Genomic DNA, 53,665 nt, shown 5'->3' with positions numbered 1-53,665 from the left:
CCTTAATTCCAACAACATAAAACAAAATAACCTGTAAAATAGAAATCATATTCAAGTTCAAAACACTTAGTTAATTTTCATATGCATATTGTCTAATTTGTCTTTCTTTATACATTTTTTTAAACTGAAAGATATCTGTACAACCCTTTAAATCCTTCTGTTGAGAATTCCAAAGTTTGACGCCGCTAACAGAAACACACATTTGTTTTAAAGTGGTCCTAGCAACTTGATGCTTAAAATCCAATCTCCTTCTATGATTTTCATCTTCTGAGGAAAACACAAACAGTTTTTGCACATTCTTTGGCAATACTCTCTTTTTAGCTTTGAACACAATTAATAATGTCTGCTGTTCAATTATCTCTTTGAGTTTCAATAACCGTGCCTTAACAAATAATCCATTAGTATGTTCTCTAAATTTGACTTTGTGAATAATTCTAACTGCTCTTTTCTGTAGTAAAAGCAATGGCATTGTATTGCTTATATATGTGTTACCCCACACTTCTGCACAATAACACAAAGAAGGCAGTATAAGTGAACAGTACAACATTCTCATTGTGTTACAATCTAAAACATATTTCGTTTTGTTCAAAATAAAAATATTCTTGGACACCTTTTTTTTTACATGTGATATATGAGATTTCCATGTCAAATTTTCATCCATTATTACACCCAAAAACCTAAACTCGGATACTTTCTCAATGTTAATTCCATCAATAGATAATGAGATGTCATCCTTTTCTTTATTAGCAAACACCATAAACTTAGTTTTTTTCAAATTTAACGATAACTTATTTTCATCAAACCAAGATTTAAGTTTAACCATTTCATTTTCAATATTTTCAGATAAAGTTTTTAAATTATTTCCTGAACAAAAGAAATTTGTATCATCTGCGAACAACACAAACCTCAATAATTTTGAAACTTCACAGATGTCATTTATATATAAAACAAAAAGTTTAGGCCCCAAAACTGAACCTTGTGGGACCCCACATTCACATACATCAAGCGAAATAAAATGCAACACAGTGTCTTCTTGTAGCCTTTTTTTATTCATTTGTGAAATGTATTGGCAAGTCAGGGCAATGAATGTCTGATCAGAGAGATGGCTGCAGCAATTCAATCTTGTCTTATAATAATTTTGGTTGCTGAAACAATCTGCAGTCTCTAGCCTGCTTTATATCTCACTACACCACTGACAGGGTTGTGCCACAGAAGTACTGTCACACCTGGGCTCTGGCACCTTCTGAATACCAAAACTGTTTTCCCTCCCAAAATACCATCAGTAAGATGCTAGATACTATTCTAAGCAATCCTGTCCTGCAAACATTTAAGATTAATTGTTTTGAGATAGCCTCACAGCAAGGAGGTCCTGGGTTCGAATCCCAGTCCGCCAGGGCCTCTCTGTGTGAAGTTTGCATGTTCTCCCCGTGTTTGCGTGGGTTTCCTCCCACAGTCCAAAGACATGCAGGTTAGGCTAATTGGAGAGTCTAAATTGCCCATAGGTATGATTGTGTGAGTGAATGGAGTGTGTGCCCTGTGATGGACTGGCGACCTGTCCAGGGTGTATTCCGGCCTTTCACCCAATGTATGCTGGGATAGGCCCCAGCCCCCCTGCGACCCAATTCAGGATGAGCGGGTTTGGATAATGAATGAATGAATGAATGAATGAATGAATGAATTTTACTTTGTCCTTAAATTCATTGTTCACTATTGAAAATTAATGGAATATATTGGACAGTATTTATTTTGTAGCAACATTTTCTGTAACACCCTTTCTTTCCATTTTTGACAGAATACACCCTCCCCCCCAAAACTAAAACTGCACGCACTACATCCCCCAGATCCCAAACAGACATTGGGGGTATTAGAGGCAGTCTCTGATCTAAGTGTGCTCAGTCTGCAGGCAGTCCTCTGTGAATAACATTCGACTTGTTCAATTTGTTTTGAAGTTGCAATCAGTGCTTTGAAGCAGCCCATTTCTTCTTTTTTTTCTTTTTTTGCATAAATCACAACCTGTACTCTCACAAAACACCACTGCTTTGAAACTCACCATCTACCTTCTGGGCCCAGCACAGTGCAATTAGCAAGGCAACATCAATGGACCGGCTTTCTTTGATTTTCTTTTTTGGTGGATTATTTTAAAGCTGTTATATTTCTCTTTGGGTGATGGTGTAGAATGTGATGTCTTTATTTTAAAGCACTAAGTTGTTACAGTATTTTAGTTCATTGTTACATAGTTAGTTGGTGTGACATGTGTTTTTAATTAATTTGATTATGACATTTTAATTAATGAGGAACATGGATGTGTACACTGGGATAAGACAGCAAAGGTAACCTACTTTCTACTTTCTTGGCTGCGGGGTATGTGTCCAAGCTGTTGTTTACTCTCAGTTCTGGCTCTTGGCTGTTAGTTTGTGTTCCAGAAAACAGGGTCCTGTTCCGTTGTGGGAATACAGAGACAGAGTGCTAAAGGGACATGTGTCCCTGTATGGGTCCTGTATGACTGTACCCATTGGTCAGAGTGACACAGAGTTCAATGCTGCCATTCTGAGGGGTGGCTGATGATGCAAAAAACATAACATGGATGGAGGTTACACCAGTGTAAGATGAAGCTGGGAGGAATCATATTTGATGTAATCTAATATCTGTTTGGCAGGCTTATTTCCAGATTTTTCTAAAATACCAAAATATGAAATTGATTTTGGTTTGTAGTAGTGTAACAAAGTACAATTTAAAAATGTTATTGAATTCTAAATTAAAAACATTATTGAATGGTAGTAGCAGAAAAATGAATGGTTTGTACATTTTGGTGTTCTTTTAGTGAGTTCTTTTCTATTCATGTGTATTTGGGAAGAATGATGGCGGTATTTCAAATGTTTAATCCACAATTAAAAATAGAAAAAGTAATCATAAACTGACGAGGAAAGATGAGATGTTTCTATGTGTTTCTACACATATGCCTCTGAACATTGGACTCTGACTGCCTGCATACACACTGCCTTCCTCAGGCATTAAAATGGAGAGCATTTGATCGGCCTAGATACATTTAACTATGGAATTATATCTTCCTCAAAGGCCATGCACAGAGTGCAGACACACACACACACACACACATATATATCAACAGAGTACAGAATATATCAACAGAGTAACACAGTGCCCCTCCATGGTCTGGCTGGGGATGGCTGTGATATGATCATCAGAAAATCGGCACTCCTTTCACCACATACAAAATAAATTTAGCATTTCTGCTCATCCATAGACCCGTGTGAGAGTCCCTGTGTGTTTGTGCATGTGTACACGTGTGAGAGTCCCTGTGTGTCTGTGCATGTGTACACGTGTGAGAGTCCCTGTGTGTCTGTGCATGTGTACACGTGTGAGAGTCCCTGTGTGTCTGTGCATGTGTACACGTGTGAGAGTCCCTGTGTGTCTGTGCATGTGTACACGTGTGAGAGTCCCTGTGTGTCTGTGCATGTGTACACGTGTGAGAGTCCCTGTGTGTCTGTGCATGTGTACACGTGTCAGAGTCCCTGTGTGTCTGTGCATGTGTACACGTGTGAGAGTCCCTGTGTGTCTGTGCATGTGTACACGTGTGAGAGTCCCTGTGTGTCTGTGCATGTGTACACGTGTGAGAGTCCCTGTGTGTCTGTGCATGTGTACACGTGTGAGAGTCCCTGTGTGTCTGTGCATGTGTACACGTGTGAGAGTCCCTGTGTGTCTGTGCATGTGTACACGTGTGAGAGTCCCTGTGTGTCTGTGCATGTGTACACGTGTGAGAGTCCCTGTGTGTTTGTGCATGTGTACACGTGTGAGAGTCCCTGTGTGTTTGTGCATGTGTACACGTGTGAGAGTCCCTGTGTGTCTGTGCATGTGTACACGTGTGAGAGTCCCTGTGTGTTTGTGCATGTGTACACGTGTGAGAGTCCCTGTGTGTCTGTGCATGTGTACACGTGTGAGAGTCCCTGTGTGTTTGTGCATGTGTACACGTGTGAGAGTCCCTGTGTGTCTTGCATGCCAAGCTGTGCTGAGCATGGTTAGAACAAGCTTGGCCCATGAAGTTGAACATGTGTACAGTAGATTGGTTCCTACAGTAGCCCTGCTGAGTGTGACTGTAACATCAGACCCCAGAGGATGGCAAAGTCCAATCCTCCCATTACACATAAACAAGCTCTACGTTTGTAAAATCCCATTGAGAATCATAAGGTTATTATTTTCCTTTGAATGTGAGCTTGTCTGTACACCCTGTGGAGCTTCATGGTAGATAATTGCATTATTTATTTCCCCTTTTCTTATCCTTATTTAATTATTCATATTATGTGGCTTTAATGTACATAACACTACTTGTCAAAATCTGCTAAGATATATTTTTCTTATACAGAAAAATGCCTTTATAACCATGGTATTACTGCTTTACATCACATGTATCAATAACAGCAGTGATTTATGATGGACGGTGATACATTCAATGTGTTACAACAAAATACCATCCATTTCAAAGAGCAGTACCACTAACCTCTCATGCTCACAAAGCTGATATGAAAATCTTATTCTGGCACCTTCTGCCACTGTGTGACCAAGGCAGAAAGGACCTCTGTACAAAGGACTGTATCCTTCAGTGCTAATTTATTAACATTGAGCAATGCAGTGGTAGCTGGTGAGAATGAGAATGGCCAATTGTGGGGCTGTTCACGCATTATATGGCAGTGATGGGTGCAATAACAGAGGGTGAAAAGGGATAGCCCTCTTGCTAAAGATAATTTTTTAAACATATTTTAAATTATAAATTGCCGATGGGAGATATGTGTGGATGGGAAGGATGACATAAACATTGCAGTCCATAAGAATGTGGACATTCACACATTTCATTGACCATACATTCTTTACATTCAGCTCAGCACATTGAATTTTAAGTGTCAATGCCAGTAAAGTAGGTCATCATTATGCTGAAGAATGCCTTCGTAACTGTTCAACAGATCAAGAACACTTGTCGTGTCTAGGAAACGACAGAGTCCAAATCTCCAATTTGTCGAAAAACATCTCAGCAGAAAACATGGACCTCGAAATGTCATTTTTACACCCATTTTATACACAGTTACTCCTCCTACAACTCCTCCTCAAACCTCATTGTGGCAAATCGCCCACACTGTTCTTATCTTAACTCCTCCCACAACTCCTCCCCCCAACAGGTGCAAACATCATTGTAGCAAATCGCCCAAAGTCCTCATACTCTGCCAACTGTGTACAAAATTCAGTCATGCTCTGCCAAACCTCTATAAAGTTCAGGGCGCCCCCGCCCTCGCGAACTGCCTCTAACACACACGTCATCCATGGTTTTTTCTGAGCATACATATCACTCTGTATTTTTCCTCACATCTTCACTGGAAAAATACAGAGTGTACTTTTCTAAAACAATCTTATGAGCAGTAAATCATTGAAAATATACAGACATACTAAACATTTGATTAATATTCTCTTCTAAGTGAGTAAATGTACGTTGCATTCTTTGCATTCTTTGCTCTCATTTCAACAGTTTTCACTGTGGTTTCTTGCGTTTTCATAAGCTCAGCTATAATTAATGTTCGAGGTTCATTTGATTTGATAACAAGCAGCAGTAAATCAGTTTGAAACTGTACGGGTTTCATATCATACTTTCACATGGATATATTGATAAACTTTTAGCATACATCATCGAGAGTTTTGGGGGAACCAGCCCGCTCACTAAGGTGGAGTCAGATTTTGACTTGTGATTGTTTATCATGCTTTTAGGAGGGAGATCTTTTGTTCTGTGAATTTTCCCCTAAACACTCTCTAGGATGTAGGCAACCAAGATGCTCAAGAGAAGACTACGCTAGCATAACATCAGAGAGTCACCAGAAGCTGCAAACCCCTGGCAAGCCTCAAGGATAGAATGGCCAGGTTACAGTTTGCAAAAATGTACATGAAAAAACCTGTAGAGTTCTGTAACAAAGATGAGATGAAGATCAACCGGTACAAGAGTCATGGAAAGAGGAAAATATACAGAAAAAAGGAACAGCTCATGATCCAGTGCATACAACCTCATATGTCAAACATGGTGGAGGTAGTGTTATGTCTTGGGCATACACTCACTGAGCACTTTATTATATATATTATATATTAATACTGGGTAGGGCCTCCCTTTGCTCTCAAAACAGTCTCAATTCTTGGTGGCATGGATTCCATAAGATGTTGAAAACATTCCTTTGGAAGTCATGACATGCAAAGGATATCTAACAAAATACTAAACATAGCTACTTTTATTTACATAACATTGTTGTGTCAAACATTATGGTGCTCTGGAATGGGGGAACTATAAACACTGATGTAATTTCTACAAGGTGAATCCAAAATGGATTTTAAAAAAGCCCTTTATTAAAATCTGACACTTTAAATCTGCACTATTTATTGCTATAATAATAAATTATGGGTCTTTGTCCCAAACATTATGGAGGGCACCCTTAAATTAAAGCCTTCAGTTTAACCACATAGAGGTTGTTTTATTTTAACTGTTTGTTTGCTGGAGTAGAGTGTGAAAACAACCATAAATGTGTTACTGTCCAAATACTTATGAACTGCACTGTATGTACTGATCCCCGTGAACCCCCCCACCCCACCTCAGTACCCTCTCATCAGCTCAGAGAGAGATGCTATATGTCAAACAGTCGTCAAATTTAAATATTGATGCGGAGTATCAAAGAAGGGAGCTTCAGCTCCATGTTTCCACAGCTAAGTGAGAGACTCTTTGATCAGGCACTTCTGTGATCTCCACTCCTGATGATTTAAGAGCGCCCAATAAAATGTAATTTGTTGTGATACCCAAGAGGTGCGCGGGTGCCTGGATCTGCTTTCAGAATCTCCCAGACATGCTGCAGCAATGCCAGCACCTGCCTACCCTCGCCCTGCCCCTCCCCTCTGATGTCAATCTCTCCCGCCACCACTGATAAAAAGAAAGGAAGGTCACAAAGGTAAACCCAAGAAACTAACAAATTAGTCCTAATAACTTGTTATTTAGCTGATGCCTTTTATCCAAAGTGACATACAGTTGATTAGACTAAGCAGGGGATCGATCAACAATCCCCCTGGAGCAATGTGGGGTTAAGGGCCTTTTTCAAGGGCCCACCAGCTGTGCAAATTGTATCGTGGTTACACCAGGGCTTGAATCAACAACCTTTTGGGTCTCAGTCATGGACCATTTGTGTCCGTTTTCCAGAAGAACTGAACTGCACAGCAGTCAGAGTAACCAGCCCTGGCATTAAGACACATGTAGAACACATCTTAACCAATACACAATACACATGTCTTAATGTCTCTAGGACACTGCAACTGGTGACAAGGGGCCAAAAGAAAAGCCACTCCATGTTTGGCCTTTGAAGTCTCTGCAAAGATATTGCGCATATTTATGGATTGGCTGGCTGCAAATCCAGTAGAGGCCAGTAGACTCCCCAGCCACTGCATGAGGAGTTTTCAGTTTGCAAGGGGTTAGTGTGTGCTGGTACAATCTGGGGTCAGGTCAGATAAGAGTTAGTTCTTCTGCAATTTGACAGGAGGTTTAGACTAAATATCATGACACCGGATAATCTGTCTAGGTGGGGATGAGCAAAAGTATTTATTTTCAGAGACAACAGCTTGGCAAAAGCTAATGACACTAGAACACATTTAATATATATGGGCATGCAAATGTTTTTATTTCTTTACTTAATGAGTTTATACATTGAGCAGTTGAACTTTAATCTCATCAGACCATAAAATCTTCCAGTAGAAGGTCACATGGCTTCTGGCAAACTCCAAACGTGATTAATGTCGGCTTTTCTCACAACTGACTAACATCTATCCAGTCTCTCAATAAGGACAGATCTGTGAGCTATGCAACTCTGTTAGCTCTGTTGCTGGTTTGGTAGGACGGCCTGATCTTGGCAGTGTCTGGGTTGTGCGAAATCTTTTAAAAATGTGGTTTCAATGAACTTAACAGTGATTCAAGGAAGTATCAAAGTCAATCAATCTTTTTAGAACTTCTCCAGCTGTTGACATCCATTACACTACAATTATTTAGCAGACGCTTTCATCCAAAGTGACTTAAAGTCGATTAGACTAAGCAGGAGACAATCCCCCCTGGAGCAATGCAGGGTTAAGGGCCTTGCTCAAGGGCCCAACAGCTGCATGGATCTTACTGTGGCTACACATGGGATTGAAACGCCTACTTTCCAGGTCCCAATCGGGCACCTTAGCCACAAGGCTACATGCTGCCCCCATACCCATGCTACATCATGAGAGCAGCTCAGAGTTCCATGGGCAGTTCCTCAGGCTTCATGACAGTGTGACTGGTCTGACCTGCTGCTTTAGCTGAGACCTCACAGAGTCAGTGATCGGTGGTCAAACCATGCAAGTCAACACAGTTGGATTGAAAGCGTTGATCTCACTGACCTATTCAGCGTATTCCCTCAGTAAAATGGATTATACTTGTCCAATTGTGGTTATTAAGGGCATGAATCCTTCTCACATCATTTTCTGAATTGTATTTTTAATAGAATTTTGAATTCTAAATACAGTATAGAATAATATAATTCGACACTCTTTTTCATTTTGATATTATCGAAGGCTACTCATATCAGAGTATGCCTTAATCCCATTTAAATATCCTGTATATTGATTTGATTTGCAGCCAAGAAAAACAAAACATCCCATTATAATTTAAGGAGGAAAACTTGACATGAAAGCTCCGTAATTGATTTAGATAGAAAGCATTACAACCATTTTCTTTACATCCCATTTTTTAAATATTTTCTTCTGTCATTTTACAGAGCTTGGTATCTATGGATTTTGGATAAAATAAGTGTGACCACCACATTTATTTGTAAGTATATTATCTTAAATAATGTATTTGACTGTAATCATGCAGTTTTTCAAGTTTCACCACTGCATTCATTTCCAAGAATATTTTCTTATGTATTATGTGAATGCAGTTAAAGTATTGCAGACATAGTTCTGTAACTTCTTCAATGTTAGTGACCTCTTGATTTAAACAATTAAAATAGTGTTGTCTTTGGTCTCAGTAAATGTATGGGTATCAGGTCTGGAAAGGGTATTGGATACATTCCGCTTTTCTAAGGAGCTTATTTACTGTGAAAATTCCTGCCCTACCCAGGGAGATGGTTTTGGCTGAATTATGTAGAAACCCCCCCCCCAGGAGTGTCTCCGAAGATTTGAGCAGCCTTTGATAGCAGGAGAAATACTATTCCTCATCCTGACACATTCAAACTTCAAGCATTTCAGATGTGAACATAAAGTGTATCTTGACAGGGCAGCAGGTTGGAGCAGATGTGAATGCTGGGCTCAAGCAGTGAACATGGCCAGAGAACTGGAACACCTGACTGAGTGCTCTCACACTGCTCCTGGTCCGTCCATGTGTCTCAATCACAGCCTTATACCAGCGTCTGAACTACACCTGAAATCTCTTTCACATGTCTAGTCTCTCAATGAGTTAAGCCTATTTACTTATCTCAGACGTATTATTCAGTGTGTTATTTGCCATAAAGTAGTCTGGGGATGCACTCTAAACAACAAAAAAAAAATTTGTAACACAAACACATATGCTCACGCATTTTGATCCAGCTAGGACTATACATTCTTACAAAAATCTTAACATCGATTGCTTCTCAAAATGAGTGTGTCTTGAATTCAGCATGTCTCACTTAAATCGGAGTCTTACAAATTCAATACAATGTGTGCTTCACAACTTTGCACTTAATTTATATCCAAAATCTGTTTCGATTGCTTCTCAAAATGAGAGGTGACTGAAATCAGCACTTTGTGTTAAAATCACCATGTCTCACTGAATTCAGCATGTCTTACTGAAATCAGTGATCCATGCTGAGGTCAGCATGACCCATTGGAGTCCACACTGCACTGAAATAAGTGCTGAAATGAAGGGACAGGAATAATGTGCACCATTCTGTCTCACAGCCTCCTGCTTTCAGTACCACCGGGGGACCAGCGGGTCCTCGTGCGTCCTGCGCCTGACCCCATTGTCACGCTACAGCATAAGGACAGGGCAGAGCAGAGAGGCACGGTCAGAATGAGCAGAGAGGCACGGTCAGAATGAGCAGAGAGGCACGGTCAGAATGAGCAGAGAGGCACGGTCAGAATGAGCAGAGAGGCACGGTCAGAATGAGCAGAGAGGCACGGTCAGAATGAGCAGAGAGGCACGGTCAGAATGAGCAGAGAGGCATGGTCAGAATGAGCAGAGAGGCAGAGAGGCACGGTCAGAATCAGCAGAGAGGCACAGTCAGAATGAGCAGAGAGGCAGAGAGACACGGTCAGAATGAGCAGAGAGGCACAGTCAGAATGAGCAGAGAGGCACGGTCAGAATGAGCAGAGTGGCACAGTCAGAACGGGACCATCCTGTTTTGGGGCAGTTTCTGGGCCATGCAGGGCTGAGGAACCCCAGCTGTGAAATTAACTTTACAACAGCTCAGCTGGTTGAAGAAAGACACTCTGTTTCCCCACACCCCGTTTTAGAGTACAGATGGCCAAGTCAACTGGGGACAATCTAACAGTCTGTGTGTTTAAACCTCTGTCCCCACCCCTGCCCCTGGGCCCCCCGCCAGGACTGTTTGAAACGGTTTAACCACATGCTGGCAAATACTGTCTTTGTTTTTTATCAGCGTGCTTCTCCCGCAGCAAAAGTTTCTCAGATCTCAGATGCTCGCATCAAAGTGGGTCACTTGTGGAGAAATCCATGAGCCGCTGGCAAGAAATAAAAATGAAAGAAGATTAAAGGAGCAACTTTGAACATGCAACCTGCAGCTGAACACAGACACCCCCCCTCGCTCCAGGGCCTCAGGGACTTCCTGTTGACCGGCATGTGTCCCCTCTATCTTTTGTCTGCTGTCACCATCAACCACAACCCTGCAACGTGGCCCAGGGCCTCACAGAGCGATCAAATGCGACAGGTTTGACATTTCAATGTGTGGATACGTTGCAGAGAGAATGAGCTTAGTTCTGTTGGAGGTATGCATGCCTACAACCAACAGACCTTTCATTCTCCTATGAGAAATTGGTCATTTATAGAATTCCATTGTTCAGTCATATTTATTTGCAGTATAATCAGCCTCATTCTCTCTGAAGTGAGAACGATATCCCTGCCCCCCACCCTTCCCTCCGGTATGAGGTTAAGAAATATTATGTTATAATACGGAACACATTACCTTTATAAGCAAAAAATATCATTAGGCGAGTGGTACTATTGTTGGTACTATTGGCTGGTCCAGTCAGGGATGGAGCCAGCCTGTTACAAATACAATGCTGTGTGAAAAAGTATTTGCCCCCTTCCTGGTTTCCTCTACATTTGCATATTTGCTACACTGAACGGTTTCAGATCTTTAGAAAGAATGTACTATTAGACAAAGGGAACCTGAGTGAACACAAAACACATTATTATTTCATGAAAAACATTATCAAACACCCATATCACACCTCCTTAGCAACAATAATCGCAACCAAACATTTCCTATAATTTGATATCACTTTTAATTCATAATTTGATCACTGTGGAAGAATTTTAGCCCACCCTTCTTTGCAGAACTTCCCGTATTTGACTACAGACTAAAAATTGCATGTTAAGGAATATTACTAACAATGACCTCAGAGGTCATTCTGTGTAGTGTAGAAATCAATTCTGTATGAGAATCTAAAAGTTATGCAAGCACTTATATTAAGTACATCTTTTCAAACCTATTCTACTTATCTTGCCTTAAATGGTAGTTAAAGTTGAATTTAAAATCTGGTAAGTACATTAACGGGTTTTAATTGAGAGAGGTTTTGGTGCATGAGCTGTTGGTGTCAGGTCCTGCTACAGCATCTCTATTGGGTTCAGTTCCGGACGTGAGTAAGCCAGGTTGCAGTGCTGCTGCCACCCAGGCGCTCCTGGATCTGCTCTTTTCAGACGGTCCCATTCTCTGAGAGCAGGGTGGAGCGAGAGGGGGTCCTGCTGTCTCCAAAGCCAATGGCTGCCTGCCAGCGCCAGATCCAAGATCCAGATCTTTCTAAATGAGGCAGAGCGGGGAAGGTGATCAGGGCCGCTGGGGCATTGTCTCTCCTGTTCAAAGTGAGGAGGGAGAGAGTCATTATCACTTCAAAGGGCCTGTGCTGGGAAGAAATCAGTATGGGGGGGGGGGGGGGGGCTGCAGAGACAGGAAATGAGAACGAGGCTAATTAACAACTTCTGGGGAAGGAGTGAGAAAAGGAAGGTCATCTGAAAACATGAGGGCTTTTGTTTTTGTTTTGTCCCCCCCCCCGGTGTTCATTTCTATTCTCACTCAAACTTCTCACCTATCAATCTCATTTGAAATAGTTAAAATTGAATCATTTTGCACATAGGCAGTATCGTAAAAGCATGAGAAGGTTTTTTTATGGAAGCAAAGGTGTCTGTTTTGTTGATAGCCTATGCATAAAGTGCCTGGGTAGGTTATGAGCATGGTTCCTTGGTATGTCATGAGTATGTATGGTTGTACCATCCCATTTGCTGAGAGGACTTTGTTTTCTCTCTGTTGGATGAGCAAGCTGACCCGGTTTTGAAAGAATGTCCCAGCTGATGTCACAAGACAGGTATTGGAGCATGCAATTTTGAGGAATGCTACTTTAAAGACCTAAAAAATATCTGATGTGGATGAGGAGCATATTGTGCCGCAGAAGTGATTTAGTGAACTTAAATGAAAAAGACAACTGAAAGATAGGAGATTCTCTCTCCACCTCAGTGATGGCTGTTTTGTGAAAAAGAGATTTATAAAAAAGATGTATGGCAGCTGAGATGTATAAAGGGATCTATATTAAATCAAACAGATTATTACTGTCATGACTGAGTTTCAATCCCATGTTACAACAATGTTACTACTGATAAGGTTTCATTTTTAAAAAAACTAACATTTCAACTTGCAGGTGGTAGATAGCTTCGTTCAGACTATTATACCCTCAATACCGTTTCTGTGTGCCTATTGGCCTTGTTTAATTCCTATCTGAACTCTACTTTCACACTTTATTACAGTAGTAGGCAGAACCATCCTGATAATGAAGCTCACGAGCTCATATAATCGTATTTTTGTTCTCCTGTCGTTTTCTAACTTCAGTAGTTTGGGGGTCTAATGGAACTTTGAACAGAGGCAGACAATAAATAATCGTACTTAAAAGATTAAGATATTTCAATCTGAGTAGCTAATACAACAAAAGTTGATTGAGAATGACACCGCAAGTCAGCGTCTGAAAGACAATTCCGAGTCTCTTGAAATGCATGAACTCAGAGCACCCGGGGTTAGTTTGTCTCAGATTCAAATGCTAATTGACACCGCTACTTTTCCGCAAATCCCTTTGAAAACCCAGAAGAATGGACAATAGGCATACAGTTAAGAAGAGAAGCAGGCTTCCTTTTCAATCTGCTGCTAATGCGTGAAGATCAGATAACGGCCTTCACTTGAACCCGGAGGTGTGAGAACGTCACCCAGGTCCCATGATTTGACGCGTCAGCTACCAGAGGTAGAGTGCTTTGATCCGGTATAAGCCCACTATTCAAGTAGCTTTGCACGGGGACGGAAAAAAACAGGTAGATGGGTAAAGATGTCATTCACCAAATTTGGCGTACAGGTTAAATATGCACGTTAGCTGCTTCACAGAATAACGTTTCAGCATGTCGCGATAAACAATAAATATGTACCCATTTATTTTATCATAAAAAATGCTTTGTGTTAATTTATTTAATAATTGTAGCTCCTTTTTGTCCATTCAGGTGGTCACCCTGCAGCTAAGATGGGAGAAGACAACCCCGAAGAGCAATATCGATTATGCTCTAAAATTGTGATAGTGGCCAGCTTTGTTTTTGTAGCACAAAAAAGAAAATCATATGATGGGGCATCTTGTCCCATCAACTGGGGGAAGCCCTCCAGAGGGTAACTTGTTGAAATTGCCACCTGATTTTTACAGTCTTTTCATTTAACTGTTTTAACTGCATCCGTCATAGTTGGATGCTCTGTTTAAAAATTAGTGGCTCAGTCATCATAATAAGCTTATGCAAATAAGAAATCACAGTATTACAGAATGATACATGATGAGAACATTTAATAAATACATTTTGAGAGGGGCAACGAGTGTGAAACAACGTTATTTTAATGATAGTCTCCATGACGTTTTTAGCAAGTCTGGTCGTTTAATGACGTTAAGACACATGTTAATGATCCCAGATGCTGCTCCCTTTTATATAAGAGGAAACGCTCGTGCTTTTAATTGAGTTTTGAGCACGCCCTGGCAAATGTAGGTTATTCATCCATTTGCGATGGGTCAGCGGAAATCTGATATCGGACAATTGCCTTAGGTCAACATTGTTTTTCTTTGTTACTGTCAACAACTAACTCAAGCAAGCAATTAATACAGTAATAACAGTAGTTCAATAATAAACACTGCAAGCCTTGTACCTCATAGCTTCAGCTTTTAATTCACCCCGCATTATATTGTCTATTTATCTCATTCAATAAAAACACACACAAATATCTAGTGTTAAACCACCTCTGGTATTACACGTTATCCCTTTTGAACATTAAAAACCAAAAGATGACTTAAGTAGTAAGCAAGCTTAATTTGATGGCGTATTCAAAATCTGCATGCAAATTAACCATAAACAAGGTAAGACTAGCTCATGTGTATTATTATTATTGCTGCTACTGTTTACCCCTAATATCCCCCAACAGTTCGACCCCTGATAGCCCACACCGCCCCACTCCCCGCCCACACACACGCCTCTTCGGCCACTGTCTCTCTGAAGGAACCCCGCCGAGAACCAGCTCTTTACTATATAAAAGGAGGATGCAATCCGCCTGCCTTTGAAATGAAACCAAGGATTTATAGCGACTGGTTGACCGTATACTTCAGAACAGAGATTTCGGGCTTCGCAACAGCCGGCTGTGATACTGACAGAAGCCGCCGGCAAGTTTGCGCACAGAGGAATGTGGAATAGTCACGTTTATTCCTTTTTCCTTTAAAAATACACATTCTGAGGCTATTTGGATTTACGAATGAACCGGGAGTTCTTCGCGTATCATAAGTGTGTTTGCACCTGGAACGAAGTGCGGTCAGTCGGATGACCACACTGTACCCGGCTCGCGCTACGCATATTTTTTGATGCATAAAGAGTAAACGCATGGAAAGATGGCTGCATTAATCTTACCCAGGACTGAACATTTTCTACAAGCTTTCCTACAGGTTCGTAACTCTTATTTTCCTTGTCCGTTTTGTCCTCAAGTTTCGAGTTTCCTTTGATGTTGTTGGTAGGCTAAATCTGCCATCCCATGTAGTTGGATGACTGCACTTATCCAGAGCGTGATATGTGTTGTGTGCCGTGAAAACTGCAACACCGATGTCATTTACACACACTATAGTGGACTGACAGCAAGCACTTCGGAAGAAGTCAATCGACTTTCGAATCGCCGCTGTGAGACGGGCCTACCCACACCGGAGGGAATAATACATTTGGAAATTAAATTAGAAAATTGAATTTGGGGATACACAGAAGAAATACATTTGCAGGCTGGTTTATGCAACCCCACTCAATACAGGGTTGCATAAATGGGTTTGTGTACAAATATAAAATGGGCATAATACAGTAATGTTTGTGTCTCCCTGGATATCCTGTAGCTAAATAAATGCACATAAATAATGTTGTCGCTCCCTACTGCAGGACCGGACCCCCAGCTCTTCCCCCGATGTGGGCCCTGGGGGCCCGACTCCGCTCGCTCTCCTGGCCCCCACCTGCGGGCAGGTTCAGCAGATGAGCGGCGGCACCTCGTCGGAGGCCCGGCAGTTTCCGTACGAGGGGACGCTCGGCCCCGCCCCAGGAATGTTCCTGTGGAGTGGGGAGGTGGCGGCTGCTGCCGGCACCACCATAGCAGGCCACCAGGGGGCGTTCACCCTGCCCAAGCTCCAGTTCCCCCCAGCACCCATCCAGACTGGGATGGAGCACCACCGGCAGCACCACGAGTTCCCCCTCACTCCACCCGCCGAGCCCCCTGCCTCCTACGCCTTCGAGCTCTCCCCCGCCAAGGCTCTGCAGCCCCAGGGGCAGGGCGCTGGCCCCTACTACCCCCACCGGGGCCTGGACATCAGCAGCTTCCTCCAGAGCGTCTCCCCCCGACTCCCCCACAACGCGGAGGACTGGTGGGGCCTTCCCCAGATGGCCGCCGCTCCCACTAACCACCCCTTCCCCGTGGGGAGGCACCTAGTCCTGGGGCGGCCCCCTCCCATCGCCGCCCTCCTCCAGGGGCCCCACAAGGGCCTCCTGAGCGCAGCCAGGCGGTGCCGAAGATGCAAGTGCCCCAACTGCCAGGCCAGCGGGGGCAGCGCGGAGCCGGGCCAGAGGAGGCTGCACGTGTGCCACATGCCCGGCTGCGGAAAAGTGTACAAGAAGACGTCGCACCTGAAGGCCCACCTGCGCTGGCACGCGGGCGAGCGGCCCTTCATCTGCGGCTGGCCCTTCTGCGGGAAGAGCTTCACGCGCTCCGACGAGCTGCAGCGTCACCTGCGCACGCACACGGGCGACAAGCGCTTCGGCTGCCAGCAGTGCGGCAAGCGCTTCATGAGGAGCGACCACCTGGCCAAGCACGCCAAGACGCACCGCGACAGGAAGAGCGCCTCCGAGACCCTTGACGTGAAGAAGGAGTAAGAGACTTAGGGGAAACATTGGGGGGAAAGGTCGGGGGCTTTGTTTGCTGTGCTCAGAAGCTCGTTTCCACAGACCTGCCGTTGCTGGGCTGCATTTTGTGGTGATCGGGGTCTCACCTGGTGGAGTCGTACCTGCTGCCTGGGTGCTGGTCAAAGCTTCACAGCCGCACCGGCTGAATCTCGGGGTCTTGTAAAAGAACAGGCCGAGGTCGCCTCTCAGGTGCTTTTCGTTTCCTCTCCACGTCTTGAGGAAACAGAACCAATTCACCTGCTTTTTGGCTTCCAGGTCTGGAGAGAAAACATCAGGAAAAGACCGAAGTGCGTGATGGAGATGGTGGGAGTTCTGTGGAGGGAAAGGTGTCCTTATTTGTTTGGGTCCTCTGTTCCTGCAGTCTTCCCCAGCTGGGCTGTGGCGGCTCATAGGACAACCAGGGCAAAGTTCTCTTGACTGACTTGTGGTCAGATATGGGTCAGGGGTTTCCACTGCTATAAGAACAGTCGCAAACAGCACAGAAAACAAACTCTGTGAACTTCAGCTACAACTTAATTCAACTGCCTGCAAACATAAAAATGATGGGTGAAATGGATATGTATATATGCTACAGTTACCATTACTACTTAAGAAAATCCATTCTGTCTTGGGAAGAAAATCTGCAGGTGCCTCTGGTCAAAAATATTTCACATATTTATCAAATTTAGCATTCTTGTGGCTGTGTGATCCTGTGTTATTCCTGCGAAGGACTGTTAGCAGAGCCAGTGTCTGAGCCTTCCTGAGTGCGGTTTAAATGAAAACCCTTTTTTAAAGGTTATCCTTGACCCTTTATGGAGTTAGCTCACACATATCACATTAACTGAACATTGTAATGCTGATGAAACTACTGGTAAATTAAAGCAATGGAGTTCTAGAACAGGGACATTTTTAAAGGAAATTGTGAAAATTAAGTATTTCATAGAAGTTAATGACAATTAGGCCAAATATGGCTATGGTATTTTTCAAATATTGAAGTATTTAGGTGTCTATCAAACTGTTATCTGACGCACCTTACACACACCTCATACTCTATGATATTTTCTTCTGTGTGAATGTTAGTCTCCCTTTTAAACACTGCCAATAAAACAAATGATCCATTTGAACTGTAAATAATGTACACATTATATGTGCCTGACCATAGGGACCTGGGACAGTGCACAATAAGCATAAATAATAAAAAATACTGCCATCCTATGTCCATGGCTCTTTGACCTCATTATGTGAATCAGCCAGTGAGAATATCCTATACACTACACTCTGCCTTCGACACCCTACAAATCCTTACATTTCAGCTTGTTATATATAATATAAATATAAATATACAGAGTAGAGCTCCATAATGTTTGGGACAATTACCTGCTTTGGTGAGCCCTTGTCCACAGTAGCCACAGGTTTAAGCTTAAGCTGGATCACATGAACATAGCCTACAAGCCACACAATCATACTAACAGCAGAATTGACCCCCATAGTTAAACATCCTCACCATGCATCCGCACTTTTCCAACCCACTAGCTGCCATACAAGTACATAATCATCATAATCATATCCCAGTATATTTAAAATGGCTGTATACACTCAGTGAGCAATTTATAGGTTAAAGTCACTTAGATCACATTTATTCCACATTCTGACATTTGGTCTGAAAAACAGCTGAACCTCTTGACCATGTCCGCATGCTTGTACACATGTAGTTGCTGCCACAAGACTTGTTGATTAAATATTTGGTGAGTGCTATGCTATGCTGAGAGTACATAGCTGCATAGTTGGCTAGTATTCAGTCAATGAGAAAACACACATGTTGAAATGCAGCTACATGTATGTTTCAATTTAATAAATGATCCACAATGACTTTACTAACGATTTTGGCAGCTAGGGAGAATGATCATAGGTGGGGAAGAATAGAACACATAGAACAATATGTCAGGGACTGGATTTGGTGGCAGACATCTTAAACAGTTGATTTTTATGACTTACAATCAGAGGTAATCTTCGGTCAGAATTATTTTCTGCATTAGAAACTCAGCAATTAGGCCATTAGGCTGCGTGCCATTTTTAACAAATCATCAATGTCAATTAATTAATGCCAGTCAAAGACCGTTTTGTGTCCCTGTATGATAAGGTTTTACTGTGATCTAATCTGAGTGAACTAGTGTTGGTGTATACGGCCAATTAGCTCATTTAGCCAGAGTAATTGGTGGAAACAAAAGCCTCCAGGACTGGAATTGCCCACCCCTGGTATAGAGAGTTTAGCATGCCCTCTAGTGGCCGGCCGCTGCTGCTGAACACTTGTAGCAGCCTTTCTACTAATTCCAATGCATTGTAGGTCAGTGACCTTTTGTAGGTCAGTTGAATGGCATTCAATGACTATATCATGGGTCACTTTACATATTCCAGCGGTCGGCAACTCTGGTCCTGGAGAGCCGCAGGGTGTGCTGGCTTTCGTTGTTACTTGGAATTAATTGATCAATGAAAGCCGTTGATTACACAGTTAACTCACCTCACCTAGTTTCTTGGGTCTGAATCGGTTGCTCATTTTAAGGTGGAGACGAAAGCCAGCACACCCTGCGGCTCTCCAGGACCAGGGTTGCCGACCGCTGGAATATGTAAAGTTTAGAATGTATGACTTGATTTGATCTTCAGGGTGAGTGATTAAGAATTGCCTTAGAGCTTTATGAAGCAACAAACTACATAAAATGGTTTCAGAGTCATACATTCACAGGGTCTCCAGGTAGTCCCAAATCACAACAGGCAAATCCGAGTCATGCACAAATTCACAGCATTCAAGTCCACAGGTTGTGGCGCTGAAGGCCAGTGGCCTCAAATGGGCCGCACCAAATTGCAAAAGATACTGTGAACTTATTTGTAGCTGTTAGCGCTAAGGGGCTGACATTGGCTTGCCTGAATGACAGCTGTTCAGAGTAATTCAATAACAAATTCAAGAGTGGGGTCAGGTAGCCAAATTGGATGAGTCATTTTTTCCATCTTGGTTATTTCAAGGTTAAACATGATTTTAGTCAAGATAAAAATTGGATTTCTGATAGGGAAACAGTAATAAAAACTAATAAATTACACAAAATAGGTTTTCTTAGGTTGTTTCAGGTTCCCAGGGAGTAATATTCATTTTAAGCTGTTCTTGAAAAAAAGTTTTTAAATAATGTGTATTTCATCAATGCATGTGTTGATATGTAGGCTACACATATTTTCACTTTCCAGCATATTTACTTTTTGAACTAAGAGCATTTCTTTGTACCACTAGTTTTTCGTATTGCATATGCACATTTCTCATTCTGGCAATATTCTTGAGAAATTCTTGAGAAGTGAGTGTCAGTGTATTTCAGTTTTGTGATGATGTGAAACACATTGCCATTGTTTCCAATAGCTCTGAAAACCTGCAAAAAGGAAATACCATGACTCCCCAGACCCACAACATCATAAAATTGCTCACTATGATCATGACATATGCAATTTGGGGCGGGCAGTAGCGTAGTGGTTAAGGTACATGACAGGGATACACAAGGTTGGTGGTTTGATCCCCGGGGTAGCCACAATAAGATCCGCACAGCCGTTGGGCCCCTGAGCAAGGCCCTTAATCCTCCACTGCTCCAGGGGAGGATTGTCTCCTGCTTAGTCTAATCAACTGTATGTCACTCTGGATAAGTGTCACTAATGCAAATTAATTTTACTTATAATTAGTAATAATGGAATAAGTTTAAAATGTTGATTTTAATGTTACAAATTTTATTATACAACTGGTTATTGCCTTTGATATTTAATTATCTGAAAAAAGAACGACTGCAAGGCAATTATCAAAGCTTGACTGCAATTAAACTTCAGTTAAGAACGCAATTCTACTACTATTTTCCATTTCTCCACTAGATGGCGCTTACGCACAGTACATGATAAAACTACGTCTGAGTTGAACGAAGCCATTTGACCTCCACCATTCGGGCCTTCAAAGGCTACGTAAATGCACAAGGGATGGCATTTGGCCAAGTAATGGACGTCAGTTAACAAGATGGAATAAGGCCTACGAAAATAACATATACATTTTCAATAATAGCCTAAGTAATGCATTATACAGAAAAATAACATCTGTAGGCATATAACGCAAAGCACAAGCTGCTTTGGAGGTGCTTGAACGGTATGTTGAACTCGCAGATACCCACCATAGTAAAGGACACGGATCTTTTAGAAATTTCCATAAATACTAAAATAACCTTCATCAAGAGGCCACTAAAATATGGAAGTCTTCATTAACATCTAGTTAGATGAAGACCTAGACTGTCTAAAGTTACACTAGACAGAAGAAACGCCTCGAGCAAACGGGAAACAATTGCACAGAGAACCTTCTTTTTCGTGTTTCGCCATTCTTAGTTGTCAGACATTACATCAGCCTAAAACACAGATGCGCTACTAGACTAAGGATAACGCCATTTGCACCCAAATCAGGAGCTCTGTGTTGAGTGGTGTAGGAATGGAAAGTTGCGGTTCAGCAGAAAACTCACAGATCAGTCTGTAACGCTCAGCGAGTCAGGCCAGCAGAGGAACTCGTGCCGGGTATAATACCGTCCCACTAATTTATGTCTTTAAATTTGAGAGCGGCATCTCTCCATGCGCCTTATGTGTGTTTTTTAATTTGAGCACTGAAAGTGAAACGCGATAAGGACAGCGGTGTCTGAAGTCCCAGAGGCACGCCAGCGCTTCGGGAAGCATTTCGACAACAGCTCGTGTGTCGGGCCAAGCCCACCAGCTGACCGGCGGTCACGTTTGCCAGGATGTCTGGGAGACCACACGAGTGGTCCACCGCGCAGAGCGAGAGCAGCCAGGCCGCTCTGCTGAGTATCGGTCTCGCGCGTATATACCACAGCTGGCCGTAACTGTTCAATAATCGGAGAGTTGGCGCAAGACCGTAGCTTGGACTCGACTCGGTGTATGTCCCAATATGTGGCGTTCCTTTAAGCAAAACAAGTGGGTTGTGTTTTATAGATACACGCACATACACTCAGTGAGATGTTTTTTGTATCATTTTCTGCAAACTCTGGAGACTGTTGTGCGTGAAAATCACAGGAGATCAGCAGTTTCTGAGATCAAACCACCCTGTCTGGCACCAACAATCATTCCACAGTCAAAGTCACTTAGATCTCTTCCCCATTCTGACATTTGGTCAGAACAACAGCTGAACCTCTTGACCACTTCTGCATGCTTTTATGCATTTAGTTGCTGCCACAACTGTAACGTGATCCTTGACCAAGGTTAACCTGAGTCACGTCAGCAAAATATCTCACTGTATATGTAGCATGGTTAGCTCAGCTAGTTCGCTAGTAAGCATGGTGAGGTGCAGTGAAAGTGAAGGCTGGTAGCAGGTTATCGCGACAACACTCCCCGATGACGTAACCCTCAAATTCTATTCAACCTGTTTTCTGCATACGTGTGCATGAATGATTTATAAAGACCGTATATCCTGTTAAGGAAGGTGCTGCTTATGCCTTACGAAGGATTTAGGTACATGTACTCATGTTTCCCTGTGACCCTTGCCAGGAATTTTTAAAACATAAATATATATGAAGGACACTTCCTAGCCTTTCCTCTACCCTTTTAATTGTCATTTAACTTTTGTGTTTTGCTGTTAGCAGAATATACCCAGGACATTATTAAATCACATTACGGTTATTTAGCGGACAGTTTTATCCAAAGTGATTAACCGTTGATTAGACTGAGCAGCAACGTGGGGTTAAGGGCCTTGCTTAAGGGCTGAACAGCAACGCTGATCTCACTGGGGCTTGAACCACCAACCCTCCAGTCAAGCACCTTTGCCACTATAGGCTGCGAACATAGGCGCTAAAGCATATGAGCTCATTAGTGTTTATTTGAAACTGCATTTCTACGTGTTTTATTCTTGTATATAATAAATTACAGAACATCATACATAGCTCAATCTTTCTTGCTTTACTGTGTAATTCTTTTTTTTACTCCTGGGAGTAGAAGTCTTGGTGGTTCTCTCTCTAGTGGTATTATTTGGTCCTTAGGCCAATATTGGCCCAATATTGACACAATTTGAAGCTGGGGTAATCTGAAAACTGTCTACGTCTTTTTTTTAGAGGTTAAGCTAAACATCCCGTCACCGGCAACGCAGATGTCTGAATCGCGGTTGGTTCTCAGATACACGTAGTCGCTCGCACGCTTGCTCGCCCCTCACGGACGCCTGACGCACTCGACTGCTTTACAATGTTCCGGGAGTGCCACACAGATCGCAGGCTTTTCAGATTTATGCTTTCATTATCGTAAATTCTCCAGATGAACGAGAGGAACCCAAGCAAAGGTCTAAAGACAGGCCATCGCAAGTACAGGAGGGCTGTTAGCCGTCCGCTAGGGATGAGAGATCCACAGCTGTTCCAATCCAGTAAATAACTCTGACGAACCAACAGGTGGCGGAGGTTTGGTCCTGTGTAGCCACTTGCCTCTGATTCTATTCGGGAGATGTGCTTTCATTTTTTTTTTTAAAGAAATCTGCAGGGTTATCCCATGCTTCTTGTAAATACCTCCAAAGTTCAGTCTTGGAGGTTGGTTGCATTTTCTGCTTCTCTGGATCCAAGTAATCCCAAACACATTCCAGGATTCTGAAGTGTGGACTCCGAGGTGGGCGGTCCATAGTTCTGAGACCACCAGCAGGTTCTGAGACCACCAGCAGGCTCTTAGCAGGGGCCTATATACATACAGGTGACAAACAAAAGAAAAAACCTTGTGGAGGAATATAACAAATGCAGAGGCATGGACGGCAGGATCTCCAGTCACAAAGACTGCTCAACTGACTGGTGTTTCAACAGGAACACTGACTAATGTGACATCTGCATTCAGTTCTATGAGAAAGACATCAGTAAATAGGGTGGGAAATTGTTGTTGAAAGCACACACTTAATGGCTGTGATGTTCGTGCATTAGTGCGATATGAATGGCAAAACAGAAGAGCTCTTCCTCGTGTGACTGAGAATGTCAATGCAGAATAAGTTCAGAAAGTGTCAGCAAGACATCCCTTCATCAACTGCAGGGATAGGGATATCATACTAGGGTCGCAGTGCATAAACCAATATTAGAATTAATGCACATTTGGTCAGGCGCATCAGTCTTCACCACGAGTGCATGAGTGGTATATACCAATGAATGCCTGACACCTACAGTGAGGGGGTAGTTATCCTGAGGGATCACCTTTATCCAAATATTAAGCATTTCTATCCTAATGGAAGTGGTCTCTCCCCTCCATTACAATGCCTCCATCCAGAGGGCACAGGGCACTGAATGGTGTGATGAGTATGAAAATGATGTGAAACATATGCTATGGCCTTCGCAGGTACCATACCTCAACCCAGTTGAACACCAATTGGAGATTTTGTACCAAAGTGTTAGCGCTCTTAACCATCATCATCAAAACATCAAATGAGGGAACGTTTTTTGGAGGAATGGTGTTCCATCCCTCCAGTAGAGTTTCAGAGACTTCTGGAATCTTTGCCACGGTGCATTTAAGCTGTTCTGGTGACTTAATACCTTACTAGGACACTTTATGTTTATGTTAGGTTTTTCCTTTAATTTGTCACCGGTCTGTATAATACTTCAAAATGTATTCAGGCATTTCACATTTTGGTTCTTTCAAGCTTTAATTTCACTTTCATTTAGGAACTATTAAATTAAATGTCGTCATAAATACAACCTACCCCATGCATTTGCAAAGAAGAACTGAAAAAATATACAGACACTCAAAATGAAATTAAAATCGAGATGTTGATAGCATGATCTGTGGTCAGCCACTAATTTGAAGGAAATACACAAAAATGGGCTTCTTCACCAAGTCAGACATCAAAAGGCTCACATTACTAAAAAGATATCAATGAAAGACAAATAGTTTGGCCAACTCATGGAGCACTGTGGGCTCAGTAATCAGGAAATGGAAGCTTGTGTCCTGCCATGCATACCATGAAAACACCGCCCCTCCAAACTCAGCAAATGACCAAGAACAAAACTACTTCTAATAATGAATTAATTTAAGGGATTTATGGCCGAAAAGCCACCCCCTGCAAGCCTACAGCCAGCACTGTCATTCCCAACAATACCAAGCTGCTAATCAATTTAACTTTATTCATAGTCTGATCTGAAGTAGACATTCATGATTAGCCCTCCGAGCAGTTTTAAAGTGTTTTTCCATAAGAGGTAACAATGCACCTTGCACTATATACTTGTTTCATATCCTTTTGTTCTGAGAGAAATAAAACCTGAGACCGTGCACTCCAACAGGAAGTATAGGCTAAAGGAGGAAACCCTACACCTACTTCGCTTTTTGAACAACAAATCCCTTGTTGTGGGCAGAGAGTACGAAAGAAAACCTGCCTCTAAATATAGAATAGTTTCCATTCACAAACTTGAAGCCGTGGGGGAAAGAGCCAAATGAATACGCAAGTGGGAGGCGCAGTGGCGCAGGGGGTAGCACTCGCACCTCACAGCAAGAAGGTTCAGGGTTTGAATCCTGTACCGTTTTGAATCCAGGTATTCCGGTTTCCTCCCGCAATCCAAAGGCGACTTGCGTGGGCATTCACAGGACATTGCTTCAAAAGAGCATGCATGCTCAGTCAACCTACCCTGTATAAATAAAGGTTCATAAAAACGAATTCATATTGACGTTATGTAATAATGAAAATAAAACCTGTGCTCGTGTGGTAGCTATTTGAAGAGATCTTTCTCTTTGTTCAACAGGCTTCCCCGCAGCCAAGGAATGTATCGCTGACAGGGATTCCAACAACGTCAGCGAGGTCCCAGATTTACGTCATCGGAGAGACTTCCCCCGTTGTTCTGCGCGAGACAAGCATCTGAGCATTTTCTAGCAAATGGGGAGGGCTGCCTAAGCGCGTGCGAGAGAAAAAAGCAACACATTGCTGCTGGAAACACGCCCGGGTGCTGGCACCAATGTACGTGAGAAGTGAAGTAGAAAACCACTTTGTTATTGTGCCTGGACTGGCCCACTGAGATCCCATTCATTCGAATCGCAATGACCTGGAATTTGAAACAAAACAGTTAAAAGACCGGCTGAAAACGTTCGTAATAGGAGCCCTGAAAGGAAAAAGCGGAAGAAGGCTATACCACGGCGGTGTCGTAATGACGGCAGCAGCAACGTGTCTCGCTGAACTGTAAACCTTTCACATGCAAATGCTGCTGTACAGGCAAGTTTAGCTACACACCTGTCTTCTGTGAATTGTGTTTATTTTTAGAATGAGATATATTTATAACAGAGAATGCTGTTTGGTTGTGTTTCAGCTTCTCACAATCTATTTCAGACTCCGTTTATTTTTATAACAGAAGCAATTAATAGTTACATTTATTTTCATGTCTTCGTCCAAATGCCTGTCTCGGTACTGTTTTTATTTTTGACCTTATTTCTGGATGGTAAAACACATTTTGGAGTGAAATTATGTTAAAATAAATTATGTTTATTTCATTTTTTTAAATCTTCGTCCTGAATGGCAGCGTACAGCCTGTATTTCCACACACAGGACAACCTGTGCCTCACTAATCCTGTCTGTGATATTCGTGACAGTTTAGGTTGACGGCTTGGCAATATATAATTAAATACACCTACATCCCTGGAATGTCTGTCTGTAAAATGCCATTGCAGCCAGGGACAGGTTCTATCCTTTACTCAAATTTCAAGCTGATGTTTTTTTCCTCTAGAGTGGCTGTCTTATTAGGGGTATTCCTGGATTGCCAGCCTTTAATTACCTTCATTTCTACTTTTTGAAAATATGATTTATTCTATTATTATTATTATTATTATTATTATTATTATTATTATTATTATTATTAATATTAATAAGTATTAATTAATTATTAATTAATTATTAATTATTATTAATATTAAATATTATTCAAGTAACTATCCCTTAATAGTTAGGTTCCATTCATGGTGAAGGATTTTCTCTCTGTCAAGTCTGTGTGAATGCAGTGGATGCAGCTCTAATGCACAAGAGCTTTAGTGTCCCCATGGCTGTCATCTCCTCAACCCTTACCCAGCCGAACAATTTAAAAATAAACCAGATTGTATATAGTGATGAGATGTTCTGTTCTTTTCATTCTGTACACAAGGTCAGCAAATTGTGGGGTGTTCTGTATTCCTACAATAGATATGGATTTGCTGTCTTGAAGCGTAGCCTACCTTTCATGAATATTCACAAAGGTTCACAGAGGTCCATCAAATCAGCATCTGGCGAATGGAGGCCCGCACTAGGCAATCAGGTCAGTAGAGCACGGAGAGAGGTGATAAACCGGTGAGGAGAAAATGGAGTCTGGAACACTCTGGAGAACATGACTCTGGAGCGGCCTCTTTTTCACTCGTTGGTTCGCTCGCTCACGAATAGCCAAACCGCGGTGCACACACGGCGCGAGGGGAAAGCGGCGATCCGCCAACGCTCCGTTTATAGCAGTCTCGCTTTTCATCACCCCGCTTATTGCATCTCTCCCGAACGGCATGCGCGCGGCGAGGGAATAACGAGAGCATCTGACCGCCGTGGCGTAACTGTAACAGAGAAGAAAGATAAATCCGCAGCATGGGAAAAAGGAAATCCAGCGCCAGCGGTCATTTCTTGGAAACTACTCACTCCCTTACCCAAAGAGTGCCTTGTTGTGAATGTGCAAGAGCCTCATTAGAGATGTGGAGGAGGAGGTGACATATTGGTCAATTATATCAGTTTTCACATGTACATCTATATTCTGTACTATAATATTCAACCAAATAAAGTATTATATTTATTATACTTTATGTCACGTATTTATTTGTACATTGCAATGTCTTTGAGTTCTATCTGCTGCTGTCATTTTTGGAAAAGCACTTTGAGCAAACTGTACTAATGGGGTGACATTAGCTCAGGCGGTAAGAGCGGTCGTCTGGCAGTCGGAGGGTTGCCGGTTACCTGAGCAAGACACCTAAGCCCCAATTGCTCCTGACAAGCTGGTTGGTGCCCTGCATGGCAGCCAATGAATGAGAAGCATCAATTGCAAAGTGCTTTGGATAAAGGCGCTATATAACTGCCAACCATTAAGTGCCACACACGTAGCCATGTAAGCACTGTTTCTATAGCAGGGACCAATGGCCTAAAAAGGCCTAGGTGCTTCTGTTTGGTTTACCAGGCTAAAATGTTTTAACTATATACATACATATAGACTTGTGCTCCAGTTACTAGGAATTGAACTTGGACGTGGACACAGACTGCCTCTTTAGTGCATTGCACACACCACTAAAAATAAACATACTTCTATATTTTAGGATGAAGTGTAAAGTAGGCAAATGGACTGGACGGACCCCTTTGGCTGCATGGATCATGTGGCCTGCAGTGTAGAGTGTTGTGTTGACGGGTGGAATCCCATTAGCACAGAGGCCCTGCTGTGTAAATCTGTAGCAGCAACATAAAGTCATCACCACTGCAGTTTCCCCAGGGCCAGTTCACTCAAGCCACTGCTCAACCAATTGGATATTATTCATTAAGTCATTTATTTCAGTTCCACAAAATGTTGCTTTGATTTATGAAACTGGGGATGTGGCAGATAATTATAATGATCCAAGCATATTTATAATCTATCGTAATTTATTATTAAGTGGTTAGATCTGGTTGTGGATGCGGATTGGTCAACAAACATTCCTAGCAGTGCTGATGTTTGTGATGCATCATGGGTACACAGACTGTTCTTACATCACTGTAATGTCACTGTATTATTCCATAATATTAAGTGTACATATAGAGCGTAACTGTGCAATATGACTTCTATGATTGTAACATCACTGCTGTAGTAATATTACTGTACTACAAAATTTTTTGTGACCCATGATTTGTTCAAAACTAAAGTTTTAATTTCAGGTGATGATCAAGCGTAATCATATAATATGGAGCTGGAGAAACCGATGCTCTCCACAGGAAAAGAGGCAAAGAACCTTGATGATTTATTGCAGTCTGTCAGATCACTCCACAAGTGACCTGCACAAGTGCAGCCAGAGACACTCATGTACACTCAAATAAAGGAACCAAAGACGTGGGCAAAGAGGCGTGCCTTGGACAAAATTGGGCCTAGACTGACCTTACGAAAAGGCTGGCGCAATGTGCCAGCTCTCGTTCGCTGCAGGGACAGGACAGGATGCGCTTTTCATTTGGGGAGCTGCTGCACACTGCCAAGCACCTGGCCTCCCTTCTGTGAAGGCCGGGCTCAGATAACGCTAACCCTGTCGGCATGGCAGCAGCCCTTCACTGTATGGAGGGAGGGAGAGTGTGTGTGTGAGTGAGTGTGTGAGAGATGCAATAATATGCAGAGCAGATAATATGAAGAGCAGGTGGTCAGGTCAGCAAGGTCTTTAACCTCTACCATCTCCTTCACGCTACTGCCAAGATTGTGCCAGACAATCTTGGCAGTAGTTTGACAGCCCATTAACCAAAATTAGGTTACTTACAAATGCAATAACCCCATCTGTTTATGTGTAATGGCTGGTATGAAATGGTAGCAAGTACCAGGAAATGTGCCAATATGTGTTTCTGTGTGTGCGTGCGTGTGAAAGCAATATCTCATTTTTAACTCATAAAATGCACTGTACAGTGATTAAGACATCATTGTTATTAGAAGCACAAGCATAAAGAAGGTTCTGCTTGACTGTTTGGCCAAAGTCAGTTTTGTACAGGACACTACTTAATTACTTGAATTGAAATACTGTCCATTTCCCCATAAACTATTCCTGGCTTACATGTGTATCATTGCTGATGACATATCATAAACTTGCCGTGATTTAGGCCTTTCAGTGTACCCAAACATAATTTTTCTTTTTTTATATAATCAGCTGGGAAACCTCTATCTTTAGTTTATTTGAATGCACTATATCTATGAAGTACAGTATGCTAAAATGCCCCACCAGTACAGATGTAAGAATTGCTGTAACAACTGAAATATGCTCTAAAGGTATTGTCTTTGCTTTACTACCGTCTGATTTTGTTGGACCGTCACTCCCTACTAATAGCTACCTTCTGGGAATGGGAAGCCCAAAATTGTGACGTGAACCGTCTGAAACGGGTCTTTAGACTGCGTTCAACGTCGACCAATCCCATTTTGCCTATTGGGTAATCGAGTTTTATATTAAGTCAACGAATGTGAGCCTATAACTCGAGTTCTTGCCCAGGCATGTTAGAAAACGAGGTGTGTATCCACACGACATCCGGACTATGGCACATGCTCCTTTCTCAAGGCACATGCTGTTTCTCATGTGCATTACTGCAGATAGAGTTTGCTACAATCAGTGTCACTTATTGATTTCGTTTGGCGTATGCTACCTACATCAGTTGTTTCAGTATTAATGGTTAATTTAACAAACTTTTAGATCGTATCTCAAGACGTTTTTGCAATTACAAATTGAAGTGTATTATTGGGCATACAAACCCCGAGTTTTCATACTGTATATGAAAACAAAGTGAGATAAAATTAGCAATTCCCCATTATCACCCATTGCTGATAACGTTAAGAACGTTTGAACGTTTTCGCTAAAGAACACAGCAGAAGCGAGGACTTTCTCCGCTGTATATCTTTTAACTTGACCAAAATGTCTTCCTGGTTATTAATTTGACTATTGTCAATTTCTTTTCCCTTTTTATTTTAGCTTTTTGTGTCATCGTGCGCCTATTTATAGCACATGCCAGGCGGCTACGGCCGGCAGTATAGCCTCGTTGTTCTGGGCTATTTTTAGAACGTGGTGTGTTTGCGTCAATGGAATCCCGCGTGTGCGTCAGATACAGGCAGGTCTGACAGAGTGCTACACCATTGGCTTACAGCCGGAAAGTTCTCCGCCCCGGGAATGCCTTGTATGGCTGCTACGCCTTGACGTAACGGCACAATACGTTGACTGTATAAATGTTACCGAAGCATTTGACAAGGGAACTCCACCACTCCGCGTAAGATGTGACAGTTGTCTTAAGATATTGTGGATGTTGGTCAGTCATTTGGAATACAATTCACTGAAAATCCTGACAACAGAGGATACAGTAAGTAGGTAAGTCAATGTTCAATATCTGTTTAGCTTGCTCGTTTAACATTAAAAATGTTGAATATCTACAACGCAATGTAAGTTATTCGAGGGGGGCGTGTAGACAACTAAAGGGATTTTAGTGCCAGCTGAACAGAATATGCAAGAAGTCTTGCGTGTGATTGTCTATCGGTAGGAATATGAAACAAGGTCTTGTCGATAGTTCTTGTTGTCATAGTTTATCGCAGCCTATAAATAAACCGTAGGAACTGCAACATGTTGAATGACCGTATTTTCCCAAGTTCCGAAAGCATGTCGACATGTAGGGTACAACAGATTATTGTTGCTGTTGATGTTGCTGTTATTATTATTATTATTATTATTATTATTATTATTATTATTATTATTATTATTGTTGTTGTCGTTGTCGTTGTTGTTGGTGTTACCGTATACCGACCGCACTTTTAATGTTAACCAACTTCTTTGCAAATAAGACATTTTCTTATGTATTACAATCTGGTAAATATATTTACAAAAAGATCGACTGGGTTTGAAGCAGTCTGGTCATTCACCTGCTGTAACCTACGATGCATGTAGTAAAGCGAATTTTGAATATACATGTGCTTCCCGAAATTACTCGCTAACTAACAACTTCTGTTGTTACTATACATCCACTTCGACAGGATGTATAGTACACATAACCATTTTAGTTGGTAACAACTGTTCCAAAAGTTAGCTCAATTTCGCAATGGTCCCAATTTCGAACACGTAGCCTAATGTATACCAATACTAATACAATACAAATATAATATTTAACACCTTTTAGGAACCTAGTTGCAAACCTCCATGAGTATGTTCAGATCTCCGCTAGTGCGAAGGTTTGCTTGTGCACACGGCATTTCATTTTACAGGTGCGTATATCTGAATGGTAAAATATGACCATCTTCAGACGCATTAAGTTACAGTACAACTCGGCTCACCCAGAGCGACGAGTGTGCACCGTTCGTCAAGTTAACGCTCAAACTGGGCAAAGTCACTTGAGCACAACGAGAAAACGAAATTTTCATGCAGTGCATCAAGCGATCAGGTCAGTTTAATTGTACTGTTTACGTAAATTGTATTTTTCAACTTGTATTTCAAGTATTTGAATTTGCAGTTTGAATAATGATTTTTTGGACCTGCTGTCCAAATTTATCTCTTTGAGTAGTACAGCACAAGGAGGTTAGTGTAACTTCCTGGTTGATCAGCGCTCTGTATGGCATTACTGGCCAACGATCCTAGCCTGAAGTAACCACATTATTTATTTAATTAAACTCTTGAATTTAAATAAATAAACACACTTTCCAACGCATAACTATGCCCCTATGTGTTATTTTCTCGCACATTGTATAATTATGGCAATGGAAATCAAATTAACTAAATGTATATTGTTCAAAAAGTAAATATATTTTGACGATTAATCGTTAACTGGTAAAAAGTAGCAAGGATACACGCTTTTGTAGTAAAACGTTGATTCGTCAGCTCTTTGTTGTGATCACACCTCAAGTGGGGGAAAATACCATCTGCACTAGGATGTGCGCAGTGAAGTTCACAGGTGAAATCTTAGCTCTTTTATGTTAGCTCCTCGGTCGTAGGTCAAGGGTATTTCGAGCGTATGCGTGCGTGCATGCTGCGGTGGTAAGGACAATAAGGGCCGGTTTCACAGCCACATGTTGAGCTTAGTCCGAGACTAAATTGAGTTTTGTATGCACAATCTCCATTCAAAAGTGATTTTAGTCTAGAACTAGGCTAACTAGGCTGTTCATGAAACTGCCGCATTGAAGTCATTAAGTTGCATGCCCAGTAAAGCAAACCTATGTATATTTTGAGGGTAGGCCTCAGTACAGGAACATATTCAGCAACATTGAGTTAAACAAATTAAAGAGGGGGGTGGCAGACGACATAAGCACCGACCCAAGCTTCTCTGCACTGTTCCCTTAATTTGGCAGTCAGTCTTTCTCTGAAAACCAACCCTCTGCCCACCCCCTTGGCACCCCTTCAGTCTGTCAGTCCTCCAGGAGTTTCACAGCATGTTTATATCAGTGGGGTTTTCCAGGCATTAAGGTGCCGGTAACGTAATACCTAGTCGGCAGGCCCAACAGACAGTCCAGAGTTTCCAAGTTTGCCAGAATCACAGAGGGGGAACGGTTCTGAGACCAAGGAAAGACAAGGCGAAGCTGCCGGAGAGCTGTAGGGAGGTGTCGAAAGTGGCCTGTCTATTTGTGGGATTCCCGTGTCGCTGTTGACTGAGGATTAAGGAGGAGCAGCTGGGCTAACGTTGGCGTTTCATCTCCCGTCCTTTCTCCTGGGGGGATGGGGAGGGGGGGGCAGTCACGAGTCAAGGAGAGCAGTGCTGGAGCAACAAATCTCCTACCCTGAGAGGCCTTCGCTTAAATATCAGGACCATCAATCTAGGTTGTTGACTCTTATGTGCTTTTGGTCGCCCATTCCCAGGGTAAAAGAGAAATATTTCCGCTCATTCTTCTGTCAGGACCTATTTAGTTCCTGGAATAAGATGGCCCCAATTAAAAAATTGCCCCATGCAGCCGCAACAACGATATCACTTCCTTCAAGAGTTAGTTGATGTTGGGTTCATACATCTTGAAGTTCATGTGACTGCCATTTATGAATGGGAAAACTACATTTGTGAATGTCTTGTTTGATTTAGCTTTCTTGTTTTGCTCCCCCTTGTCCTGCAGAAATGACCTGTGTTCACAGTCAGTATGGAAGCCAGCCCTACGAGAATAACTACTACACCTCTGAGTTCCTGACTTCTGACTTGACCGCCAAGCTGGCTATGGATTTCAGCGGCCAGCGGGACCAACTGCCCACCCCTTCCCTGCCTAGCATTAACTCCCTGGTGGGTGGCTACAGCGGCGAGTTTGATGCGTACTCCTGTCAGATCGCCTCGGCGGGCCCCGCCTCCACCGGGGCCGCCGCTGTGGAAACGCAGTCGCCCTTCAAGCTGGACGACTTCCAGGTGTACGGCTGCTACCCGGGCACCTTCGCCCTCAGCTACATGGACGAGGCCCCGTCCTCCTGCGGCTCCGACTGCTACAGCAGCCCCGTGTCCGTGCCCTCGCCCTCCACGCCTGGCTACCAGGCGCAGCCCGTCTCCTCCTGGGACTCCCCGTTCGGTGCCTACTCCCCGGGGCCCGGCTGCTGGGGTGCGGAGAAGCCGGCCCAGCACCACCCCCCCTCCTTCTTCACCTTCAGCCCGGCCTCGGCCGAGCTGCTCTCCTCCCCGCACAGACCCGAGCCCTTCGGCCCGCCCCAGCAGCAGCACACGCCTCCCCTGCCCTACGGGCCCCTGGGCCTGGAGCAGGGCCCCGTGGAGGGGGCGGCTCTAATGGAGGGTGCGCTGTCGCCCAAGACCCAGAGCCCCGCAGGGAACGAGGGGCGCTGTGCAGTTTGTGGGGACAGCGCCTCCTGTCAGCACTATGGGGTGCGCACCTGCGAGGGCTGCAAGGGCTTCTTCAAGGTGAGCGACCCTGAACCCCACCCCCCATTGTAGCTCCACACTTCGCATGGTTCATGAATTCTCACTGTCCATTCACTAATTCTTTCCAAGCATATGATGAACTACCACATTAATTAATTGAACTTATCTTCTGTGTTCCACAGAGGACTGTGCAGAAAAATGCTAAGTACGTGTGCCTGGCTAACAAAGACTGCCCAGTGGACAAGCGGCGGAGGAACCGCTGCCAGTTCTGCCGCTTCCAGAAGTGTCTGACCGTGGGGATGGTGAAGGAAGGTAAACACCAAGGCTATCAAACCCAGATGAAAACATCTTTGGCTAATGAGGGAAACCGCCCTCACACACACGGTGACTTTGTTTGTGGTTATGTCGTGTTTATATCGCGCTCTCTCTCCCTTCCTTTCCCGCAGTTGTCCGGACAGACAGCCTGAAAGGCCGCAGGGGTCGCCTGCCCTCCAAGCCGAAGAGCGTGCAGGACCCCGTTTCCCAGGCCAGCCCCGTCAGCGTCATGGCTTCTCTCGTCCGGGCGCACATCGACTCCAACCCGCCCATCGGGAAGCTGGACTACTCCAAGGTGAGGGCCCGCTGAACCCTGCTGCCATGGTTACAGCAGGCTAATACAAGAACATAAGAACACGCGATGATGAGAACAGGCCATTCAGCCTATCTAGGCTCCTCTTCCTTTAATCTCAACTACTGTGCCGTAGAAGACACAAGATGATCGCGTCAGAGCAGAGTTCCCAAGTCCTATAGAGCCTTTCTGTGGCGTTCCTACAGAATGTCCGAATTCTGGAACCTTAAGAACCATCAAAGGACATTATTTTTAACTAACGGACTACAAATGTTCAAAATTAAAATTGAATCCATAAGCCTTTAAGGTGCAATATCAGAAATAGCTCTGAACTGGAATGTTCTTACCTGAGCATCCTAATGGTGTTGCTCTGAATGCGCATTTATATGCGCAGATATCTCAGAATGCAGCTCCACATCTCTCGCCACCTTCCTCGACCCCTTGCGTTTGGTGCGTGTGATGAAATGGCCGCCCCTCACCCTTTCCCTCTCCCTGCGTCCAGTACCAGGAGACAGTGGCCAGCCTGTCGGAGAAGGAGGACGCCGACGACATCAGGCAGTTCTACGGCCTGCTGACGGAGTCCATGGACGTGATCCGCAAGTGGGCCGAGAGCATCCCTGGGTTCTGCGCCTTCTGTGCCGAGGACCAAGAGCTGCTGCTGGAGTCGGCCTTCGTCGAGCTCTTCATCCTGCGGCTGGCGTACAGGTGGGTCTGCCTCTCTCTTCCTCTCTAAAGAGACAATGGCACACTCGCTCAACACCAGAGGTGGAAGCTCAGGGCTCAGAAAGTGAAATTCCTTCCGGGTGTTTCTTCCACTCATGACCTCAGCAAGCAGATTTCACTCATTCGTTCTACCCCCTGGTTGAAGAATTGTGGTAATCCAGGAATTAGAAAATCCAGGTGATTGGGACAAAATACTAGGGAGATAAAATACTTTTTAGTTTTTGAATCTGGATCTTCCACCTGCACAACACTGCTATGCCGGTTGCTATGTTGGTCCTTTTTTATTTTTGTTCCATTTTCATTGCTTTAACATGACATATAAGTTTCCTCAAACTTTGATCACCTCTCCTACTGTTCCACTCCTCGAGTTAAGGTTCCAGATTAGGGGATTTTCTGGGGTTTTCCTGAGCATTTCTGAGGCACTGCCTCATGTCAGCGCAGCCTGCTAGTGTTACCATGCTGGCCTACTTAGACATGAGCTGTGGTCAGTCTGCACCGTGCGTTTCCGTGCTGCTTAAGACAACTGAGGAGACAAACAATGAGCGAGAACCACACACCCATGGCTGATCTGGGTGATGTCTCATGCTGTATTGAAGTGAATACAGTCTTGCTACAGTCAGCCGTCTTTGCTTCTAAGTCATGCTAGCCCGGATCTAGCTTTGCTGGGAAAATGGGCAACAGGCTGTTTCAATCAGTTCAGCATTTTGCTGCTTCCTGCTGGAGGGCAACCAGAATGCAAGCACAGCACTGTAAATATCTGCCAGAGTTATATTTTACAATCTCTGATGATGTTCATGTGTCTAACTGATAAATTGTATAATTATTATTTACATGATAATTGTTAAGTACTGCAAGCTTGTTAAACAACGTTTGATCAAAGCTTTTGAAATAATGTAACCAGTCTTTAGAGATGCCGCTATGCTTTATTAAAATATCTAATATGCACAAAGGTAAATACCGAACACGCTACAAGCCCAGAGCACAGAGAAATATGCACTCTGCTAAATGGCCAGGGGAGACTGATGTTTCCAATGAAATCAAACAACGTCTTCCTCAGAGTCAACAACATCTAATATGCACACCCACGTCTTGCCTGGTCAGACGCGTTACACGATATATAAAACCACCCTGCCCCTCACACACGCGTAGTCTCTAGACAGTGTGTGCGTATTCCATTTCTTCCTCTTACCCACTTCTGTCCTCCTCGAGACCCAATTTTAACAATAGCCCTCTTGTTCTCCCATCCTTCCCCCTCTCTGCTGCCCCCTGCAGGTCGAGCCCGGAGAAGGACAAGCTGGTCTTCTGCAACGGCGTGGTGCTGCACCGGATGCAGTGCATCCGCGGCTTTGGCGACTGGATCGACTCCATCATGGACTTCTCCCAGAGCCTACACCGCATGAACCTGGACGTCTCCTCCTTCTCCTGCCTGTCCGCCCTCGTCATCATCACAGGTGCGTCCCCCGACCCGTGATTTATGTCCGCAATTATCCGCCTGGCAGGTTCACTTATCCTGAACGACTTTTACAAGCCGCGCATAATGATTTCTGGCACAGCGAACATGGATACCACTCAATATTCACCCGAGCGGGCCATGTGCCATTTCTGAAGGGCACGGAAGCAGCTGTATCTCAACATCCTGCAGAACTGGAAACTTACGTATTTAACATTTGCAATTACTACGTGTATTATATTACACGTATTACTAAATGTAATGTGTCCTGTAAACTCTTTTTATATGCTGTGTGAATTGCACTGCTGTTCCTCTCACCAGTTTTCTCTTGAAAGAGAGTTTAATCTCAGAGATAATCTCAAAAGTATCAGTAAAACCCCTATTGTTGACTGAGGATATGAAATAAATGAGTGATGTCACTGGACAGGAAAGGCCCTCCGTCAGTGCCTGTGTAAATACATGCAAATCTGGAGTAAATATACGTAAAACGGAGCTTGTTTGCGGCTCACCGAACTACGCACCTGACATGCTAGTTTGTACTAGTTCCTAAATGTGGGCTAATATTGACGCTCATAGTCACATGACCGTGTGAGTGGAAGGCAGCACCCCTGCTGGGGGCGTTAGAGAGAGAAAATGGAGAAGTCACAGAGCTTTCATTTCCTCTCCAGATCGGCATGGCCTGAAGGAGCCCAAGCGGGTGGAGGAGTTCCAGAACCGGCTGATCGCCTGCCTGAGGGACCACGTGACCGGCAGCACGGTGGACGGGGCGCGGCCCAGCTACCTGTCCCGCCTGCTCGGGAAGCTTCCGGAACTGCGCACCCTCTGCACCCAGGGCCTGCAACGCATCTTCTACCTGAAGCTGGAGGACCTGGTGCCACCGCCCCCGATCGTGGACAAAATCTTCATGGATACCCTGCCCTTCTGAGGGACGGGACAGGGGGAGGAGGCGGTCTGTCATGGTGCTGGGGCTGAGGGGGTGAGGTGGGGCGGCCAGAGACTGTAGAAGACGTAAATGCACTGAACGCTTTTTGTTCTTCAAAGTTGGAAAACATATCAGGTTCCTAACTGCCTTTGGGACTCCCACAGCCTTTCTTGCCTGGTCCCATCTCATTGGACAGCACTGAGTGCCAGGAGAGGCACAAAGCTGCCTGATGCAGCCTGTCCACACGAAACCACTTTCAGGAGGACTGGAGCTCTCTTTCTTTCGCTCTCTGTTGCAAATATTGGATTATTTGGATTATTAGCGAAAGGAGGGAGAAGAAATGGTGCAGTGCGTTTCTGTAATACCATGTGCATTTTGTTTGTTTGCATATTTCTGCGTGTTTTTATGGCTTCGACTGTGCAAACCCCTGTAACCATCGGTATGGACTAAGGGATTTTTTAGGGGGATGGGGGTGGGCTGGAACGGCAATGGGCTGGAACTCGGACATGTGGCACACGCACATCGCTAAGGGTCTGAGAGGACCATCCCAAAATACAAACAGTACCAGAGCACAAAACTGTTCAACTTAAACAGGGTTTCTTTCCATCAACTGGGAGATCCTGCTCCTTTTTCGTGTGGAGCTTGTTTTCGACATGAACTACATATATACTGAACGTGCTTTCAATGAAAACCTATGTCATACTGATGACGGGAGAGGCCTTGGACCAAAAAGAGGATGCAGGTTCAGAGGGAAGGTTTCTAACTCTTAATGCCTGTGGGGTTATCAGCATTAGAAGTAAAGCCTTATCAACCCCCCAACACAAAATTAGCCTACATTTCAGTTAGAGAAAACCCCGGGTGGCCTGGATGATTCCGGCTCATCCCGTGTATCTTTGTACAGTGCCTTAAGAGTCTTGAATGTTGTTCAATGAAAGAACTGATGGTGAAATGCACGACAACAGCACTTAGTTTCAGCCAATGGCTGAGTGTAAACTGTCACGTGTCCTGATTTCTCAAGTCCCCCACCAGAACTGTGGATGGTTCTCTCATTCAGTCACCTAGATATACTGAGAGAAAGACAGTGGAGGGAAAAACTACTGTTAACCTTACAAGTGTTGCCTTACATACCCTTCTTATGGAGAATATTTACACTTGTTTGTTTCGTGACAAAATGTGACAGGAACACGTGCAGCTATGAGCACTTTGTACAGCATTTTTAACAGCTTTTATGAATATTATAACATGTTTTCTATGTATGTTTACTATGTGTGTGCAAAACAGGCATTTATTTGTATGTAGGCTAAACAGGTAGATATACTTTATATTTTGCTGCCCTTCTGACAAAACCTAAGTGAATTTGGGGAATGTTTATTACGCATTTTTGTATTTTCTCATAAATGAACAGAAAATGAAACAGCCGCTGATTGCATTGAAATCTGGACTGTGGTACAAATTTTATTTTGTCGTTGAGCGTTGCTTTTGAGATGCTGGGTTTTGTCATGATGTGTGACAGCTTTTAAGTTTAATGGTTATGTGGTACACACAAAAGATAAATATATTTACACAAAAATTTAATATTAAAAACCATAAATGTTTTTGCGGTGTTGCCTCCATATTCTATGTCTCCATAAACCTGTGGCATAGCCTCAGTAACTAATTTAATTTAGGCTTTAGGCTTGCAGTGTTCTGCTTTATAACTCCACTTATGAAAATACTGTCTTGAATATGCAAAACAATGTAGGCAAAAATGTAAATTTATTTTGCATACATCAACATTTTCTTAATTATAAACTGCTTGAAGTGTGCTAAATCTGAGGGTGAATTGCAGATCTACAGTATGAAAGATCTATGAAGTCTATCCAAAGTGGCTACATTGTACATTACACACTCATTGTTCTGACAAATGAAAGTCATGTTTGAATTTTTTTCAAGTGATAATCAAAAAATAATATTTTCATCAGAATAGGGTCAAAGATATGTAGTGGCCTAAAACCTATCCAAAACCTCTCAGAAAATGAATAAAATGCTTTTTGGTCATTGAAAGCATATACAAATTATGATTATTTATAGAAAAGATTATTATGTAATCTGGAGGAGGGACAACATTTTAGAAATTTGACCAGTTCCAACAAATCCAAGGGAAATTTTACATTCATCTAGCACATATCAGCACAGGGTACGCTAACAATGCTCTCATATGAACAGCTAGCTAGTAGCCCTCAATAATATGTTTGCGATTATTAGCAAAGGCTAACAGTGTTTATTAAGACCAATGTGAATGTAACAATTCCAAAATTATGTCTTCCACACACAACATGAATAGTTCAAATGACAGTATACGCAGTAATACGTACATCTTTGCCATGTTCCTATGTGTCCTTTCTAGACTTCATACGTCATCCCGCTCTCCAAATCCATGTCAATAAGGCGAGCAATTCATTTACCAAATGAAAATTACTCCTCAAATGTATTTATTAAATTCAATATTATTTGTGTAGCGCTTTTCACAAAAGACACAAGCACACTTTACAGAATAACACAGAAGGGAATAAAGCAAATAATCACTCAAATAGCATATGAGGTAAATGACTCCCTTATGGGGAGAAAAACCCTCAACCAGTGGCAAGAAAAAACTCCCCAATGGGAAGAAATCTCAGGAGGAACCTGGCTATAAGGGCATGCCATCCAATATATATTGCATATTGCAAATTACTGCGTAACTTATGTTTGGGTGCACACACCTCAGTCCATCAAAGTGACATAAAATCACACATGCCATACATTGTTGGAAAGCTTTTACTGTCCTCTACTGGAAAAACACACAAGTTTAAGTGTCTTAAAACAGCTTTAAAAGTGGCTATGGCTAATATAAATGCCCACCCCTGCTTTCTCTTTGCATGTTTTTCACTGATTATTCAAGACAATAGATGACCACTGAATATTCAAAGGGACATCTCTACACGTAATTGTATAGAATAGTAAGAATGTATATTTATTCCATATTTAGTTGCAGATATTGAGAGTAGTCATATTGATGTGGTGTGATTACACAATAATTCCTCTTGTTTATTTTGCTATTCCGTGAGCAAAGTTTTTCACCACTTGTATTGGAATACCTTTGGGCTATTTTTGGCTTTATCTTGTTCCTACGATGGAATACAAATTTTTGGTGGTGAAATAGCTGTATGTATCCTGTCCATTTGTCCAATGTGTCACGCTAGCTGCAAATGAGATTGGGCAGGGGGTGCTTGTTGACTGGCTGAATAATGCAGCAATGGTAGTTGGAAAGCTATTAGTTAGTCTGCTATATAGGGAACTAGTGGACCATTTAAGACGCAGCCTTGATGAAAAAACACTTGCACTCATTGTAATCTGGCATAAATCTTGAGATGAATTGCAGTCGCCCATTTACACAAGCAAGTGCAGAACTTCTACAGCCATCCTTGCATCGCTGCCCCCAAGTGTACACAGTGGCGTTTTGCTACAGGGCCCGATCATTTTACGTGTCATTTGATAAATCGCACCCCCATAATTTTCATAATAAACACTAGGGTGGGGGGTAATGTTGATTTCCCTGTTAGGAGAAAAGGAATAAAAATAAAGCTTTATTTGGCTTCGGGCTAATCCTGGTGACTTGTGGCACAAGGTGTCAACATTGGCAGGGTGTGCCGTTAGACACAGCGGTGCGGCGGGAGGGGGATCATGGGAAGGTCTGCCAGCGCGGTATGGACACCCAAACCGACTGGCCGTAACACGAGCCGCAGCTGGCGAGCAGAGTGGAAAGTGGTAGGGAGGGAGCGGCTTAACAGATGGCCGCGTGGACGCAAGGCCTTCATCTTGCATCATTGAAAAAACAGACCACAGAGACGGAGATGTGGAGTAGGGTGATCACTGAGGGAAAGAGATAGGGGTCTGTCTCTCCCCCTACCCATCATCTATTTTTGAACATGAACCTTGTTATGCAACACACTTCATGCACTATATCTTAAAACTAAAACACTGTGAAACCCTGTGTCAGTACGAGTGGTGGTGGGGTGGTTACGGAACTGAGAACTCATGGGTTTGTAACTGGGAGGTTGCAGATTCTAATTCCAGAAAGGCCAATACACCAATACCCTCGATTGAAAGTATATTGTGTTAGGCTAGTCTCGCTCTTAGCCCTTGTAGACGCCTAGCTCTTTTCTAGTCTTGAGTCACAATTTATGCGCTGCAGGTGTAGCTGGCAGTGGGCCCCTGAAAATGCAGCTGCCGAAAGGTTCAGATTGGCTTTTTTTGTCAGTTCTCACAGCCTGTACTGGACCCCTGGGGTTCTGCCATGACCCGGGCCCTGTCGCTCCTTATACTCCAGGGGGCATGCTGTTCTGTGGCCTAAATTTGTCACTGTGATTTGTGCCGCGGCATTCCACCTGACTTCACTATGCGTAGGGATACCAAGCCTACAACCCGATCGGTGAGAAAGCCCAGCCGCATCCGCACTGCCTTCTCTGATGGACCTGCTGAGAAAGCCCCCAGGGAAAGTAAGCATTTTCACTCTACCACTGGTCCTGAGACCCCAGCCACTTCCTGAATCTTCCATCTGATGCATCCCCCACCCCAGTCCACCAGCCAATCCCCGGACTGGCCCCTCCTGCCCACACGCAACCCACCATGCACCGATTTAGACTGTTTTAGGAAATTCGCATGACCGAGCTGGTCATTGTGAACATTGTGAACATTGTGAAGAAGAATGGGCTCCTCCTTCACTCTGGGTCCTCCCAAGGTTTCATGCTAGGTGCCATCTCAGGAGTTTCTCCTTGCCACTGTCACAGGGCCGGCTTTGTGAGGGGAATTCAGACTTGGCATACTATGAAACATATTGTGAAAAATTAGATTTATTAGATTTGTTTGTTTTTATATGTGTTATTCCTAGTGAAAATTTTGATGGTGGTGATCACAGGAGCCAAGAGATCAGCATGGGTCTGGGAAGCCATCCGGGCAGCTGCTTTCCTGACGTCTGCCTGTTTCAACGCCCTCCTCACATTGTGATTTGAGAGGGTACAGAGAGGGGACTCGTGCTGTCCTCACATTAGCATCGCTAGCCTTGAACGGCGTATTTAGTTCATTCGCCATAGCAGCGTTAGCACACAGAGCACAGTTTGGAGTTATAGTTCATAATGTCCTGGAGACCCTGTCACATACGTCATCAATGGAGCTGGACTGGAACATAATAATAATACATTTTATTTCAAGCGCTTTTCAAAACACCCAAAGACATGTCCCAGTTGACGTCACTCAGAGCAGCCGGAAGCATGGCCTCACATTGTGCAGTCCAGCGCCTAACTTCTCTCATTTATTTCTGGCATCAGGAAAATGGCAGCATGGTCTGACTTGCTGAAAGGGGGCCGAGAGGTGGTCTGACTTGCCGAAAGGTGGTAGAGAGGTTGCCTTTTAACTGTCCTTCAGTGGTGTATAACAGTGGTCCAGAGTCTTGTCCTGTCTTGTGGGGAACTTGATCTGTTGGTAGAAGGTGGGCAGTACTTTTCACCTTGACCTTGATAAGGCTGATGAGGACTTTGTCCAGATGTTTGGTCTATAGTCGGCTCAACACATCATGTAACTCCAACAGGGCTTTTTATGTATCAGCCTGAGGTGGGAGGTACACAGCCATACTGATAACACATTAAAACTCCTGTGGAAGGTAGAAAGAATGACAGATGATTGCCCAATGTTCCAGGTTAGGTGAGCAGGAACAGGAGATGGTTTTAATGGCTCTGGGGTTGCATCAGCTGTTGTTAGTGTTGTTTGCGGTCATCATTTTGAATTATACGATTCCATATCATGTTCAGTTGACCATTGTTAGCTACCACATTGGCAAGTTGATAAATTACTATAACATTGTAGGTAAGAAACAGTCAGGGAAGGAGATTTACTGTCACTTAAGTGACTGAAATGATGACTGAATGTAAATTTTCTAAATAAATACTAAACAAAACTTCTACCAAACCAAAAACATCTGCTTTTTGGGGGCATGGATGGGCACATAAGTATCACAAATGACACATTGATACACTTCAGGACTCGGACTGTGGGTCAAACAAATTAACCTCACTAAGGACATGTTACAAAATCCAGTTCATGTCAAAATACCCACCTGCGAAAGTTCTTAAAGACAGACACCTGCCCCTTCCCTACGGCCTTGCTCCAGCCCTGTCCGCTGAAAACCTTAAAGCTCCGCTGCTTTTGTTGGATCTGTAAAGAGACAGATGGTGTGAAAGTGGAGACCCAGAGATGGGTATTTTTAGCCTGCCATTGTTGCGCACCGCGGCCCGGCGTAACTGGATCCATCCCTCGCGGAGCCCCGGTGACAAATGACTTGGCAGGGAAGCTGTCACAGCTCATGCACCTGATGGATCGATCCATCAGAACAGCCGAGACACCACACAGGCCAAAAAGCCACAGACTGCACCGAAACTGCCAGCTTGGCCCCCCTCCAACCTGCTGGTGTGATAATCCCCACAGTGTAGCTGGTTGAACGAATCCTTCCCAGGTTGACATGGCGAGGTTTCTGGCACAAAATGGCTGCCGTGCCTCACCCTGGTGGGGACTATACACTGGTGGAGGTTGAGTCAAAACCCCGCTCACAAAAGCACTTTGAAAGGTACTATAAAAAATATAATTTTTTTTTTAGACCTGAACAAGGGACTCCAATGTTTTCTTCAAGCAAAACTCTTTTAGACATTCAGCAGATGCTCTTATCCAGAGCAACAGATCATTAGTCCCTTTGCATCTCTTGATGTTCAACTGATGAAATCCAGGCCACGTATTTTGCTCAGCAATACGACAGCAGCGGTATGCTGGATCTCAACTCAACAGGCAAACCTGGTTCTCTAACCACAGTTTTCCATGTTTGAAATAGTGCTGATGGCAGCACAGGAAGGCGGCAGCATACGCGTGTATAATTTGTATTGCTTGGCTCTCAAGTTGATGTCACCAAAAATATATTTTACAATGTGGCCCTACACCCTGCCAAACTGAAGGCCCAGGCTCCCGGCAGAGGTTGTATTGCTTCCATGAGAGAACACATCCTCAATGTCATTGCTCATTAGTATATATCCTGCAGGTGTTAGCACACAGCATGCAGGCACAGAAAATATACCAATAACAGAACATCTCAAAGGATAGAATAAGCCACCAAATCATTTAGAATCATCAGAACTGTTGGTAAATCACAGAACAGTAGGTTCAGTATTAGGATGCAAGATTTCTTGGAAGAAATATAACAATCCTTCTGAATTAAATTCTGCATTTTATAGATACTGTCACAAAGATGCCTTACAGAGCAACAGGAAATAGGAAAATTGGGCTAGATGAAGCCTCCAAGTGGGAAGAAAATGACTACCCAATAAGGAACCATTAATGCATGTTTTTTGTCAGGTGTCACTGGCACACAAATTGGAAGTCAGAGAGCTGGCACAAATAAAGGAGGAAGGTGTGTGTGTGTGTGTGTGTGTGTGAGAGAGAGAGAGAGAGAGAGAGAGAGAGAGAAAATTCTGAACTGAAATTGAGAATTTGAATGTGTCTGAAAGAGAGTGTGTGGGGAGAGATAAAGTATGTGCGTGTGCTTGAGAGAGATGAAGACAGATAAATTGTGTGTGAGAAACAGAACGAAAGATAATTGGAGTGTGTGAGAGATAATTACAGTGTGTGTGGGACAGAGAATAGAGTATGTGTGTGCTTGAAAGAGAAATGGAGATAGAAAAGAATGCGTACGTGCATGTGTGTGCATGCGTACGTGCGTGTGTGTCTACACAATGTAGGAAGTGAAAAGATATGAGTCACACTATCATTCTCCCATCCATCTGGCACAGAGATTTTTTTAATCCACTGGTTCTTACAGTAAGTTATCACAAAGGACATGGTCACCTTCACTGTGAAAACAGCACCACAGACCCCCAAACTCCTTAACACTACTGTTCACACCTGAAAAGACCACTGCATTTCAGTGCAGTCATGAAAAAGAGATTTACAATCTTCAAAGGGATGATATTACAAGTCCCCTACAACGCCTGCAGTTCCTCAGCCAACCAAACGTCCAGCAAGGGGAGAGGAGCACTGGAAACCCCAACTGGGCGAACACGAGAATGTTACAATTATAAAATAAGAGTGACAGGGGGGCTCCGGTTTCCCCAGCAGATGACACATCTTGGACCAGGGCCTAAGAGCTGTTGGCGGCGGCTCCCCCGATAACCAAGGGCAAAAGGAACACAGACGGACGGGACGTGGGGGGGCCATTTTGGGGGGCGTGTGGGGGGCATGGAGGGGGGGGGTTCAGCTCTCACTCTGTCATATTGAGGGAGCAGAAGGGCCATGGTCACCGCAAACAGCTTTTATTATTATCAATTATTTCAATGCATTCCACTCAAAAACACAACCCAAATGTAGACTGCCATTCATACACTTTTTGCAAAACCATAAGGCTATGCCAGGCAGGACAATTATTCAATAATGCCGTTGCCCTTGACCAAGGCCCTGGAGGTCCCCGGGCGCCGTACTATGGCTGCCCACTGCTCCTAAGTAACTATGATGGGTCAAATGCAGAGGACGCATTTCATTGCCTTAGAAGGCAATGACAATAAAGTTTAATCTAATCTAATCTAATCTAATCTAATCTAATGATGCACCAACACTAAAGCGCTTATTTTCTGGAAGAAAATACATTTGCTCATCACCACCATATTCTTCATTTTTACTTTACTCAGCTAAACAGAACTGCAATAGGAAAATAAAAATGACACACGATCTCAGCTATCTTGTCCCATGGCCATAGTCGCAGGCATGTCCTGGCACATTTCAGCATGCCCATCGGCAGGGCTGCGCATACCGGAACTCCCTCCTTCTGTTATATCAGCGCTGCTGGGGCAGCAGGAAAAATCAGCGCTGGCACCCTCTCAGACGCACCTCCTCGCAGACAGTGAGATGGTCCCGCGCACTGGGGCTTGGGCCCAGTGGAATTCCTGTCCCGGGACAGGGAGTACTGGGCTATTTCAGGCCCCCTGCTGCTGAGATTCACCGTGTACTTAAAATTAGATGGACGATCTGGCAACCCACCAGATGGAGCCCTGCTCGGTCAAGGATACCTGACTGAATTGATCACAATTATGCAGGGTGGAAAAAAACACCGCGGAAAATATGTGCAGTGGAATATGAACCTGTTCATAATGTCCCCTGGAAAATGCACACATCCATATATTTGATATATAAAATAAATCTACATGGATTACAGGTGTCAAGCGATAAGGTCACATAGCAGGACAGGTGTTCATCAATCCTCTGAAGACTGTGGACACAAGTGTCTCATACTGTACATAGTGCAACACAGTGCAACTAAGCAAATAAATAATTAGAAATTGTGCTGAAACGGCACAGTCTGTGTGGCTAGCAGATCTGCCTGGCCTTCTCTGCACTTGTGCTCTCTCACAAGCGTGCGCTCAGATGCTTCTCTCTATCACTGGTTTGCGCAAACCGAGCGTGATTCCTAGCCCCTCCGACATCCTTCGGGGCTCATGAATGCCGCTTCTTTACCACCGGCTTCTCTCTATTCTTCATATTTCAGCTTTTAGGTTTACAACAAGTGAGAGAGAGAGAGAGAGAGAGAGAGGGAGGATGGAGGAACTCGACTTTTTCATAGCTGGCATGGAACTGCCACCTAAAAGTACTCAGACAAGAAGCCTATTGACTGCAGGGAAAGCCGAGGCTCCTCTTGGGTCACCAACACACTAGGGCGCAACAGAAGAGCCCTTGAGCTCCACAACAACCCTCTTTAGAAATCCGTGGTGGCTCCAGTTCTGTCCTGACGTAAAACCAGACACTGGAATCTCATTCTGTTTCTCTTTTTTCCCATTTCTTCTTTTCACCCCCTCTTTTGGAGCTTCGAAGGCATTTCTGAATGCGTGGGCTTCGGAAATCCTGAATCATACCGTTAGAAAAACTTCATTTATGCAGAATTCTGGATCTGCTACGCAGTTTTTCTGGAACAAATTGTTTCTTAGAGAGAAATCCGGAGGCAGACTCTGGTGGACTGTCACTGTGAATCGAGAACATAAATATGTTCAGGAAATGTTTTAAATGTTTCTAAATTGCTTTTTCTCCCCCCTCCTTCTTGAATGTTTTCATGCACTTTCCCACAATTCCCTTTGTGCCTCTATTCAGCTTGCTGTGGAACAGAACCAATACCCACTCAAGCAAAAATGTGCCCTGTGGCACAAATCAGGACGAAAACAAGTCAAAAACAGACTTAATCAGCAACTCAACCCTGGAGCTGGGACAAACAGGAAGCCCGAATATAACATCAAAGATCTAACAAATCATCTCAGTGTTTATCGGCCATCTATTAACTACCGAAATAAAACGCATTTAGAATGGGTGGGAAGTGCATCGGTAGATATCGGAACTTTATGAAAGAACTTTATGAAATACTCATGATCTGAAGTCCTTGAAGGAAGCCAAATTTTCCTACACAGTTTTGGAATACCCGCATGCAACTGTCGGGTCAGTCCCACCACTGAGGGTACGGGAGTGGGAGGGATATTGCATGCACCCTGCTAACCCTGCAGTCAGCTGGCCCTGCTTCCTGCCTGCTCCTCACATAGCCATGCCATTGCAGCCACTGTGCCGGAGGACTGCGCAGCCGATGCAGACAGTGCAGATGGTGCAGACGATGCAGACGGTGCAGACGGTGCAGACGGTGCAGACGGTGCAGACAGTGCAGACAGTGCAGACGATGCAGACGGTGCAGACGGTGCAGACGGACTGTAGGTGCCGGTGTAACGACACTGGCTGCATCCATCTGTGTCCAGTTCCGGTGCATTGTAATGTATTGAGCCCTTACTGGATACAATGCTATCACATTGCTTACTTCAGCACATTGTTATGCATGTGCGTAGACACAAGTTACTGGTACATTAGTTAACTTAGTAAGCTTGTACATTTGGAGGTTTTTTTTTTACTTTGAATTTTGTGTGTAGTAGTTAATGCTTTCAGTCCCAAGTGTTCCATATGGCATTCTCAGCCTTTTCAACTTATCAAAGTGACTGCTTTTCTACTGTTTCGAGCCCCTATTAAAACCCTACTAAATGTTGTCAACTTTCCCAATTTGTCAAACCCCTTGGGATTTGGGTGGAACCACTTCATACTAGGCGTGGGACTGAAAGGGTTAACTGACCCCATCCATCCATCCATTATCTTAACCCGCTTATCCTGAACAGGGGGGCTGGAGCCTATCCCAGTATACATTGGGCGAAAGGCAGGAATACACCCTGGACAGGTTGCCAGAGCATCACAGGGCACAAACACCATTCACTCACACACTCACTCACTCACTGATGTATAACCTAAATATAAAATGGGGATTCAATATCTATGTCTGTGAATTTATTTTTATTTTTTTAGTCGCTTCAGGACATATCACATATCAGTATCATAGAGAAAACTTGACCTTGAGTCCTGGAGACTTGGGGTAAGATGACCTGGACTTGGGAACCGGAGCCTTTTTTTAAAGGTGAATTTCCTCCCTTCACAGCAAAGTGCTTTGCAGTCCATTAATATACTGTTCACCCGCCCTCTGGCTTGTGTTGATGGGAATCACTAGAATACAACCTGCCCACTCGCCGTGTTTTCCACAATTGTTCTCAAGACATCCCTGCTGTCTTCAGCTGGCCCATTCTGATTGGTGAGTCTATATAGAAAAGCCATGACAGATTATAACAAAAACAAAACAACAGGGAAGCCTAGTGCATTCCAAGAAATCTATGGTTGCAATTTAATCAAATATTTGCAAGCCAGATGCCGTTGTAATCTGCCACATTAGGTGCTTAACGATAAACTTTCGTCACATATATCGACTCGTGGATTAAAGGTACAATAGGTAATTTCGGACTCGTAACGGTCAAGAGAGGAATTGCAACAACAGACAACGTCAAACCACAACACTGTTTATGCTTCCCACTGTATATGAATATAACGCGTAATATAAATCATTATTATACAGTTCAGAGTTCTCGTGCACTGTATTGGAAAGCTGAGAGTGACAAACGCAACGGAGCCTGCCGTCTTTTCGTAGTGTTCTTCTAGGAAGAAAATGTTCGCCAAACAGGTGACTTTATGAGATCTTGACTTTGGTGTGCTACACAACACTATTTATAGTTTTCACTTTAGCTAACCAACTATATTGTGACCAAGCAAGTTATTTGGCTGATTAACTAGCTGGCTATATAACTAAGATATGATAGTTTACCACAAACGATGCAACTGCAATTTACAGTTAGAGACAAATAAAGGTTTACGGATGATTGAACACGTAAAGAGACAAAAGGAACGTGTAGCTGCCCAAATTGCACTCCAAACAAGCGATCACTGAAACTCTGTATACTATTAGAATAAGCCCCCAGAATGACATTGGCTGTAGCAGTCGGAACCATTTTTCAACCGATGAGCTTCCATTGCTGTACAGCTGTACAATGTTTTGATACATTTGAGGGCCCTACAAATGTACACTTTGAAACCTGAATTTAAGGACTATAAAAACTGGCAGAGGGTGAATCAGTAGGTCAGTGAGCCTTTTTCAATTATAGGAAGGGATTTACAATTCAAATCTTGTAACAATGTCCATCCATCCATCCATTATCTGAACCCGCTTATCCTGAACAGGGTCGCAGGGGGGCTGGAGCCTATCCCAGCATACATTGGGCGAAAGGCAGGAATACACCCTGGACGGGTCACCAGTCCACCACAGGGCACACACACCATTCACTCACACACTCATACCTACGGGACTCTCCAATCAGCCTAACATGCATGTCTTTGGACTGTGGGAGGAAACCCACGCAGACACGGGGAGAACATGCAAACTCCGCACAGAGAGGCCCCGGCCGACGGGGATTCGAACCCAGGACCTCCTTGCTGTGAGGCGGCAGTGCTACCCACTGCACCATCCGTGCCGCCCTTGTAACAATGTTTTAATACAAAACTCTTACCTATTGTACTTTTAACATATTAATAGCATTTCACCCTATTTTTAGCCTAAAGGTCAATGCTGTTGTCTAAGTACTGTTCCAGTAACATCCGAGTCACTGGCACAATGACAGTGTTCATTTTAAAACCATACAGGTGCCAACTGCTTGACAGGTGTCCTTCCAAACTGTAGCATAGCTTGTGCAGCCCCACGATGGTGAGTGAGCTGAGGACAGGTATCCTAATTTATCCCTGACAGAAAGCATGCCAGTATCCATAAGTTAGTACCTCTCTCTAGACGGGAGTGGGAGACAATGAAGGGTTGTCCATTAGAAGGGCCAAATTAATTTAGTCTGAATCAATTTTAGTTACTCAATCTTCACTTATCCTACATTTGAAAGCACATTTTGAAAGTTGTAAAAGCTCCTGGTCTGGACAGGTTGCCGCTGTGGACACAGTCTTCTCTGATGGCAAGCTTTCTTGTCCTCTTGTTTGGCTCAATTGTACCAAGCAAGATCAAATGAGCACAGAAAAGTTTTAGAATCCAAAACAATTTACATATTTGACCTATGTCTTGTCAGGAATAATGAAGATGATGACAGTAGGAGTTTTCGCCTTGTTTTGGTAATGCTGTTTGGCAAATTGTCTGAACAACCCCTTAACACAACTTTGAACAAAATTCTCATACATGAGAATTTTGAGAACATGCTGTTGCTGAAACTGAACAGTTAATATCAGGAGAGGAGAGCACTGGAGGAGAAGAGGAGGACATTTTAGAAAGCCATGGCAAGAGGAGAGGAGGCATAGAATAAGGGGGGGGATGCAAGGGAAAAACTTCATCACACTTTCCTCGTTTTATATATACAAAAATGTCTCTGTTTGAAATGTGGATTGTATGACAACATTGTTAACGTTCCAGTAACCAGGTCAGTAACCACTCTCACAAGAACTATAAAATGTGGTGTATACAGAAAGTATAGCAAATGCAAGATTAATGAGTAAATTTCATTGCAGAAACGTACTTCAGGAATGTATTTGTTATTGAATACAGGTAGCTCATATATTATTTTATTTAAGTGTACTGTTACAGCTCTTTAGGTGGTTGGCATTGTGAAGTTATTTTCCACCATTGTCCAACACTAAAAATAGGCTGAGTTGCCAAAATAAGAACTCATCACATGAAATTAATAATGGCAGTTAGATGAGATGGCTTGTGTGTTCGGTTGAACCGGACATTCTTGGATTAGCTGCAAAAACAAGCTGCTGCCTTTTGTAAACTGATATGTGGCCACTGGCCTGAACAATGTCAATTTCAGCATAAAACAAGGTAATATCTTCATACAAAATCAATCATGCAAGTTAACATATCATATGTATTAGTAGACAGGTTGAATAGATAATAGCACAACTCAGCATACAATCCTTCCTACAACAGGCTTTACTGTGTAATCACCAATGACTAAATTCAGCTGTTTTCCACTTCATGAAAAAGTGCCATTTATCTGAAGGCCTGTGCTGTCTAATCGTTAATGGAAATGGAACCAGCTGTTACGCTGAGTTTCCCACTTCTAGATCGTGCAGAACAAGTGTGTCACTCATAACTCCCTTGCTGTAGCCTGCGTCTGTAATTCGCCGAGGCTCCAGAAGCAGCGCTGGTTTATAAATGTCAAAATATCACAGTCTCCCAGCACAACAAAAGTTCAACCATTCCCAAATTGAGCTTTATTGTGCAGGAAGGATTGTGGAGCTTGGCTTTACTGGAGTTTATTGAATTGCAAACTTATACCCGCACATTGGCCAGATCTTTTGGTCCTCTGGAATGTCACACCTTCACAAATCTTCACACGAAAATAGAGCCAGCAGAGGAGAAAGATGCTAATAAACGGCATGTCAAATCACCACTGCAAGCCTGATATCGCACTGTACCCAGATTAATCTATTAAACGGGATAATCAGGCTTTCTCCATCCAGATGTCAGGTCCTTCGCACTTTGACCCTCTGAGCAGTTATACTTTCAGACATGTAATTTCTCCCAATGTTCCTGGCCAATACAGAAATACTGATTTTCAGACCATACATGTATCTGGAGCAGGCAATATTTGTGATCATTGCTGACCATCTATCCTGCCATCAGATAGAAAATCTAAGAGCAAAATATTTAGCTGAGGGCACTGATGATATAGCAAGTAGTATTTAGCAATAGTGCCTCTGAGACATTTAGGGTTAAACCTTATTTATATTATGGATATTATGGATAAATCAGGAAAACACACACCCCGACTTCATCTAAAATTTCCAACATTGTCCCGATGACCTACTGCATTAAGCTGGTTAAAAAACGGTGGCATGTGAGTTTGCAGCCATATTTCATAACAGAAATACCCCTGGTAAAGATAGCCATGAGTATTTTCCTATAATTTGTGATCAGGTTAGAGAATCATTTATCCATGCAGAACTTTTCTGAATGATTATCTTTTCCATATCCTTGGGTACCCCCCTCTTCAGTTCAGTCATTGTCCTGGACAATTTACCAACGACTAAGACTCAGAGACTTCCTAGAAGAGGCAACCAGATTTTCCGTCAAGATTTCCTAGTACTTTGTTGAATTAATTGTGCCATTGATCCTAATTAGTGGCCCTGGACCACTGGAAGCAAAACATCTCCAAAACATCAATGACCCACCGCCATATTTGACAGTAGGCCAAAATGTTTTTGGTCAGTTTTGG

At 43.4% G+C, this 53,665-nt stretch overlaps 2 protein-coding genes and 1 long non-coding RNA gene across 3 annotated transcripts; 2 read left to right on the top strand and 1 right to left on the bottom strand.

Annotated features, from left to right (window-relative positions):
* Nucleotides 1-14,808: 14,808 nt before the first annotated feature.
* LOC133138186 (transcription factor Sp5-like) lies at nt 14,809-16,952 on the top strand. Its single transcript, XM_061256728.1, has 2 exons — nt 14,809-15,258; nt 15,734-16,952. The coding sequence occupies exons 1-2, from the start codon at nt 15,205-15,207 to the stop codon at nt 16,712-16,714; spliced, it is 1,035 nt and encodes a 344-aa protein (XP_061112712.1). The 5' UTR covers nt 14,809-15,204; the 3' UTR covers nt 16,715-16,952.
* LOC133138187 (uncharacterized) lies at nt 16,412-27,285 on the bottom strand. Its single transcript, XR_009709686.1, has 4 exons — nt 26,936-27,285; nt 23,284-23,447; nt 16,831-17,199; nt 16,412-16,693 (listed from the first exon to the last, which is right to left on the bottom strand). It is a non-coding gene; the product is annotated as an uncharacterized LOC133138187 (long non-coding RNA).
* Nucleotides 27,286-30,657: 3,372 nt separating this feature from the next.
* On the top strand, nt 30,658-39,547 carry nr4a1 (nuclear receptor subfamily 4, group A, member 1). Its single transcript, XM_061257439.1, has 7 exons — nt 30,658-30,796; nt 33,508-34,289; nt 34,433-34,562; nt 34,697-34,860; nt 35,360-35,562; nt 36,853-37,031; nt 37,699-39,547. The coding sequence occupies exons 2-7, from the start codon at nt 33,510-33,512 to the stop codon at nt 37,953-37,955; spliced, it is 1,713 nt and encodes a 570-aa protein (XP_061113423.1). The 5' UTR covers nt 30,658-30,796; nt 33,508-33,509; the 3' UTR covers nt 37,956-39,547.
* Nucleotides 39,548-53,665: the final 14,118 nt, after the last annotated feature.

Source organism: Conger conger, chromosome 10 (genome assembly GCF_963514075.1).
Source record: "Conger conger chromosome 10, fConCon1.1, whole genome shotgun sequence".
Taxonomy (NCBI): Eukaryota; Metazoa; Chordata; class Actinopteri; order Anguilliformes; family Congridae; genus Conger; species Conger conger.
Note: the sequence above shows the minus strand (reverse complement) of the source record. Positions and strands in the feature narration are given on the sequence as shown.

Coding starts and splice junctions, on each gene's coding strand:
- LOC133138186 (XM_061256728.1), top strand. CDS start 15,205: ATGGCTGCATTAATCTTACCCAGGACTGAACATTTTCTACAAGCTTTC. Junction 15,259..15,733: donor TTCTACAAGCTTTCCTACAG/GTTCGTAACTCT, acceptor TCCCTACTGCAG/GACCGGACCCCCAGCTCTTC.
- nr4a1 (XM_061257439.1), top strand. CDS start 33,510: ATGACCTGTGTTCACAGTCAGTATGGAAGCCAGCCCTACGAGAATAAC. Junction 34,563..34,696: donor CGTGGGGATGGTGAAGGAAG/GTAAACACCAAG, acceptor CCTTTCCCGCAG/TTGTCCGGACAGACAGCCTG. Junction 34,861..35,359: donor GGAAGCTGGACTACTCCAAG/GTGAGGGCCCGC, acceptor CCCTGCGTCCAG/TACCAGGAGACAGTGGCCAG.